This window comes from Hypanus sabinus, chromosome 15 (genome assembly GCF_030144855.1).
Source record: "Hypanus sabinus isolate sHypSab1 chromosome 15, sHypSab1.hap1, whole genome shotgun sequence".
NCBI classification, from domain to species: Eukaryota; Metazoa; Chordata; class Chondrichthyes; order Myliobatiformes; family Dasyatidae; genus Hypanus; species Hypanus sabinus.
Window position 1 is genome coordinate 93463826 of NC_082720.1, and position 72089 is coordinate 93535914.

Consider the following 72089-nt stretch of genomic DNA (forward strand, 5'->3'; position numbering starts at 1 on the left):
TCCCTAATAAGCAGTAGGTCATCAAGCTGCAGCTCCAGATCCCTAACACGGTCTCCGAGGAGCTGCATCTCAGCACAGGGAGGCTGGAGGTCTCCCAGGAGTCCCACACCTGACACCCTGAACAAAGCACTGACCCTGCAGACATGCTACCTAATTCTACAGGAATGAAACAAGGAAAAATAAGTCTACTCACTCACTTACCTTGCCAAACACATGAACTTTTTAAACCGTTAGCTCGTACTGTTAGCTGTGTGAGCCCTGCTGTTCCTCCGTCTGTCCGGGCCGATTTGCCAAGGGGAGAAAAAGAGTCGGTGCCTCGCTCTCACCTCTTCCCGTTACCGCCTAAGCCCATTGAGCCAAAGTCCTACACTCTGCTGCCACCCACTCTGCTGCCCGCTGTATAGGGTGGTCTTCTCTTTAAACTCTCCGCGCTGGCCTGTCTATGTCACCCGCCTGCGTGGTCTCGCCCTTCTTGTACTTGAAGAAGTTTTTAAAAAACTGCCTTCCTTCAGAATTTAGCTCTCATACCGCCCATCTTGTCCCGATAGGGTCTTTTAAGAGACTTTTGGACAGGTAAATGGAGCTTAATAAAATAGAGGGCTATGGGTAAGCCTAGTAATTTCCGAGATTAGGACATGTTCGGCACAACTTCATGGGCCGAAGGGTCTGTACTGTGCTGTACGTTTTCTATGTTTCTATACGTTTCAATGAGTTTCCCGCTCATCCTTCCAAATTCCAATGAGTTCAGACCCAGAGCCATCAAACATTTCTCATTTGATAACCCTTTGATTCCTCGAATCATCCTTGTGAACCTCCTCTGGACCCTCTCCAAAGCCAACACATCGCTTCTGAGATGAGGAGTCCAAATTTGTACACAACACTCCAGGTGAGAATTCACCAGTGAAGCCTCAGCATCACATCCCTGCTCTTGTATTCTAGACCTCCTGAAATAATGTTAACATTACATTTGCCTTCCTCACCACCGACTCAAACACAAGTTAATCTTTAGGGTGTTCTGCCAAGTCTCTTTGCAATCCAGATTTTTGGATTTTAATATTGAAGTAGTAAAATGGATTCAACAGTGGCTGGATGGGAGATGCTAGAGAGTAGTGGTGGATAACTGTTTGTCAGGTTGGAGGCCGGTGACCAGTGGTGTGTCTCAGGGATCTGTACTGGGTCCAATGTTGTTTGTCATATACATTAATGATCTGGATGATGGGGTGGTAAATTGGATTAGTAAGTATGCAGATGATACTAAGATAGGTGGCGTTGTGGATAATGAAGTAGGTTTTCAAAGCTTGCAGAGATTTAGGCCAGTTAGAAGAGTGGGCTGAACGATGGCAGATGGAGTTTAATGCTGATAAGTGTGAGGTGCACATTTTTGTAGAACTAATCAAAATAGGACATACATGGTAAATGGTAGGGCATTGAGGAATACAGTAGAACAGAGTGATCTAGGAATAATGGTGCATAGTTCCCTGAAGATGGAATCTCATGTGGATAGGGTGGTGAAGAAAGCTTTTGGTATGCTAGCCTTTATAAATCAAAGCATTGAGTTTAGGAGTTGGGATGTAATGTTAAAATTGTACAAGGCATTGGTGAGGCCAAATTTGGAGTATTTTGTACCGTTCTGGTCACCGAATTATAAGAAAGATGTCAACAAAATAGAGAGAGTACAGAGGAGATTTATTAGAATGTCACCTGGGTTTCAGCACCTAAGTTACAGAGAAAGGTTGAACAAGTTAGGTCTTTATTCTTTGAGGGGGAACTTCTTTACTCAGATAGTGGTAGCTGTGTGGAATGAGCTTCCAGTAGAAGTGGTAGAGGCAGGTTTCATTTTGTCATTAAAAAAAAAAAATCGGATAGGTATATGGACAGGAAAGGAATGGAGGGTTATGGGCTGAATGCAGGTAGGTGGGACTAGATGAGAGTAAGTGTTTGACACGGACTGGAAGGGCCAAGATGGCCTGTTTCCGTGCTGTAATTGCTAAATGGTTATATGGTTAACAATGGGGTTATGAAGTACTTGGTGACACAGGACAAGATTGGACAAAGTCAGCATGGAGTCCTTAAGGGAAAATCTTGCCTGATATGCCTGTTGAAATTCTTTGAAGAGATTACAAGTAGGATGAATAAAGGGGATGTAGTGGATGTTGTATATCTGGACTTTCCAAAGGCTTTGACAGGGTGCCACACACGAGGCTGCTTACCAAATTAAGAGCCCATGGTATTACAGGAAAGTTACTAACATGGTTAGAGCATTGGCTGATTGGTAGGAGGCGGTGTGTGGGAATAAAAGGATCCTTTTCTAGTTAGTTGCCAGTGACTAGTGGTGTTCCACAATGGTTTGTGTTGGGACCACTTCTTTTAATGCTGTATATCAAAGATTTAGATAATGGAATAGATGGCTTTGTTGCCAAGTTTGCAGATGATACGAAGATTAGTGGAGGGGCAGGTAGTGTTGAGGAAACAGATAGGATGCAGAAGGACTTAGATTAGGAGAATGGGCAAGAAAGTGGCAAATGAAATACAGCATTGGAAGATACATGTCCATGCACTTTGGTAGTAGAAATAAATGTGCAGACTATTTTCTAAAATCCAAAAAAAAATCTGAGATGCAACAGGATTTGGGAGTCCTTGTGCAGAACAACCTAAAGGTTAACTTGGAGGCTGAGTTGGTGGTGAGGAAAGCAAATGCAATGTTAGCATTCATTTCAAAAAGGTCCGGAATACAAGAGCAGGGATGGTTATGCAGAAACTCAATAATAATAATAATAATAAGAAGAAGAATAAGAATTTTATTGATCCCACACACACTCGGCAATAATAATAATAAATAATAAATATAAATATAATAATATTAACTAATATTAAAGTACATAACAATATACACAATAATAATTTACCACTGTGCAATAATAGTGTACAAAATAATAAAACAGAGACTATTGTACTATGATGTGTGCTCTCCTGTCAACAGAGATGAACTGTTGTGTATGCTTATTACATTTGTTAGAAAGGTGTTCCATAATGATCTTTGTGACAGCAGAGTTGAATGAGTCTGTTTGAAGGGGCGCTCCACTGCTTATTCAGTAGGTCATGGAGAGGATATGCCTGATTGTCCATATGGATAACAGTTGTTTAGTGACCTCTCCACCAGAGTCCGAGTTGTAACCAAGGGCGGATCCAGCCTTTTTGATGAGTTTGTTTTCTCTTTTTGCATCACCAGCACCGATGCTGCTCCCCAACATAAAGCTGAGAAGAAGACTGCACTCACTACAACAGACTGGTAAAAGATTTCCAACAACCAGCTGCGCACATTGAAGGATCTTGGCTTCTTTAGGAAAAGAGCCTGCTCATCCCCTTCTTGTAAGTAGCCTTGGTCTTGGTTTTCCTGACAAGTCTGTTGAGTTGAACACCCAAGTATTTGTACTCCTCCACCTCTGCAATCTCTTCACCCAGAATGTATAGAGCACTTGTCACAGTCCTCTTCCTCCTAAAATTGATCACCTCTTCCACGGTTTTGGCAGGAGCAGGAGCAGGTGAACACTCCCTCATTACTCCACAATCCTGTCCACCAGTCCTCTGTGCTCTGATACCTACCCATCTCTGATACACTCAACCACCGCAGAGTCATCAGAGAACTTCTGTAGCTGACAAGACTCAGAGTTGTACTGAAAGTCTGGGTGCACAGAATGAACAGAAACAGAGACAGGACAGTCCCTTGTGGTGCTCTGGTGCCACTCACCACCAACTCAGACAGAGATCTACCCAGCCTTACAAACTGGGGCCTCTCTGTCAGGTAGTCAGTAATCCAGGAGATAGTGGATTTGTCTACGCCCATCCTTTGCAGCTTCTCACTCAGACGAAGTGGCTGGATTGTATTGAAGGCACTAGAGAATCAAAAACTTTGATTCTCAGTATCATCCAGGTGGGAGTGAACTCTCTGCTACAGGTAGATGATGGCATCATCCAGGTGGGAGTGCACTCTCTGCTACAGGTAGATGATGGCATCATCCAGGTGGGAGTGAACTCTCTGCTACAGGTAGATGATGGCATCATCCAGGTGGGAGTGAACTCTCTGCTACAGGTAGATGATGGCATCATCCAGGTGGGAGTGAACTCTCTGCTACAGGTAGATGATGGCATCATCCAGGTGGGAGTGAACTCTCTGCTACAGGTAGATGATGGCATCATCCAGGTGGGAGTGAACTCTCTGCTACAGGTAGATGATGGCATCATCCAGGTGGGAGTGAACTCTCTGCTACAGGTAGATTATAGTAACATCCACTCCCACATGAGGTTGGGAGGCAAACTGTAGAGGGTCCAATGAAAATCTCACCTGCAGTCCAAGGTAAGTCAGGACCTGCTTCTCCAGCATCTTCATCACATGAGATGTGAGGGCAATTGGTCTGTAGTCATTAAGTGCCAAATAAATTGTCTTCTTGGGCGCAGGAACCAAGCAGGAAGTCTTCCACATCAACGGTGTGTTTTCCTCAGACCCAGAATGTAAAGGTGCTGCAAAATACCAGACAGTCCTTCAGTACCCTGGGGCTGATACCATCCCGTCCAGCAGCCCTGCCTTGATGTGGTCTCCCCAGCTGTCTCTTAACCTGACCTGCAGTCAGTCAGGTGGGGCAAGGTGGCCATTCCCATTGTGGGGTTTGGAACACAAGTACTCATCAGAGGGGAGGGAGGGGCAGAGGGAGAAAGCTTTGGGGGCAGGGATGGTGTGTGGTTTGGGCATCTGGGGGAGGGGACAGCAGGAGGTCTCATACTGAACCTGTTGAAAGACAAGTTCAGTTCGTTGGCCCTATCCAGGCAGCCCTTGATCTTCCTTTCCTTTACCTTGAAGCCAGTGATCTGCTTCATGCCCGAACACACGTCCCTTGTGCTCCAGCTTCCTCCTGTAGGATTCTTTGTAATCCCTCAGTTCACTCTGTACTCGCCTCAGTGTTTGTCTACCTCCAGACCTGAAGGCTTTCTTCTTCATATTCAAAAGTTCATTCAGGTCACTGTGATCCAGGGCTAGTTGGGAAAGCATCGTACAGTCCTGGCTGGCAAGATGGTTTTCTCACAGAATTTGATATAGTCTGTGATGCAATCAGTCATTTTGTTAATGTTTTCCCTGGGTGGCAAGCATAACACATCTCAGTCCGTCCTCTCAAAGCCTGCAATGCCTCATTAACACCCTGAGTCCAGCTCCTTATAACCCTTGTTGACACAGGCTGCTACCATATGTGTCCTTTACATTCAAATACAGAAGGTCCAGTGTTCTATAGGCTTGTGAGGGACAACGGCACTGTCTGCGTCCTTTACATTCATATACAGAATGTCCAAAGTTCTGTTGTCTTGTGTAGGGCAGTGGCACTGTATGTGTCCTTTACATTTACATACAGAATGTCCAGTGTTCTATTGCCCTGTGTAGGGCAGGGGCAATGTCTGTGTCCTTCTCATTCGTATACAGAAGATCTAGTGTTCTATTGTCCTGTGTGGGACAGTGACACAGTATGTGTCTTTTACATTTGCATAGAAACATCGAAAACCTACAGCACAATATAGGCCCTTCGGCCCACAAAGTTGTGCTGAACCTGTCCCTACCTTAGAAATTACTAGGCTTACCCATAGCCTTCTACTTTTCTAAGCTCCATGTACCTATCCAAAAATCTCTTAAAAGACCCTATTGTATCCACCTCCACCACCGTTGCCAGTAGCCCATTCCACACACTCACCACTCTCTGAGTAAAAAACTCACCCCTGACATCTCCTCTGTAACTACTCCCCAGCACCTTAAACCTGTGTCCTCTTGTGGTAACCATTCCAGCCCTGGGAAAAAACCTCTGACTATCCACACGATCAAAGCCTCTCACCATCTTATACACCTCTATCAGGTCACCCATCATCCTCCGTCATGCCAAGGAGAAAAGGCCGAGTTCACTCGACCTATTCTCATAAGACATGCTCCCCAATCCAGGCAACATCCTTGTAAATCTCCTCTACACCCTTTCTATGGCTTCCATGTCCTTCCTGTAGTGAGGCAACTAGAACTGAGCACAGTACTCTAAGTGGGGTCTGACCAGGGTCCTATATAGTTGTAACATTACCTCTTAGCTCTTAAAGTCAATTCCATGATTGATGAAGGCCAATAGACCATACGCCTTCTTCACCACAGAGTCAACCTGCGCAGCTGCTTTGAGCATCCTATGGACAGACCCCAAGATCCCTCTGATCCTCCACACTGCCAAGAGTCTTACCATTAATACTATATTCTGCCATCATATTTGACCTACCAAAATGAACCACTTCACACTTATGTGCAGTGTTCTATTGTTTTGTGTAGGGCAGTGGCACTGTATGTGTCCTTTACATTTACATACAGAATGTCCAGTGTTCTATTGCCTTGTGTAGGGCAGGGGCAATGTCTGTGTCCTTCACATTCGTATACAGAATGTCCAGTGTTCTATTGCCCTGTGTAGGGCAGGGGCAATGTCTGTGTCCTTCACATTTGTATACAGAATGTCCAGTGTTCTATTGCCCTGTGTAGGGCAGGGGCAATGTCTGTGTCCTTCACATTCGTATACAGAATGTCCAGTGTTCTATTGCCCTGTGTAGGGCAGGGGCAATGTCTGTGTCCTTCACATTCGTACACAGAATGTCCAGTGTTCTATTGCCCTGTGTAGGGCAGGGGCAATGTCTGTGTCCTTCACATTCGTACACAGAAGGTCCAGTGTTCTATTGTCCTGTGTTGGGCAGCTGACATATTGATAAAAGGTTGGTATTGTTGTCTGGAGAGAAACATGATTAAAATCCCCAGTAACAGCCACAGAAGCATTGGGATACTGAGTCTTTATTCCAGCAACTGTTGAAAGATTAGCATCACATTCTACATTCACGTCAGCCAATTATAACAGTATTTGAGAATTCTTGAGGCAAATAATGTGCTTGCATCCTAATGTCTAAGAACTCACAGTCCGGGCTACGTAAACATTCCTTTACAGTAACATGTCTGGGATTACACCACCTTTCACTCACAAACACTGCAAACCCTCCTCCCTCCTTCCTTGATCTGCTTGGCTGGTCTTGAAGCTGACTATGGTAGCACAATGTTCCAGAAAATGCATGTGTAGCCGGGTCTCAGTTAAGCACAAAACACTGCACTCCCTGTATTCCCTCTGGGCACCAAGCTCATCCATCGTATTTCCCAAGGACCTCATAATGATCATGGGAATAGGAGGTTTCTGTTTCCTCCTCCTAGCAGTAACATTTGCTCTGGCCCTGCAGGGTCGGTGTTGTCTCCCGCGCGATCTCAGGCCACACTCCAGGCATAACTTGATCAGCTGCTCTCTGGCTGAAACACAACCTTTGCTCCAAACACAAGGTAGCCATCACAAGTGTCCAGGCACACAATGACACAGAATGACAAACAAGAAAACATAAAAGTAATATGAAAAATGGTAAAAACAGTAAAAACACAGGAGCTACTGCAACAAGCTACTAATAATATGGCATTATCTTGGATTATAAGGCACTGGTGAGGCCTCACCTTGAGTATTGTGGGCAGTAGTCGGCTCCACTATTCAATCAAGGGCTGATCCAATTCTTCCAGCTGTCCACACTCCCCTGCCTTCTCCCCATACCCTTTGATGCCCTGGCTAATCAACAACCTATCTCTGCCTTAAATGCACCTGTTGACTGGCCTCTACAGCCACTTGTGAGAACAAATTCCACAGATTTACCCTCTGACTAAAGTAATTTCTCTGCATCTCAGTCGTAAGTGGATTTCCTTCAATCCTGAAGTTGTGCCCTATGTCCTAGTCTCCCCTACCATGGGAAATAACTTTGCTATATCTGTCATGATCTGGTCCGTGGACTCCGCATTCCAGTTCACAGTCCGGTCCATGGACTCTGCAATCTGGTTGTTTCTTTTTCCCCGTGTTCCATTGGGTACCTTGATTGAGGCACCTGATTCTCATTTCGAGCTTGCAACATAAATAGCTCTGGGGTCCAGCTATTCCTTCGCAGGACCATCCTGTCAGAAACCCACACCAAGAAGCTCGGCATCCGAAACCAGTTACTAGAAACACGTGATCTCAGCCAGTGCAGGAAGCCTGGACCATTATCAGAGTATCATGGACTCTAGGTTGCTTCTGTGCCTGTGGCTGTTTAGCCAATTTAGTCGTTTTCGTGCCCAGCAGAGTTGCCGGCTGTTTGCCGCTGCTCCGAGTAAGGTACAAATTCTGATGCTTTCGTGGCCAGCTGAGAATCGCTGGCGGTTTGCAGTAAGAAGAGTTCCAGCTCCGTGTCCGAGTCAGGAGTTGCGGCTCCGTGTCTGAGTCAGAGTTTCAAGTCCAGCTAAGTCAAGCCTGAGTCTAAGTCCCAAGTCCTAGTTCAGGTTTTCTGGTTTGTGCTTCTACATTTATGTCCAGATTGACATATTGTCCTCACCTCTTGGCCTCCCTGGTTATTCTCAATAAAGATAGTCCTGTTTATCTTACTTCAGTATCTATGTCCTGCATTTGGGTTCATTCCCCAGCGCCCCCTTGCAACAAAATCTAATCTGTTCAGGCATTTCAATATTTGGAATATTTCTATGAGATCCCCCCCTCATTCTCCTGAACTCCAGGGAATACAGCCCAAAAACTGCCGGACATTCTTCATACGATAACCCTTTTATTCCTAGAATCATCCTTGTGAATCTTCTCTGAACCCTCTGCAATGTCAGTTTATCCTTTCTAAAATAAAGAGCTTAAAACTGCACACAGTACTCCCAGTGTGGTCTCACGAGTGCCTTATAGAGCCTCAACATCACACCCCTGCTCTTATATTCTGTACCTCTAGAAATGAATGACAACATTGCATTCGTCTTCTTCACTACCGACTCAAGCTGGAGGCTAACCTTTAGGTTCAAGAGCAGAGAGGTTATGTTACAGCTCTGGTCAGACTGCACTGTGTACAGTTCTGGTCACCTCACTAGAGGAAGGATGTGGAAACCTTTTGATTCCTAACTTTGTCTGAGGTCTTACGAACATCTGCCTCTACAATCTCTCCACTAAATGTTCTGGCACTCTGGTTCCCACCCCCTGCAACTCTAGTTTAAACCCCACCATGCAGGATTAATAAACCTTCCCCCCAGGATATTAGTCCCCCTCCAGTTCAGGTGCAATGACATAGGGGCAGAATGAGGCCACCTTACCCATCTTGTCTGCTCCGCCATTCAATCATAGCTGATCCTTTCTTCACTTTTCCACCTTCTCCCTGTAACTTTTATGCCATGTCTAATCAAGAACATATCAATCTCTGTGCTGAACATGTCCTTCCCTGAAATATTACCTAGGGTTACCCATAGCCCTCTATTTTTCCAAGCTCCATATACCCATCTATGAGTCTCTTAAAAGACCCTATTGTATCCACCTCCACTATCGTTGGCAGCAGCCATCATTCCACTCTCTGACATCTCCTCTATACCTACTTCCAAGCACCTTAAAACTCTGCCCTCTCGTGTTAGCCATTTCAGCCTCTGACTATCCACATGATCAAGGCCTCTTATCATCTTACACACCTCTATCAGGTCACCTTTCATCCTCCGTTGCTCCAAGGAGAAAAGGCCAAGTTCACTCAACTTGTTCTCATAAGGCATGCTCCCCAATCCAGGCAACATCCTTGTAAATCTCCTCTGCACCCTTTCTATGGCTTCCACATCCTTCCTGTAGTGAGGTGACCAGAACTGAAAGCAATATTCCAAGTGGGGTCTGACCAGGGTCCTATATATTTGTAACATTACCTCTTGGCTCCTTAAGTCAATTCCACAATTGATGGAGGCCAATAGACCGTACTCCTTCTTAACCACAGAGTCAACTTGCGCAGCAGCTTTGAGTGTCCTATGGACTCGGACCCCAAGGTCCCTCTGATCCTCCACACTGCCAAGAGTCTTACCATTAATACTATATTCTGTCATCATATTTGACCTACCAAAATGAGCCACTTCACACTTATCTGGGTTGAACTCCATCTGCCACTTCTCAGCCCATTTCTGCATCCTATCGATGTCTCGCTGTAACCTCTGACAGCCCTCCACACTATTCACAACACCCTCAACTTTTGCGTCATCAGCAAACTTACTAACCCACCGCTCAACTTCCTCACCCAAGTTATTTATAAAAATCACGAAAAGAAGGGGTCCCCGGACAGATCCCTGAGGCACTCCACTGGTTACCGACCTCCACGCAGAAAATGACCCGTCTACAACCACTCTTTGCCTTCTGTGGGCAAGCCAGTTCTGGATCCACAAAGCAATGTCCCCTTGGATCCCATGCCTCCTTACTTTCTCAATAAGACTTGCATGGGGTACTGTATCAAATGCTTTTCTGAAATCCATATACACTACATCTATTGCTCTACCTTCATCAACACATTTAGTCACATCCTCAAAAAATTCAATTAGGCTCGTAAGGCACGACCTGCCTTTGACAAAGCCATGCTGACTATTCCTAATCATATTATGTCCCTCCAAATGTTCATAAATCCTGCCTCTCAGGATCTTCTCCATCAATTTACCAACCACCGAAGAAAGACTCACTGTAAGACTCACTATAATTTCCTGGGCTGTCTCTACTCCCTTTCTTGAATAAGGGAACCGCATCTGCAACTCTCCAGTCCTCCCGAACCTCTCTCATCCCCATTGATGATGCTAAGATCATGGTAACCACTACAACTGCAATCTGGTCATCTCTGAGGCTGAGGTACACAGATGTTTCCAACGAGTGGACAAGGCTGCGTGACCAGGCGGCTTCACAGGGCGGGTACTCAGGATGTGCACGGCACATCTGACAGGTGGGTTTACTGACACTTTTAATCTCTTCCTCTCCTAGTGTAGAGTGCCCTGCTGCTTCAAATTGTCAACCATTGCTCCTATACCAAAAGAGACCAAGGTAACATACCTATCACACTCACCTCAAAAATAAGGAAATGCTTTGACAGACTGGTCAAGGATTACGACTGCAGCTTGCTACCACCCAAACTGGATCTCCTACAATTCACCTACTGACACAACTGATCGACAGATGACACAATAGCCACTGCTCTACGCACCGTCCTTACACTTCTGGAGGAGATGAATGCTTATGTGAGAATGCTGTTTTTGGACGATGGCTTAGTAATCAACACCATAATTCCATCCAGGCTTGACAGGAAGCTCAGAGACCTCGGCCTTCACCCTGCCTTGTGCAGCTGGATCCTGGACTCCTATTAGATCGCCGGCAGGTGGTAAGAGTGGGCTCCTTCACCTCCACCCCTCTGACTCTCAACAGGAGCCCCTCTGAGTCCCCTCCTTTACTCCTTGTATAACCATGACTGTGTCGCCACCCACAACTCCAATCTGCTAATTAAATGTTGCGACAACACTACATTGATTGGCCTAATCTCAAACAATTACAAGGTGGCCTACAGAGAAGAAGTCATCTCTCTGACACAGTGGTTTCAAGAAAACAACCTTGCCCTCAATGTCACAAAAACAAAGGAGCTGGTTGTGGATTACAGGAGGAGTGGAGATGGACTAACCCCTATTGACATCAATGGATCTGGGGTTGAGAGGGTGAACAGCTTTAAGTTCCTCAGCATCCACATCACTGAGGACCTCACGAGATCTGTACACACCAGCTGAGTGGCGAAAACGGCACAATAACACCTCTTTCACCTCAGACAGTTGAGGAAGTTTGGGATGGGACCCCAAATTCTAAGCACTTTCTACAGGGGCACAATTGAGAGCATCCTGACTGGCTGCATCATTGCCTGGTATGGGAACTGTACCTCCCTCAATCGCAGGACTCTGCAAAGAGTGGTACGGACAGCCCAGCACATCTGTAGTTGTGAACTTCCCATGATTCAGGACATTTACAAAGACAGGTGGGTTAAATGCACTTGAAGGATAATTGGGGACCCGAGTCAGCCCAACCACAAACTGTTCTAGCTGCTACCATCTGGGAAACGGTACTGCAGCATAAAAGCCAGCACTAACAGGCTCTGGGACAGCTTCTCCCACCAGGCCATCAGACTGATGAACTCACGCTGATTTGAGTGTATTTCTATTTCACTGTTCTGTTTATCATAAATAACTACACGTTACTATGATTGCACATTGTACATTTAGATGGAGATGTGATGCAAAGATTTTTACTTCTTATTAACCTGAAAGATGAAAGATATAAAGTCAATTCATATTCAAAATCAAATTCAGAAGATTGGCAAATTGCAAATGCCACTCCATTCTTCAAGAAAGGAGAGAGGCAGAAGAAAAGAAACTAAAACCCAGTTAGTCTCACCTTGGTGTTGGGAAAATGCTGGAGTTGATTATTAAAGGATGAGGATTAGGGAACTTGGAGATAATCCCTCTCTTTCTCTGCTACCCTGGCTATCTCTCACTCTGTTAGTAGTCTGGCGAACTCCCTTGTTGTTAGATCTCTCGCTCTATAAGACTGGTATGTGACTCTGTTAGACTGGATACCTCTCTCGACCAGACTAGTGATCTGTGCCTCTGTTAGACTGGTGATTCTCTCTGTGAAGGTGGAGACCACGCTCTCTGATAGACTGGTGATCTCTCTCTCTGTTAGACTGGTGATCCCTCTCTCTCTGTTAGTCTGGTGATCTCTATCTCTCTGTTAGACTGGTGATCTCTCTCTCTCTGTTAGACTGGTGATCTCTCTCTCTCTCCGTTAGTCTGGTGATCTCTCTCTCTCTCTCTGTTAGACTGGGGATCTCTCTCTCTGTTAGACTGGTGATCTCTCTCTCTCTGTTAGACTGGTGATCTCTCTCTCTCTCTGTTAGTCTGGTGATCTCTCTCTCTCTGTTAGACTGGTGATCTCTCTCTCTCTCTGTTAGTCTGGTGATCTCTCTCTGTTAGACTGGTGATCTCTCTCTCTGTTAGACTGGTGATCCCTCTCTCTGTTAGACTGGTGATCTCTCTCTCTGTTAGTCTGGTGATCTCTCTCTCTCTCTGTTAGACTGGTGATCTCTCTCTCTCTCTGTTAGTCTGGTGATCTCTCTCTCTCTGTTAGACTGGTGATCTCTCTCTGTTAGACTGGTGATCTCTCTCTCTCTCTGTTAGTCTGGTGATCTCTCTCTCTCTCTGTTAGACTGGTGATCTCTCTCTCTCTCTGTTAGTCTGGTGATCTCTCTCTCTGTTAGACTGGTGATCTCTCTCTCTCTCTGTTAGACTGGTGATCTCTCTCTCTCTCTGTTAGTCTGGTGATCTCTCTCTCTCTGTTAGACTGGTGATCTCTCTCTCTCTCTGTTAGTCTGGTGATCTCTCTCTCTGTTAGACTGGTGATCTCTCTCTCTCTCTGTTAGTCTGGTGATCTCTCTCTCTCTCTGTTAGACTGGTGATCTCTCTCTCTCTCTCTCTCTCTCTCTGTTAGACTGGTGATCTCTCTCTCTCTCTGTTAGTCTGGTGATCTCTCACTGTTAGACTGGTGATCTCTCTCTCTCTCTGTTAGTCTGGTGATCTCTCTCTCTCTCTGTTAGACTGGTGATCTCTCTCTCTCTCTCTCTCTCTCTGTTAGACTGGTGATCTCTCTCTCTCTCTGTTAGACTGGGGATCCCTCTCTCTCTGTTAGACTGGTGATCTCTCTCTCTGTTTAACTGGTGATCTCCCTCTGTTAGACTGGTGATCTCTCTCTCTGTTAGACTGGTGATCTCTCTCTCTCTGTTAGACTGGGGATCTCTCCCTCTGTTAGACTGGGGATCTCTCTCTCTGTTAGACTGGTGATCTCTCTCCCTCTGTTAGACTGGTGATCCCACTCTCTGTTAGACTGGGGATCCCTCTCTCTCTGTTAGTCTGGTGATCTCGCTCTCTGTTTAACTGGTGATCCCTCTCTCTGTTAGACTGGGGATCCCTCTCTCTGTTAGACTGGTGATCTCTCTCTCTCTCTGTTAGACTGGTGATCTCTCTCTCTCTCTGTTAGTCTGGTGATCCCTCTCTCTGTTAGACTGGGGATCCCTCTCTCTCTGTTAGACTGGTGAACCCTCTGTTAGACTGGTGATCTCTCGCTCCGTTAGTCTGGTGATCTCTCACTCTCTCTGTTAGACTGGTGATCCCTCTCTCTCTCTCTGTTAGACTGGGGATCTCTCTCTCTCTCTCTGTTAGACTGGGGATCTCTCTCTGTTAGACTGGTGATCTCTCTCTCTCTCTCTGTTTAACTGGTGATCTCTCTCTGTTAGACTGGTGATCTCTCTCTCTCTCTCTGTTTAACTGGTGATCTCTCTCTGTTAGTCTGGTGATCTCTCTCTCTCTCTGATAGACTGGTGATCTCTCTCTCTCTTCGTTAGTCTGGTGATCTCTCTCTCTCTCTGTTTGACTGGTGATCTCTCTGTTAGACTGGGGATCTCTCTCTCTGTTAGACTGGGGATCTCTCTCTCTGTTTGACTGGTGATCTCTCTCTCTCCGTTAGACTGGTGATCTCTCTCTCTCTCTCTCTCTCTCTCTCTGTTAGACTGGTGATCTCTCTCTCTGTTAGTCTGGTGATCTCTCTCTCTCTCTCTGTTAGACTGGGGATCTCTCTCTGTTAGACTGGTGATCTCTCTCTCTCTCTCTGTTTAACTGGTGATCTCTCTCTGTTAGACTGGTGATCTCTCTCTCTCTCTCTGTTTAACTGGTGATCTCTCTCTGTTAGTCTGGTGATCTCTCTCTCTCTCTGATAGACTGGTGATCTCTCTCTCTCTTCGTTAGTCTGGTGATCTCTCTCTCTCTCTGTTTGACTGGTGATCTCTCTGTTAGACTGGGGATCTCTCTCTCTGTTAGACTGGGGATCTCTCTCTCTGTTTGACTGGTGATCTCTCTCTCTCCGTTAGACTGGTGATCTCTCTCTCTCTCTCTCTCTCTCTGTTAGACTGGTGATCTCTCTCTCTCTCTGTTTGACTGGTGATCTCTCACTCTGTTAGACTGGTGATCTCTCTCTCTCTGTTAGTCTGGTGATCTCTCTCTCTCTCTGTTAGACTGGAGATTCTCTATCTCTCTGTTTGACTGGTGATCTCTCTCTCTCTGTTAGACTGGTGATCTCTCTCTGTTAGACTGGTGATCTCTCTCTCTCTCCGTTAGACTGGGGATCTCTCTCTCCATTAGTCTGGTGATCTCTCTCTCTCTCTGATAGACTGGTGATCTCTCTCTCTCCGTTAGTCTGGTGATCTCTCTCTCTCTCTCTGTTAGACTGGTGATCTCTCTCTCTGTCTGTTAGACTGGGGATCTCTCTCTCCGTTAGTCTGGTGATCTCTCCCTCTCTCTCTCTGTTAGACTGATGATCTCTCTCTCTCTCTGTTAGACTGGGGATCTCTCTCTCTCTCTGTTAGTCTGGTGATCTCTCTCTCTCTGTTAGACCGGTGATCTCTCTCTCTGTTTGACAGCTGATCTCTCTCTCTCCGTTAGTCTGGTGATCTCTCTCTCTCTCTCTCTCTCTCTGTTAGACTGGTGATCTCTCTCTCTCTCCGTTAGTCTGGTGATCTCTCTCTCTCTCTGTTTGACTGGTGATCTCTCTCTCTGTTTGACAGCTGATCTCTCTCTCTGTTAGACTGGTGATCTCTCTCTGTTAGACTGGTGATCTCTCTCCCTCTCTGTTAGTCTGGTGATCTCTCTCTCTCTCTGTTAGACTGGTGATCTCTCTCTCCGTTAGTCTGGTGATCTCTATCTCTCTCTCTCTGTTAGTCTGGTGATTCTCTCTCTGTTAAACTGGTGATCCCACTCTCTCTGTTAGACTGTTGATCTCTCTCTGTTAGACTGGTGATCTCTCTCTGTTAGACTGGTGATCTCTCTCTGTTTGACTGGTGATCTCTCCCTCTCTGTTTGACTGGTGATCTCTCTCTCTCTGTTAGACTGGTGATCTCTCTCTCTCTGTTAGTCTGGTGATCTCTCTCTCTCTCTGTTAGACTGGTGATCTCTCTCTCCGTTAGTCTGTTGATCTCTCTCTCTCTGTTAGTCTGGTGATCTCTCTCTCTCTCTGTTAGACTGGTGATCTCTCTCTCCGTTAGTCTGTTGATCTCTCTCTCTCTGTTAGACTGGTGATCTCTCTCTCCGTTAGTCTGTTGATCTCTCTCTCTCTGTTAGACTGGTGATCTCTCTCTCTCTCTGTTAGACTGGGGATCTCTCTCTCCATTAGTCTGGTGATCTCTCTCTCTCTCTGTTAGACTGGGGATCTCTCTCTCTGTTAGTCTGGTGATCTCTCTCTCTCTGTTAGACCGGTGATCTCTCTCTCTGTTTGACAGCTGATCTCTCTCTGTTAGTCTGGTGATCTCTCTCCCTGTTAGACCGGTGATCTCTCTCTCTGTTTGACAGCTGATCACTCTCTCTGTTAGACTGGTGATCTCTCTCTGTTAGACTGGTGATCTCTCTCTCTCTCTGTTAGACTGGTGATCTCTCTCTCTCTCTGTTAGACTGGTGATCTCTCTCTCCGTTAGTCTGGTGATCTCTATCTCTCTCTCTCTGTTAGTCTGGTGATTCTCTCTCTGTTAAACTGGTGATCCCACTCTCTCTGTTAGACTGTTGATCTCTCTCTGTTAGACTGGTGATCTCTCTCTGTTAGACTGGTGATCTCTCTCTGTTTGACTGGTGATCTCTCTCTCTCTCTGTTTGACTGGTGATCTCTCCCTCTCTGTTAGACAGGTGATCCCACTATCTCTGTTAGACTGGTGATCTCTCTCTGTTAGTCTGGTGATCTCTCTCTCTCTCTGTTCGTCTGGTGATCTCTCTCTCTCTCTGTTAGACTGGTGATCTCTCTCTCCGTTAGTCTGTTGATCTCTCTCTCTCTGTTAGACTGGTGATCTCTCTCTCTCCCTGTTAGACCGGTGATCTCTCTCTCTGTTTGACAGCTGATCACTCTCTCTGTTAGACTGGTGATCTCTCTCTGTTAGACTGGTGATCTCTCTCCCTCTCTGTTAGTCTGGTGATCTCTCTCTCTCTCTGTTAGACTGGTGATCTCTCTCTCTCTCTGTTAGACTGGTGATCTCTCTCTCTCTCTCTCTCTCTGTTAGACTGGTGATCTCTCTCTCTCTCTGTTAGACTGGGGATCTCTCTCTCTGTTAGTCTGGTGATCTCTCTCTCTCTGTTAGACTGGGGATCTCTCTCTCCATTAGCCTGGTGATCTCTCTCTCTCTCTCTCTCTCTGTTAGACTGGTGATCTCTCTCTCTCTCTGTTAGACTGGGGATCTCTCTCTCTGCTAGTCTGGTGATCTCTCTCTCTCTGTTAGACCGGTGATCTCTCTCTCTCTGTTTGACAGCTGATCTCTCTCTGTTAGTCTGGTGATCTCTCTCCCTGTTAGACCGGTGATCTCTCTCTCTGTTTGACAGCTGATCTCTCTCTCTGTTAGACTGGTGATCTCTCTCTGTTAGACTGGTGATCTCTCTCCCTCTCTGTTAGTCTGGTGATCTCTCTCTCTCTCTGTTAGACTGGTGATCTCTCTCTCTCTCTGTTAGACTGGTGATCTCTCTCTCTGTTAGTCTGGTGATCTCTATCTCTCTCTCTCTGTTAGTCTGGTGATTCTCTCTGTGTTAAACTGGTGATCCCACTCTCTCTGTTAGACTGTTGATCTCTCTCTGTTAGACTGGTGATCTCTCTCTGTTAGACTGGTGATCTCTCTCTCTCTCTGTTTGACTGGTGATCTCTCTCTCTCTCTCTGTTAGACTGGTGATCTCTCTCTCTCTGTTAGACTGGTGATCTCTCTCTCTCTCCGTTAGTCTGGTGATCTCTCTCTCTCTCTCTGTTAGACTGGGGATCTCTCTCTCTGTTAGTCTGGTGATCTCTCTCCCTGTTAGACCGGTGATCTCTCTCTCTGTTTGACAGCTGATCTCTCTCTCTGTTAGACTGGTGATCTCTCTCTGTTAGACTGGTGATCTCTCTCCCTCTCTGTTAGTCTGGTGATCTCTCTCTCTCTCTGTTAGACTGGTGATCTCTCTCTCCGTTAGTCTGGTGATCTCTATCTCTCTCTCTCTATTAGTCTGGTGATTCTCTCTCTGTTAAACTGGTGATCCCACTCTCTCTGTTAGACTGTTGATCTCTCTCTGTTAGACTGGTGATCTCTCTCTGTTAGACTGTTGATCTCTCTCTGTTAGACTGGTGATCTCTCTCTGTTAGACTGGTGATCTCTCTCTGCTTGACTGGTGATCTCTCCCTCTCTGTTAGACTGGTGATCTCTCTCTGTTAGTCTGGTGATCTCTCTCTCTCTCTGTTAGACTGGTGATCTCTCTCTCCGTTAGTCTGTTGATCTCTCTCTCTCTGTTAGTCTGGTGATCTCTCTCTCTCTCTGTTAGACTGGTGATCTCTCTCTCCGTTAGTCTGTTGATCTCTCTCTCTCTGTTAGACTGGTGATCTCTCTCTCCGTTAGTCTGTTGATCTCTCTCTCTCTGTTAGACTGGTGATCTCTCTCTCTCTCTGTTAGACTGGGGATCTCTCTCTCCATTAGTCTGGTGATCTCTCTCTCTCTCTGTTAGACTGGGGATCTCTCTCTCTGTTAGTCTGGTGATCTCTCTCTCTCTGTTAGACCGGTGATCTCTCTCTCTGTTTGACAGCTGATCTCTCTCTGTTAGTCTGGTGATCTCTCTCCCTGTTAGACCGGTGATCTCTCTCTCTGTTAGACTGGTGATCTCTCTCTCTCTGTTAGACTGGTGATCTCTCTCTGTTAGACTGGTGATCTCTCTCCCTCTCTGTTAGTCTGGTGATCTCTCTCTCTCTCTGTTAGACTGGTGATCTCTCTCTCTCTCTGTTAGACTGGTGATCTCTCTCTCCGTTAGTCTGGTGATCTCTATCTCTCTCTCTCTGTTAGTCTGGTGATTCTCTCTCTGTTAAACTGGTGATCCCACTCTCTCTGTTAGACTGTTGATCTCTCTCTGTTAGACTGGTGATCTCTCTCTGTTAGACTGGTGATCTCTCTCTGTTTGACTGGTGATCTCTCTCTCTCTGTTAGACTGGTGATCTCTCTCTCTCTGTTAGTCTGGTGATCTCTCTCTCTCTCTGTTAGACTGGTGATCTCTCTCTCCGTTAGTCTGTTGATCTCTCTCTCTCTGTTAGTCTGGTGATCTCTCTCTCTCTCTGTTAGACTGGTGATCTCTCTCTCCGTTAGTCTGTTGATCTCTCTCTCTCTGTTAGACTGGTGATCTCTCTCTCCGTTAGTCTGTTGATCTCTCCCTCTCTGTTTGACTGGTGATCTCTCTCTCTCTGTTAGACTGGTGATCTCTCTCTCTCTGTTAGTCTGGTGATCTCTCTCTCTCTCTGTTAGACTGGTGATCTCTCTCTCCGTTAGTCTGTTGATCTCTCTCTCTCTGTTAGACTGGTGATCTCTCTCTCCGTTAGTCTGTTGATCTCTCTCTCTCTGTTAGACTGGTGATCTCTCTCTCTCTCTGTTAGACTGGGGATCTCTCTCTCCATTAGTCTGGTGATCTCTCTCTCTCTCTGTTAGACTGGGGATCTCTCTCTCTGTTAGTCTGGTGATCTCTCTCTCTCTGTTAGACCGGTGATCTCTCTCTCTGTTTGACAGCTGATCTCTCTCTGTTAGTCTGGTGATCTCTCTCCCTGTTAGACCGGTGATCTCTCTCTCTGTTTGACAGCTGATCACTCTCTCTGTTAGACTGGTGATCTCTCTCTGTTAGACTGGTGATCTCTCTCTCTCTCTGTTAGACTGGTGATCTCTCTCTCTCTCTGTTAGACTGGTGATCTCTCTCTCTGTTAGTCTGGTGATCTCTATCTCTCTCTCTCTGTTAGTCTGGTGATTCTCTCTCTGTTAAACTGGTGATCCCACTCTCTCTGTTAGACTGTTGATCTCTCTCTGTTAGACTGGTGATCTCTCTCTGTTAGACTGGTGATCTCTCTCTGTTTGACTGGTGATCTCTCTCTCTCTCTGTTTGACTGGTGATCTCTCCCTCTCTGTTCGTCTGGTGATCTCTCTCTCTCTCTGTTAGACTGGTGATCTCTCTCTCCGTTAGTCTGTTGATCTCTCTCTCTCTGTTAGACTGGTGATCTCTCTCTCTCCCTGTTAGACCGGTGATCTCTCTCTCTGTTTGACAGCTGATCACTCTCTCTGTTAGACTGGTGATCTCTCTCTGTTAGACTGGTGATCTCTCTCCCTCTCTGTTAGTCTGGTGATCTCTCTCTCTCTCTGTTAGACTGGTGATCTCTCTCTCTCTCTGTTAGACTGGTGATCTCTCTCTCTCTCTCTCTCTCTGTTAGACTGGTGATCTCTCTCTCTCTCTGTTAGACTGGGGATCTCTCTCTCTGTTAGACTGGGGATCTCTCTCTCCATTAGCCTGGTGATCTCTCTCTCTCTCTCTCTCTCTGTTAGACTGGTGATCTCTCTCTCTCTCTGTTAGACTGGGGATCTCTCTCTCTGTTAGTCTGGTGATCTCTCTCTCTCTGTTAGACCGGTGATCTCTCTCTCTCTGTTTGACAGCTGATCTCTCTCTGTTAGTCTGGTGATCTCTCTCCCTGTTAGACCGGTGATCTCTCTCTCTGTTTGACAGCTGATCTCTCTCTCTGTTAGACTGGTGATCTCTCTCTGTTAGACTGGTGATCTCTCTCCCTCTCTGTTAGTCTGGTGATCTCTCTCTCTCTCTGTTAGACTGGTGATCTCTCTCTCTCTCTGTTAGACTGGTGATCTCTCTCTCTGTTAGTCTGGTGATCTCTATCTCTCTCTCTCTGTTAGTCTGGTGATTCTCTCTGTGTTAAACTGGTGATCCCACTCTCTCTGTTAGACTGTTGATCTCTCTCTGTTAGACTGGTGATCTCTCTCTGTTAGACTGGTGATCTCTCTCTCTCTCTGTTTGACTGGTGATCTCTCTCTCTCTCTCTGTTAGACTGGTGATCTCTCTCTCTCTGTTAGACTGGTGATCTCTCTCTCTCTCCGTTAGTCTGGTGATCTCTCTCTCTCTCTCTGTTAGACTGGGGATCTCTCTCTCTGTTAGTCTGGTGATCTCTCTCCCTGTTAGACCGGTGATCTCTCTCTCTGTTTGACAGCTGATCTCTCTCTCTGTTAGACTGGTGATCTCTCTCTGTTAGACTGGTGATCTCTCTCCCTCTCTGTTAGTCTGGTGATCTCTCTCTCTCTGTTAGACCGGTGATCTCTCTCTCTGTTTGACAGCTGATCTCTCTCTGTTAGTCTGGTGATCTCTCTCCCTGTTAGACCGGTGATCTCTCTCTCTGTTAGACTGGTGATCTCTCTCTCTCTGTTAGACTGGTGATCTCTCTCTGTTAGACTGGTGATCTCTCTCCCTCTCTGTTAGTCTGGTGATCTCTCTCTCTCTCTGTTAGACTGGTGATCTCTCTCTCTCTCTGTTAGACTGGTGATCTCTCTCTCCGTTAGTCTGGTGATCTCTATCTCTCTCTCTCTGTTAGTCTGGTGATTCTCTCTCTGTTAAACTGGTGATCCCACTCTCTCTGTTAGACTGTTGATCTCTCTCTGTTAGACTGGTGATCTCTCTCTGTTAGACTGGTGATCTCTCTCTGTTTGACTGGTGATCTCTCTCTCTCTCTGTTTGACTGGTGATCTCTCCCTCTCTGTTAGACTGGTGATCCCACTATCTCTGTTAGACTGGTGATCTCTCTCTGTTAGTCTGGTGATCTCTCTCTCTCTCTGTTCGTCTGGTGATCTCTCTCTCTCTCTGTTAGACTGGTGATCTCTCTCTCCGTTAGTCTGTTGATCTCTCTCTCTCTGTTAGACTGGTGATCTCTCTCTCTCCCTGTTAGACCGGTGATCTCTCTCTCTGTTTGACAGCTGATCACTCTCTCTGTTAGACTGGTGATCTCTCTCTGTTAGACTGGTGATCTCTCTCCCTCTCTGTTAGTCTGGTGATCTCTCTCTCTCTCTGTTAGACTGGTGATCTCTCTCTCTCTCTCTCTCTCTGTTAGACTGGTGATCTCTCTCTCTCTCTGTTAGACTGGGGATCTCTCTCTCTGTTAGACTGGGGATCTCTCTCTCCATTAGTCTGGTGATCTCTCTCTCTCTCTCTCTCTCTCTGTTAGACTGGTGATCTCTCTCTCTCTCTGTTAGACTGGGGATCTCTCTCTCTGTTAGTCTGGTGATCTCTCTCTCTCTGTTAGACCGGTGATCTCTCTCTCTCTGTTTGACAGCTGATCTCTCTCTGTTAGTCTGGTGATCTCTCTCCCTGTTAGACCGGTGATCTCTCTCTCTGTTTGACAGCTGATCTCTCTCTCTGTTAGACTGGTGATCTCTCTCTGTTAGACTGGTGATCTCTCTCCCTCTCTGTTAGTCTGGTGATCTCTCTCTCTCTCTGTTAGACTGGTGATCTCTCTCTCTCTCTGTTAGACTGGTGATCTCTCTCTCTGTTAGTCTGGTGATCTCTATCTCTCTCTCTCTGTTAGTCTGGTGATTCTCTCTGTGTTAAACTGGTGATCCCACTCTCTCTGTTAGACTGTTGATCTCTCTCTGTTAGACTGGTGATCTCTCTCTGTTAGACTGGTGATCTCTCTCTCTCTGTTAGACTGGGGATCTCTCTCTCTCTGTTAGACTGGGGATCTCTCTCTGTTAGACCGGTGATCTCTCTCTCTCTGTTAGTCTGGTGATCTCTCCCTCTCTGTTAGACTGGTGATCTCTCTCTCTCTGTTAGACTGGGGATCTCTCTCTCTCTGTTAGACTGGGGATCTCTCTCTGTTAGACCGGTGATCTCTCTCTCTCTGTTAGTCTGGTGATCTCTCCCTCTCTGTTAGACTGGGGATCTCTCTCTCTCTGTTAGACCGGTGATCTCTCTCTCTCTGTTAGTCTGGTGATCTCTCCCTCTCTGTTAGACTGGTGATCCCACTATCTCTGTTAGACTGGTGATCTCTCTCCGTTAGTATGGTGATCTCTCTCTCTCTCTGTTAGACTGGGGATCTCTCTCTCTCTCTGTTAGTCTGGTGATCTCTCTCTCTCTGTTAGACTGGTGATCTCTCTCTCTCTCTGTTAGACTGGTGATTTCTCTCTCTCTCTGTTAGTCTGGTGATCTCTCTCTCTCTCTCTCTCTCTCTGTTAGACTGGGGATCTGTCTCTCTCTCCATTAGTCTGGTGATCTCTCTCTCTCTCTCTCTCTCTGTTAGACGTGATCTCTCTCTCTCTCTGTTAGACTGGGGATCTCTCTCTCTGTTAGACTGGTGATCTCTCTCTCTGTTAGACTGGTGATCTCTCTCTCCGTTAGTCTGGTGATTCTCTCTCTGTTAAACTGGTGATCCCACTCTCTCTGTTAGACTGTTGATCTCTCTCTCTCTCTGTTAGTCTGGTGATCTCTCTCTGTTTGACTGGTGATCTCTCTCTCTCTCTGTTAGACTGGGGATCTCTCTCTCTGTTAGACTGGTGATCTCTCTCTCTCTGTTAGTCAGGTGATCTCTCTCTCTCCGTTAGTCTGGTGATTCTCTCTCTGTTAAACTGGTGATCCCACTCTCTCTGTTAGACTGTTGATCTCTCTCTCTCTCTGTTAGTCTGGTGATCTCTCTCTGTTTGACTGGTGATCTCTCTCTCTCTCTGTTAGACTGGGGATCTCTCTCTCTGTTAGACTGGTGATCTCTCTCTCTCTGTTAGTCAGGTGATCTCTCTCTCTCCGTTAGTCTGGTGATTCTCTCTCTGTTAAACTGGTGATCCCACTCTCTCTGTTAGACTGTTGATCTCTCTCTCTCTCTGTTAGACTGGTGATTTCTCTCTCTCTCTGTTAGACTGGTGATCTCTCTCTCCGTTAGTCTGGTGATCTCTCTCTCTCTCTCTCTCTCTCTGTTAGACTGGGGATCTGTCTCTCTCTCCATTAGTCTGGTGATCTCTCTCTCTCTCTCTCTCTCTCTGTTAGACTGGTGATCTCTCTCCCTCTCTGTTAGTCTGGTGATCTCTCTCTCTCTCTGTTAGACTGGTGATCTCTCTCTCTCTCTGTTAGACTGGGATTCTCTCTCTCTGTTAGACCGGTGATCTCTCTCTCTCTCTCTCTCTCTGTTTGACTGGTGATCTCTATCTCTCTCTCTCCGTTAGTCTGGTGATTCTCTCTCTGTTAAACTGGTGATCCCACTCTCTCTGTTAGACTGTTGATCTCTCTCTCTCTCTGTTAGTCTGGTGATCTCTCTCTGTTTGACTGGTGATCTCTCTCTCTCTCTGTTAGACTGGGGATCTCTCTCTCTGTTAGACTGGTGATCTCTCTCTCTCTCTGTTAGACTGGTGATCTCTCTCTCTCTGTTAGTCAGGTGATCTCTCTCTCTCCGTTAGTCTGGTGATTCTCTCTCTGTTAAACTGGTGATCCCACTCTCTCTGTTAGACTGTTGATCTCTCTCTCTCTCTGTTAGTCTGGTGATCTCTCTCTGTTTGACTGGTGATCTCTCTCTCTCTCTCTGTTAGACTGGGGATCTCTCTCTCTGTTAGACTGGTGATCTCTCTCTCTCTCTGTTAGACTGGTGATCTCTCTCTCTCTGTTAGTCAGGTGATCTCTCTCTCTCCGTTAGTCTGGTGATTCTCTCTCTGTTAAACTGGTGATCCCACTCTCTCTGTTAGACTGTTGATCTCTCTCTCTCTCTGTTAGTCTGGTGATCTCTCTCTGTTTGACTGGTGATCTCTCCCTCTCTGTTAGACTGGTGATCTCTCTCTGTTAGTCTGATGATCTCTCTCTCTCTCTGTTTGACTGGTGATCTCTCTCTCTCTCTCTGTTAGACTGGTGATCTCTCTCTCTCTCTGTTAGACTGGTGATCTCTCTCTCTCTCTGTTTGACTGGTGATCTCTCTCTCTCTCTCTGTTAGACTGGTGATCTCTCTCTCTCTGTTAGACTGGTGATCTCTCTCTCTCTCCGTTAGTCTGGTGATCTCTCTCTCTCTCTCTGTTAGACTGGGGATCTCTCTCTCTGTTAGTCTGGTGATCTCTCTCCCTGTTAGACCGGTGATCTCTCTCTCTGTTTGACAGCTGATCTCTCTCTCTGTTAGACTGGTGATCTCTCTCTGTTAGACTGGTGATCTCTCTCTCTCTCTGTTAGTCTGGTGATCGCTCTCTCTCTGTTAGACTGGTGATCCCTCTGTTAGACTGGTGATCTCTCTCTGTTAGTCTGGTGATCTCTCTCTCTCTGTTAGACTGGTGATCTCTCTGTTAGACTGGTGATCTCTCTCTGTTAGTCTGGTGAATTCTCTCTTTTAGATTGGTGTACCTGATATTTTCAACCTCTCATGCTACGGGTGGTTGTTCCCACTTGTTTCAAAAAAGTAATAATCATTGCAGTTATTGCAGTTAAGGACTAACACTGAGTGATAGTAACACTCACGTTGACAGTGATGAAATGCTTTGAGAGTTTGGTCATGACAAGACTGAACTCCTGCCTCAGCAAGGACCTGGACCCATTGCAATGTGCCTATAGGTCAATGGCAGACCCAAGCTCAATGTCTGTCCACAAGGCTTTAGATCACGTGGACAACACAAACACCTATGTCAGGATGCTGTTCATTGACTGTGCCTGAGTATTTAACACCATCATTCCCACAATACTGATTGAGAAGTTACACAACCTGGGCCTCTGTACCTTCCTCTGTAATTGGATCTTCGACTTCCGAACTGGAAAACTACAATCTGTGTGGATTGGTGATATCTCCTGCTTGTTGATGATCAACACTGGTGCAGCTGAGTGGGGTATGTGCTTAGCTCACTGCTCTACTCTGTGTGACTAGGCACAGCTCAGATAATATAAATTTGATGATGGTACAACCATTGCTCGTAGAATCTCAGGTGGTGATGAGAGGGTGTACAGGAGTGAGATAGGCCAACTAGTGGAATGGTGCCACAGCAACAATCTGACGCTCAACATCAGTAAGACGAAAGAGATGATTGTGGATTTCAGGAAGGGTAAGATGAAGGAACACATACCAATCCTCATAGATGGATCAGAAATGGAGAGAGTGAGCAGCTTCAAGTTTCTGGGTGTCAAGATCTCTGAGGATCTAACCTGGTCCCAACATATCGATACAGTCATAAAGAAGGCAAGTCAGCAACTATACTTCAGTAGGAGTTTGAAGAGATTCAGTGTGTCAACAAAAATTCCCTCTCTTCTCTGTACACTGGATATCTCCCCCTTTCCTCTCTGTACACTGGGCATCTCCCCTCTTCTCTCTGTACACTGGACATCTCCCCTCTCATCTCTGTGCACTGGACATCTCCGCCTCTACTCTCTGAACACTGGACATCTACCCTCTCCTCTCTGTACACTGGGTATCTACCCCTCTCCTCTCTGTACACTGGACATCTGCCCCTCCTCTCTGTACACTGGACATCTACCCTCTCCTCTCTGTACACTGGGTATCTACCCTCTCCTCTCTGTACACTGGGTATCTACCCCTCTCCTCTCTGCACACTGGACATCTGCCCCTCCTCTCTGTACACTGGACATCTACCCTCTCCTCTCTGTACACTGGGTATCTACCCCTGTACACTGGACATCTCCCCTCTCCTCTCTGTACACTGGACATCTGCCCCTCCTCTCTGTACACTGGACATCTACCCTCTCCTCTCTGTACACTGGGTATCTACCCTCTCCTCTCTGTACACTGGGTATCTACCCCTCTCCTCTCTGCACACTGGACATCTGCCCCTCCTCTCTGTACACTGGACATCTACCCTCTCCTCTCTGTACACTGGGTATCTACCCCTCCTCTCTGTACACTGGACATCTCCCCTCTCCTCTCTGTACACTGGACATCTACCCCTCCTCTCTGTACGACAGACATCTGCCTCCTCTGTGATCTGGGGATCTCCGCCTCTTCTGTCTGTGATCTGGGCATCTCCCCTCTCTGCTCTGTACACTGGATCTCTCTCACTCTCTGCTCTGTTCCCATTATACATTTCACCTTTCATCCTTAACCCACAACCTCTAGTTCTTGTCCCTGTTCCCCCTCCCCCCAGTTGAGTGGAAAAAGCCTGCTTGCATCTGCCCAGATAATTAATTTACTTTAAACTTTGATTCCTGCCTTGCTATCTTGTCACAGAGATGTTCCTGGTGACCCTGTCACCAATTGTGACATTGTGCCAGGAGGGTAACGTGTCACAGACATGGGGTCTATTTGAACCTGGTATCTTGTTTAGTCTCTCTGTGTGTACACCGAACGCGGGCACAGCTGTGTGCACTGCCTGGTCTGAAGCAGATTATTTAATGAAGGATTAACTGGATCCTGAATCGTTGATGGGTTAAGTGTTTTGCTGAAGGGAAGGGGTTGCTCCCCAGGGCAGTGAGTTTACTTTTCACTTGGGTGGAGATCCATTCACTTGTTAAATGTAATGTGAGTCTCTGCCCTCTTCCTGACTCTAATGCTGGCTGTCATTCCAAGTGTCCCCCAGAATTTAAAAACGCAAACACGAGAAAATCTGCAGATGCTGGAAATTCAAGCAACATGCACAAAATGCTGGTGGAACGCAGCAGACCAGGCAGCATCAATAGGGAGAAGCGCTGTTGACGTTTTGGGCCGAGACAACTCTCAGAATATTTTCCAGTAATTTCCTCTCTGAATCCTGGAATTCTCTGCCTTATTCTTGCTATCCTTTATCAGCAGAGGATTCACAGTTGTTCTCCAATCTCCTAGCCACCCCTGTGGCTGGTGACTGACTGGGCACAGCCTCAGTAACCTCCTCCTTGACACCCTCACCAGACCCCGGGAACATATCCCTCCATCAACCCACTATGACACCTTGTTTGAGAATTTCACCCTAATCTCTGAATTCTTCATCTGAGCTTTCTCATGGCAAATGCTCCAACTGTCTCAAAAACTCACAGCTGAGAGACTGAAGCAGGTGGGTGGTGTTACTAGCTAGAGAAATTGTTACAGCAGTGCTTTGTCAGAACAGACTAGAGAACTTGTCTAGTGAGGCTTATGGGTGGAACTGAGGAATGAGGAAGGTATGAGCACTTTACTGAGGCATATTACAGACCACCAGCAGTCCAAGGAATTTAGAGGAACAACTTTGTGAAGAGCTCCCAGACTAGTGCAAGAAACACAAGGCTGTTGTAGTAGATAACTTCGACTTTCCACATGGGACTCCCATACTGCAATAGAACTAGATGGGGTTGAGTTTGTCAGACGTGTTCAGTAGAGTTTCATTAATCAGTGCGTAAATGTGATGAGAGTCCTTTTTATGAGGATGGTTTGCCCCCAAATGCTGGAGGTTCTGAAGCTAGGATCAAGACTCGGTATCACACTGGATCAAGGACTGACAATGCTGGCCAACATCATTAGAAGGGCTTATAACTGAGCACCAGACCTCAGTTCAGTTGCTCTTTAAATATTTAATTCTTGACACTCAAGACATGATTGCCAATTATTGGGACGGTCCTGAATCTTTAAAGGGGCTGAGCCAGTTATCCATATTCTGGAAAGTTAGAGCATCTCAACCCTGGAAGCTGGCATGGTTGTGTATGTGTTCTAACAGGACCCCTTCCTTCCTGATGGCCGTGGCTGTTCAGAGAGATGGTGATGGTAGTCATGGAAGAGAGCCTGATCTAAGATGTCCCTTTCAGAAACCCAGCACCATTCCCCTGATCTGAATCCTTCCCAGGTGATGAGGAACTGCCGACACCATAAACAAATCTAAAATTCTTCTCACAGTAAAGACCTGCTCCCCATCGACAGCCTGGGTGGCAGTGGGGCTGATGGTGTTGGAGCCAAAAGGCTGGTGTTCACAGGGCTTAAATTGAAAATGTGGAATATGGCATTGATCTTAAGGGTCTTGGGGAGCTGCAAGTTGTAAGCATCCGGGTTTGCATTCCTGAGAATCTTGAAGGGTCCAATGAATTTAGGTGCTAATTTCCTAGATTCCACTTGGAGAGGCAAATCCTGAGTCAACAGCCAGACCTGTTGCCTAGGCTGCAAAACTGGTCCCTGTCTTCTGGGAGGGTTAGCCTCTACTTCAGCTTTCTGAAGAAGTTAATAAAAGTTCCCTTGCCATATTCCATTTCTCCTTTCTCTCTAGCATCAAATGAGATCTTCAGCTGCAGGAACCCCAACCTTGGCCTCTTGCTCAGGGAAGAGGGGTGTAGAATATCCAAACTGGCATTCGAAAGGGAACATCCCATGTGCTAAATGTTGTAAAGTGCTGTGGGTGACCTCTGCCCACATCAAATGATCGAACTACTGGTCCAATCTTTCAGAGGCCAGGCACCTTATGGCACCTTCCATATCTTGGTTCACTCACTCCACCTGGCCATTCAGCTGCGGGTAAAACCCAGAGGAAAGGCTTGCTGTTGCCCCATTCAGCTTGCAAAACACCCTCCAAAATTGTGACACGAATGTCCATCAGAAAACCATGGATCCTAAAGACTTGGTGCAGGACAATTTCGGCCATTTCCGCCGCAGGTAGTATTTTGTTCAAAGCAATGAATTTGCAGGCCTTTTGAAAAACGATTTACAATTACCATGATAATGATCTTCCTCCTGGAAGGAAGGGGGCCAGTGGAATGCCTCAGGGATCTGTTCTGGGACCCTTACTCTGCGTGATTTTTATAAATGACCTGGATGAGGAAGTGAAGGGATGGGTTAGTAAATTTTCTGATGACACAAAAGTTGGGGGTGTTGTGGATAGTGTAGAGGGCTGTCAGAGGTTACAGTGGGACATTGATAGGATGCAAAAATGGGCTGAGAAGTGGCAGATGGAGTTCAACCCAGATAAGTGTGAGGTGGTTCATTTTGGTAGGTCAAATATGATGGCAGAATATGGTATTAATGTTAAGACTCTTGGCAGTGTGGAGGATCAGAGGGATCTTGGGGTCTGAGTCCATAGGTCACTTAAAGCTGTTGCGCAGGTTGACTCTGTGGTTAAGAAGGAATATGCGTTGTCCTTCCTCAACTGTGGGTTTGAGGTTAAGAGCTGAGAGATAACGTTACAGCTATATAGGACTCTGGTCAGACCCCATTTGGCGTACTGTGCTCAGTTCTGGTCAACACTACAGGAAGGATGTGGAAAGTATAGAAAGAATGCAGAGGAGATTTACAAGGATGTTGCCTGGATTGGGGAGTGTGACTTATGAGAATAGGTTGAGTGTACTTGGCCTTTCCTTCTTGGAGTGAAGGAGGATGAGAGATGACCTGATAGAGGTGTATAAAATGATGAGAGGCATTGATCGTGTGGATAGTCAGAAGCTTTCTCCCAGGGCTGAAATGGCTAACACAAGAGAGGACAATTTTAAGCTGTTTGGAAGTAGGTACAGAGGAGATGTCAGCGGTATGTTTTTTATGCAGAGTGGCGAGTGTACGGAATGGACTGCCTGCGACAAACCTGGAAGCAGATATGATAGGGTCTTTTAAGAGACTCTTGGATAGGTACATGGAGCTTAGAAAAATAAAGGGCTATGGGTAACCCTAGGTAATTACTAAAGTAAATACATGTTCAGCACAGCATTGAGGGCCAAAAGGCCTGTATTGTGTTGTAGGTTTTCTATGTTTCTATGTTTTTAAAGTTCATGGACTTGTGCACCCATAGTCTTTTGAAAACAGGCAGAGTGTGAAGGAGCCCTTGATGCTGGGTACACACCTCGCATGCCTGCACGAATTGACAAACCTCCCTCACCATTCCAATTCACCAATATCTTCTTTTAATGACCTCAAGGATGCTGGCAATCCCTGGGCGAGCGAACATTCTCGATGCATTCTCGACGAGTCCAGGAATGAACAGCAAACCCAGAGGACCATTCTGCGAAATAAAACCTTTAGATCATAAGATATAGGAGGACGACGAGGCCATTCAGCCCATCGAGTCTGCTCTACCATTCCATCATTGTTGATCCCAAATCCTACTTAACCCCAAACACCTGCCTTCTCACCATATCCTTTGATGTTCTGACTGATCAGGAAATGATCAACTTCCACTTTAAATATTTGATATGCTATATTTGATACATTTGATAGGTTTCAATGAGATCCTCCTGCATTCTTCTAAATTCCGGTGAGTACAGGTACAAACCTGCCAAATGTTCCACATACCTGTATGTTAATCCTGTCATTCCTGGAATCAACCTTGTGAACCTCCTCTGGACTATCTCCTTTCTGAGATATGGGGCCAAAAACTGTTGACAAAACTCTAAGTGTTGCCTGACTATTGTCTATTAAAGGGAGACTGCCTTCTTTACCATGGATTCAACCTGTAAGTTAACCTTCTGGGATTCTTGCACAAAGACTCTTAAGTCCCTCTGCACCTCTGATGCTTGAACCTTCTCCCCATTTAGATAGTAGTCTGTACTATTTTTCCTTTTGATCAAAAAACATTTCATACATTTCCCAACACTGTATACCATCTGCCACTTTTTTGCCCATTCTTCCGATTTGTCTAAGTCCTGCTGTAATCACATTGCTTTCTCAGCACTACCTACCCCTCCACCTATCTTCACATCATCCACAAACGTTGCCACAAAGCCATCAATTCCATTATCCAAATAATTGATAAACAATGTGACTTTGAATTATTTTATCATTTGTCTCCGTCTCCAAGTACTCTGAAACCTCATCCTTAATAATCGACTCCACCACTTTCCCACCCACAGAGGTGAGGCAAACTGGCCTATAATGTCCTTTCTTTTGTTTCCTCCCTTCTTAAAGAGTGGAGTGATATTTGCAAATGAGTAATGATTTGCAAATGATTTCAAATGATTCTTGAAAGATCATAACCAATGGATCTACTATCTCTTCAGCAACCTCTCTCAGGACTCTGGGATGTAGTCCATCTGGTCTTGGTGACTCATCCACTTTAAGACCTTTGAGTTTGCCTCAGCTTTTTCCTTTGTCATAGCAACGGCACTCACTCCTGCTCCCTGACAGTCACAGACCTCTGGCACACTGCTAGTGTCTTCCACAGTGAAAACTGATACAAAATACCCATTAAGTTCATCTGCCATTTCTTTGTCCCCATGACTACCTCACTAGCATCATTTTCCAGTGGTCCAATATAACCATATATAACCGTATAACAATCACAGCACAGAAACAGGCCATCTCGGCCCTCCTAGTCCGTGCCGAACTCTTAATCTCACCTAGTCCCACCTACCCACACTCAGCCCATAACCCTCCACTCCTTTCCTGTCCATATACCTATCCAATTTTACCTTAAATGACACAACTGAAATGGCCTCTACGACTTCTAAAGGAAGCTCATTCCACACAGCTATCACTCTCTGAGTAAAGAAATACCCCCTCGTGTTTCCCTTAAACTTCTGCCCCCTAACTCTCAAATCATGCCCTCGCGTTTGAATCTCCCCTACACTCAATGGAAACAGCCTATTCACGTCAACTCTATCTATCCCTCTCAAAATTTTAAATACCTCGATCAAATCCCCCCTCAACCTTCTACGCTCCAATGAATAGAGACCTAACTTGTTCAACCTTTCTCTGTAACTTAAGTGCTGAAACCCAGGTAACATCCTAGTAAATCATCTCTGCACTCTCTCTAATTTATTGATATCTTTCCTATAATTTGGTGACCAGAACTGCACACAATATTCTAAATTTGGCCTTACCAATGCCTTGTACAATTTTAACATTACATTCAAACTTCTGTACTCTATGCTTTGATTTATAAAGGCCAGCATTCCAAAAGCCTTCTTCACCACCCTATCTACATGAGACTCCACCTTCAGGGAACTATGCACTGTTATTCCTAGATCTCTCTGTTCCTCTGCATTCCTCAATGCCCTACCATTTACCCTGTATGTTCTATTTGGATTATTCCTGCCAAAATGTACAACCTCACACTTCTCAGCATTAAACTCCATCTGCCAATGTTCAGCCCACTCTTCTAACCAGCATAAATCTCCCTGCAAGCTTTGAAAATCCACCTCATTATCCACAACACCTCCTACCTTAGTATCATCGGCATACTTACTAATCCAATTTACCACCCCATCATCCAGATCATTTATGTATATTACAAACAACATTGGGCCCAAAACAGATCCCTGAGGCACCCCGCTAGTCATCGGCCTCCATCCCGATAAACAATTATCCACCACTACTCTCTGGCATCTCCCATCGAGCCACTGTTGAATCCATTTTATTACTCCAGCATTAATACCTAACGACTGAACCTTCTTAACTAACCTTCCATGTGGAACTTTGTCAAAGGCTTTGCTGAAGTCCATATAGACTACATCCACTGCCTTACCCTCGTCAACATTCCTCGTAACTTCTTCAAAAAATTCAATAAGGTTTGTCAAACATGACCTTCCACGCACACATCCATGCTGCCTACTCCAAATCAGATCCCATCTATCCAGATAATTATTAATACTATCTCTAAGAATACTTTCCATTAATTTGCCCACCACTGATGTCAAACTGACAGGTCTATAATTGCTAGGCTTACTTCTAGAACCCTTTTTAAGCAATGGAACCACATGAGCAATACGCCAATCCTCCGGCACAATCCCCGTTTCTAATGACATCTTAAAGATCTCGTCAGAGCTCCTGCTATCTCTACACAAACTTCCCTCAAGGTCCTGGGGAATATCCTGTCAGGATCCAGAGATTTATCCACTTTTAAATTTCTTTAAAGCGCCAGTACTTCCACCTCTTTAATTGCCATAGGTTCCATAACTTCCTTACTTGTTTCCCACACCTTACACAATTCAATATCCTTCTCCTTAGTGAATACCGAAGAGAAGAAATTGTTCAAAATCTCTCCCATCTCCCTCGGCTCCACACATAGCTGACCACTCTGATTCTCTAAGGGGCCAATTTTATCCCTCACTATCATCTTGCTTTTAATATAACTGTAGAAACCTTTCGGATTTACTTTCACCTTATTTGCCAAACCAACCTCGTATCTTCTTTTAGCTTTTCTAATTTCTTTCTTAAAACTCCTTTTACATTCTTTATATTCCTCAAGCAATTCCTTTACTCCATGCTGCCTGTATCTATTGTAGACATCCCTCTTTTTCCGAACCAAATTTCTAATATCCCTTGAAAACCATGGTGCTTTCAAACCTTTAACCTTTCCTTTCAACCTAACAGAAACATAAAGATTCTGTACCCTCATAATTTCACCCTTAAATGACCTCCATTTCTCTATTACATCCTTCCCATAAAACAACTTGACCCAATCCACTCTCTCTAAATCCCTTCGCATCTCCTCAAAGTTGGCTTTTCTCCAATCAAAAATCTCAACTCTAGGTCCTGTCCTGTCCTTCTCCATAATTATATTGAAGCTAATGCTATTGTGATCACTGGACCCGAAGTGCTCCCCAACACATACATCTGTCAGCTGACCTATCGCATTCCCTAACAGGAGATCCAACACTGCCCCATCTCTAGTTGGTACTTCTATGTATTGTTGCAAAAAACTATCCTGCACACATTTCACAAACTCTAAACCATCCAGTCCTTTTACAGAATGAGCTTCCCAGTCTAAGTGTGGAAAATTAAAATCTCCCACAATCACCACCTTGTGTTTACTACAAATATCTGCTATCTCCTTACACATTTGCTCTTCCAACTCATGATCCCCATTAGGTGGCCTATAATACACTCCTATTAGTGTTACTACACCCTTCCCATTCCTCAATTCCACCCAAATAGTCTCCCTAGAGGAGCTCTCTAATCTATCCTTCCAAAGCACCGCCATAAGATTTTCTCGGACAAGCAATGCAACACCTCCTCCTCTGGCCCCTCCTACTCTATCACACCTGAAGCAACTAAATCCAGGAATATTTAGTTGCCAATCACACCCTTCCTCCAACCATGTTTCACTAATAGCTACAACATCATAATTCCAGGTATCAATCCACACTTTAAGCTCATCCACCTTTCTTACAATGCTCCTAGCATTAAAATAGATACATTTAAGATACTCTCCACCCCCTCCTCTCTTTTCATCCCTAAAAATGTATTCAAATTTATTATCCTTTTCTTTCTTCTCCCCTACATCTTCGGGCTGAGCGCATCCCTTCTCCATCACCTGCCTTTCCTCCCTCACACACTGTCTATTTACTTGCTCTACTGGTGAACTAACCTCCTCTCCCTTAGTTTCCTCAAATTGATTCCCACCCACCCCCATCTTACTAGTTTAAAGTCTGCCTTGTAGCCCTAGCAAACCTCCCCGCTAGGATATTGGTCCCCCCAGGATTCAAGTGTAACCCGTCCTTCTTGAACAGGTCACGCCTGCCCCAGAAGAGGTCCCAATGATCCAGAAACTTGAATCCCTGCCCCCTGCTCCATTCCCACAGCCACGCATTCATCCTCCACCTAATTCTATTCCTACTCTCACTGTCGCGTGGCACATGCAGTAATCCCGAGATTACTACCTTTGCGGTCCTTCTTCTTAACTGCCTTCCTAACTCCCTATACTCTCATTTCAGGACCTCTTCCCCTTTCCTACCTATGTCATTGGTACCTACATGTACCACGACCTCTGGCTCCTCACCCTCCCACTTCAGGATATCTTGGACACGATCAGAAACGTCCCGAACCCTGGCACCAGGGAGGCAAATTACCATCCGGGACTCCCGATCACCTCCACAGAACCGCCTGTCTGAACCCCTGACTATCGAGTCCCCTATTACTATGGTCCTCTTTCTTCTATCCCTACCCTTCTGAGCTGCAGGGCCGTCCTCTGTGCCGGAGGCTCGGCCACTGTCACTTCCACCAGGTAGGCTGTCCCCCCCAACAGTACTCAAACATGAGTACTTATTGTCAAGGGGTACAGCCACCGGGGTACTCTCTAGTACCTGCCTCTTCCCCTTCCTAACCGTGACCCACCTATCTGCCTCCCGTGGCCCCAGAGTGACCACCTGCCTGTAACTCCTCTCTATCACCTCCTCACTCTCCCTGACTAGGCGAAGGTCATTGAGCTGCAGCTCCAGTTCCCTAACTCGGTCCCTCAGGAGCTGCAGTTCGGCGCACCTGGCGCAGATGTGGACGTCTGGGAGGCTCGGAGACTCCAGGACCTCCCACATCCGACACCGAGAACAACAAGCTGCCCACACACTCATACTTCCCAAAAAACTGACAATAACAAGAACTAAAAGATAAGCCTACTGTGCCCTCTTCCACCTAAGCCCCCTGAGCCCAAGCCCTACACTCTGCTCCCGGCGCACTCCGCTGCCCGCTTCTTAAGGCTGCCTTCTTTTTATATCTTCCCTCCTTCCCAGGCCTCCTCACGCGCCTGCGCAGTCCCGCCTCTCAGAACTCCGATCTGAGACGCAATTCGACAATTTGAAAATGGCCGCCGCCGCACTTCCTCTCAAAGCCTCGCTGTCCTCTTCCAAAAGAATATCACCTCCCCTCCCCTTTACTCTTCATATAACTGAAAAAAAATTGGTACACTGCTTTATTTTATTGCCTAGTTTGCTCTCCTATTTAATCTTTTCCCTTATAGCTTTTTTTAGTTGCCTTTTGTTGGATTTTAAAAATTTCCCAATCATCCAGCTTCCCACTCACTTTTGCTACCTTTTCTGCCCTTTACTTGGCTTTTGTGTAGTCCTTTACTTTCCTTGCCAGCCATAGTTGCCTCACCCTGCCATTTGAGAACAACTTCTGTGGGACATATCTATCCTGTGCCTTGTGAACTATTCCCAGAAACTTCAGCCATCTCTGCTCTGCCGTCATCCCCACCAGTGTTCTCCTCCATTCCACCTGGGCAATCTCCTCTCTCAGGCCTCTGTAATTCCCTTTATTCCATTGTGATACTGATACATGTGGCCTATGCTTCTCCCTCTCAAAGTGCAGTATGAATTCAATGACATTATTATCACTGCCTCCTAAGGGTTCCTTTACATTAAGCTCCTTAATAAAATCTGGGTTATTACACCACACCCGATCTACGATGGCCTTTCCCTGCGTAGGCTCAAGCACAAGCTGTTCTAAAAAGCCATCTTGTAGCCATTCAATAAATTCCTTCTCTTGTGATCTAACACCAACCTGATTTTCCCAATCCTCTTGTATATTGAAATCCCCCATTACAATTGTGTCCTTGCCCTTATTACATGCCTTTTCCAGCTCCCTTTGCAAACTCAACCCTTGTTTGTTTACCCTTGCAGTTTCTTCACTCCACCCACAAAGATTCCACATTCTCTGACCCTGTCACCTCTTTCTAAAGATGTAATTCCATCTCTTACCAACAGAGCCACACCACCACCTATGCCTTCCTGTCTGTCCTTTCAATACAAGGTATATCCTTCGATGTTAAGCTCCCAACCATGGCCGACATTCAGCCATGCCTCAGTGATGCCCGCAATGTCATAACGACCTGTCTCTAATTGCACCACATATTCACCCACCTCGTTCTGAACGCTGTGTGCATTTAAATACAGCGCTTTCAGTCCTGCATTCTTTGCCTTTGAATTTTGCCTCCGTGGTACAATTTAACTCCTTGCTCTGTCGCAGTTGTACCCAATCATTGGCTTGTTCTTTCTTACATTCATATTACACCCATCATCTACTTGTAAACCTACTGGCTCATCATCAGCTCTATTATACTGGCTCCCATTCCCCTGCCATATTACTTTAAACCACTCCCAACAGCTCTCGTAAATTCACCCGGAAGAACATTGCCCCCCCGATTTAAGTGCAACCCGTCCCTTTGGTACAGGTCACAACTGCTCCAGGAGAGGTCCCAATGATCCAGAAATCTGAATCCCTGCCCTCTGCTCCAACTCTTCAGCCACACATTTATCTGCCACCTCATCCTATTCCAATCTTCACTGTCACGTGGCACAGGCAGTAATCCTGAGACTACTACCCTTGAGGTCCTACTCCTCAGCTTCCTTCCTAATCTGTAATCTTTTTTTCAGGGACTCCTTCCTTTTTCTACCTATGCCATTGGTATCAATATGTACCACAACTTCTGGATGCTCACCTTCCTTTCCAGGATATCGTGGACGTGTCCAGAAAAATCACAGGCCCTGCCACCTGGGAGGCAAACTACCATCCGTGTTTCCTTTTTGCCTCCACAGAATTACTTATCTATCCTCCTGAGTATAGAGTTCCCTGTCACGGTTGCCATCCTTTTCTTTTCTCTACCCTTCTGAGCTACAGGGCCAAACTCAGTGCCAGAGGCACAGCTTCCTCCGGATAGGTTGTTCCCCCCCCCCCACACACTTACAGTACTCAAAATGGAGTACCTATTGTTGAGAGGGACGGCCACAGGGGTGCCCTCCACTATCTGACATTCTTCCTTCCCTCTCTTGACACCAGAATTAGGTTTATTATCACTGGCATGTGACGAGAAATTTGTTAACTGAGCAGCAGCAGTTCAATGCAATACATAATCCAGCAGAGAGAGAAAATAATAATAAATAAAATAAAACATAATAAACAAGTAAATCAATTATGTATAATGAATTGATTTTTTAAAAGTGTGCAAAATCAGAAATACTGTATATTAAAAAAAAGTGAGGTAGTGTCCAAGGGTTTAATGTCCATTTAGGAATCGGATGGCAGAGGGGAAGAAGCTGTTCCTGAATCGCTGAGTGTGTGCCTTCAGGCTTCTGTACCTCCTACCTGATGGTAACAGAGAGAAAAAGGCATGCCTTGGGTGCTGGGGGTCCTTAATAATGGACACTGCCTTTCTGAGACACCGCTCCCTGAAGATGTCCTGGGCACTTTGTAGGCTAGTGCCCAAGATGGAGCTGACTAGATTTACTACCTTCTGCAGCTTCTTTCAGTCCTGTGCAGTAACCCCTCTATACCAGACAGTGATGCAATCTGTCAGAATGCTCCCCACATTAAAACTACAGAAGTTTTTGAGAGTATTTGTTGACATGCCAAATCTCTTCAAACTCCTAATAAAGTATAGCTGCTGTCTTGCCTCCCTTATGACTAGATCGATATATTGGGACCAGGTTAGATCCTCAGAGTTCTTGACACCCAGGATCTTGAAGCTGCTCACTCTCTCCACTTCTGATCCCTCTATGAGGATTGGTATGTGTTCCTTCATCTTACCCTTCCTGAAGTCCATAATCAGCTCTTTCGTCTTATTGACATTGTGTGCCAGGTTGTTGCTGCGGCACCATTCCTCTAGTTGGCATATCTCACTCCTGTATGCCCTCTTCTCACCAGCTGAGATTCTACCAACAATGGTTGTATCATCAGCAAATTTATAGATGGTGTTTGAGCTATGCCTAGCCACACAGTCATGGATATATAGAGAGTAGAGCAGTGGGATAAGCACACACCCCTGAGGTGCACCAGTGTTGATCGTCAGCGAGGAGGATATGTTAACAGCAATCAGCACAGATTGTGGTCTTCCGGTTACGAAGTTGAGGATCCAATTACAGAGGAAGGTACAGAGGCCCAGGTTCTACAACTTCTCAATCAGGATTGTGGGAATGATGGTATTAAATGCTGAGCTATAGTTGATGAACAGTATCCTGATGTACAACACCGATTTATCTGTCTCCTGTAGCCTTGGGTGACTACCTCCCGGTAGCTCCTGTCTGTCACTGCTTCACTTTCCCTATCAGGCCGGAGGTCATCGAGCTGCAGCTCCAGTTCCCGAACACGGTCTCTAAGGAGCTGCATCTCGATGCACCTGGTGCTGATGTGGCCATTGGGGAGGCTGGAAGTCTGCTGGAAATCCCACATCTGACACACCCAGAACAGAACACTGGCTCTGTAGACATGCCCCCTATTCTCTCAAGATTTAAACAAGAAGGAATGAACTCACCTACTTACCTTCTCATTTAAGCCTTGTTAAGCCAAAGCCATACTACTCTCAGACTACTCTGACAATGACTGCTGCGTTAGGCCGAACTCCTCTTTTACAGAGACTGGGTTTTTAAAATCTTCACCAGACCTGTGTGGAAATGCTTCTGTTGCATCTGCGCAGTACTCCAATGTCCCCTCATGCCTGGGCCTTGCGAACAAGTGTGCCGATTCCCCAACAAATTATGGTGGGCTGCTCTTCTCGTTTGGGTTCGTCGAACTGATGGGACAAGACTTCTGGCTTCTTGTTCTTTGACCCTGATCAGTAGGTCAGAACAAAATTAAAATGGTTAAAGAAAAGAGTCTTTTGGCCTCCTGAATATGTCAGGTTCTTGTGGTCTGTCCATAGCATAAAAGGTTTCTTGGCCCCCTCAATCTAGTGACACCATTCCTCCAGTGCCAATTTGACCACCAGCAGCTTTCTATTTTCAATGTCATAGTTCATTGCTGCAGAAGAAAGAATGCACATGAGTGCAGTTTATTGTCTGAAGATGTCAGTTGAGAGAACACTGCACTCACTCTGATGGCTGAGGTGTCCACCTCCATGATAAATGGAAGATCTGGGTTAGGTGCAACCAAAACGGGAGCTGTCATGAACTGCTGTTTGAGCCCTGCAAAGGCAGCTTCCACTTTGGTAGTCCAAACAAAAAGGTCAATGGATCTCTTGGTTAGGATCTTCAGCAGAGCTGCCACTCAACTGAAGTTTAGAACCATAGAACCATAGAACACTATGGCACAGTACAGGCCCTTCAGCCCTCCATGTTGTGCCGAGCCATATATTCCTTAAAAAAAGTACTAAACCCACACTACCCCATAACCCTCCATTTTTCTTTCATCCATGTGCTTGTCCAAGAGGCTCTTAAATACCCCTAATGTTTTAGCCTCCACCACCATCCCTGGCAAATCATTCCAGGCACTCACAACCCTCTGTGTAAAAAACTTACCCCTGATGTCTCCCCTAAACTTCCCTCCCTTAATTTTGTACATATGCCCTGATGAACTTTCAGTAAAAATATTATTGTGTACAGTTCTAGTCACCAAATTATAGGAAAGATGTCAACAAAATAGAGAGTACAGAGGAGATTTACTAGAATGTTACCTGGGTTTCAGCACCTAAGTTACAGAGAAAGGTTGAACAAGTTAGGTCTTTATTCTTTGGAGCATAGAAGGTTGAAGGGAGACTTGATAGAGAAATTTAAAATTATGAGGGGAATAGATAGAGTTGACATGGATAGGCTGTTTCCATTGAGAGTAGGGGAGATTCAAACAAGAGGACATGAGTTGAGAGTTAGGGGGCAAAGATTTAAGGGGAATTTCTTTACTCAGAGAGTGGTAGCTATGTGGAACGAGCTTCCAGTAGAAGTGGTAGAGGCAGGTTTGATATTGTCATTTAAAGTAAATTTGGATAGGTATATGGACAGGAAAGGAATGGAGGGTTATGGGCTGATTGTGGGTCAGTGGGACTAGGTGAGAGTAAGCATTCGGCACGGACTAGAAGGGCCGAGATGGTCTGTTTCCGTGCTGTAATTGTTATATGGTTATATATGGTTATAAAAGTTGGCAAATTCCAGGCATCATTGGACTTGTTTCACACTGGATGGTTGTGGCCAATCTCCCATTGCCTGTGTCTTACTCGGGTCCATCTTGTGATTGCCATTAGAGATGGCGGTTACATGAAATCAGACCTCCAGCTTGATGAAAAGTCCATGATGTCTCCGGCATGAGCAATGTGCTCCTCCCTGGACTTTGAGAAAATTAGGTTGTTGTCCAAGTAAACAAAGGCATACTTATGGAGAGCGCCCTGGAGCATGTCATTTATACAGGCCTGGAAAATTGCTGGTGCATTCACAAGGCTGAAGAGCATGACCAGATACTCACAGTGCCCGGTTGGTGTGTTGAATGCCGCTTTCCACTCACCACTCTTCTGTATGAGAGACAGATTTTATGCATTCCACAAGTCTAGCTTCAGGAATACTCTTGGAGAATCTCAAAAGCATTGTTCATGAGTGGAAGAAGGTAACGATTCTTGACCATTATGCGACTCAGTCATCAGTAATCAATACATGGCTGCATGCTCCCGGCCTTTTTTGTATGAAAAAGAATCCAGCACTGGAAGGCCAAATGGAATCCCAGGGAAAGAGCCTCCTTTATATCCTCTTCCACAGCACTTCTCTCCGAGCCTGAGAGTGCGTATAATCGACCCCGTGGAGGACAAGTAGCAGGCAGTAGATCTATACTACGGTCGTAGGGTCGTGCGGTGGAAGATTCAAGGCCTTTCCCTTGCTGAAGACCTCTTCCAAATCCTTGTAGGTGGAAGAGATTTCTACTGGCTCGGATGCTGCAATTACCTCAGAACCTTCCTCCAAGGATTACTCCTGAACCTTCTCAGGCAGTGGTGTGATTAATGCAATTACCTCCAAACTTCCATCTGAGGATGACTCCTCCATAGATCCACAAGAGTCTTTAGTGAGAAAAGAGGCTAAATCACAGTCCGTCCTCATCAGTCTCCTCAGATATTGGCAGTGAGGCACGTCCAATGGTCCCTGTGCTCCCTGGACTAGGCTCCAAGGGTGTCTGTATTGAAGGCCTCCCCTTAGACAGGATCTGGCAACTGGAGCCCTTCCAGACTGCATGGGCACCTCCCTAGCTTTCTCCTGAACTAGAGATTTAGTTCCAGCACACCCCTGACTGGACAGGGTCAGGACTCACATGAGCCTGTTGAATGGAGCAGATTGTCTGCCCAGGAGACAGGGCTGGGTTTCCTGAAGCCTCCAGGAACACCGAACAGAAGTCTGCCCCTCGTCAGCTGCTGGTCTCGGTTGATTCTGGGGGCTGGGACACCAAACCAAAAATATATCTTCTTGCAGCGACTGGACCATACAATGATCCTCCCCTCCTGCCAGTTCATGGAAAGGTTTTTCTGGGACTGGGTATGTGAGGAGACTCAATGATAGGGAAACTAATGTCTCCACATGATCCTCTATCCTCATCTGCAAAACCGGTGTCTGCTCCAGATCTGCCCAGAACCAAGCAGACAACCGTCCAAAACATTGCCAGTGTGGGCTGGATCAACACCTGCAGCGGAGTGTTGGGTCACTGGGAATTTTCCAAGTCTATGAAATTTCCTACTGCTCCAGAGTCCAAAAGCCATTCACTTCTTGGTTTGTATCCCAGGAGATCTCCACCTTCAGCATGACACCAAAATCTGAGGCTGGGGGTAGTGGCTGAACTCTCACAGTCCTCCTGACACCGGACGGTCCAAACAGTTCGCCTGACAGCTGCAGCTTCAGGCATTCAGCCGGCATGAGACCTGCTTCCCCGCATTAATAACAGCAACCTCGACTCCAACGACAGAACCTCTCATGGGCGGAGATTCTTATACGGCCGATTTGCATGGGCTCAGTGGGATCCTGAGCAGGAAACAGGCTGGTCATGGTCTGAGAGTGGGGCTTGGAACTAAAATGCATTGAAACATAGGAAACATAGAAAACATACAGCACAATTCAGGCCCTTCGACCCACAAAGCTGTGCCAAAAATGTCCTTACCTTAGAACTACATAGGCTTTACCCCTGGCCCTCTATTTTTCTAAGCTCCATGTAGCCATCCAGGGATCTCATAAAAAATCCTATTGGTTCCGCCTCCAACACTGTGCTGGCAGCCCATTCCACTCATCCACCAGTCTCTGCATAAAAAACTTACCCCTGATATCTCCTCTGTACCTACTTCCAAGCACCTTAAAACTCTGCTCTCTTGTGCTAACCTCTTCAGCCCTGGGGAAAAAGCATCTGTGATGCACCATCAATAACTCTGAGACATGAGTTAAGGTAGGCTTTTATTGGCTGGAAGAAAGCACAAGCAGCAAGTGACTATCACATGACATCCTGGAGACTGAGGAAGGGGCTGTGCCTCCAATCGCCTTTATACCAGGGTCTGTGGGAGCAGCCACAGGAGCAGTTGGGGTGGGGGGGCGTGTCCAGACAGGTATATGTAGTTCACCACACTCTGACTATCCACACAATCAATGCCTCTCATCATCTGATACACCTCTATCACATCACCTCTCATCTTCCATCGCTCCAAGGAGAAAAGGCCGAGTTCACTCAACCTATTCTCATAAGGCATGCTCCCCAATCCAGGCAACATCCTTGTTAATCTCTGCTAAACCCTTTCTATGGTTTCCACATCCTTCCTATAGTGAGGCGACCAGAACTGAGCACAGTACTCCAAGTGTGGTTTGACCAGGGTCCTATATAGCTGCAACATTACTCTCAGCTCTTAAACTCAATCTCATGATTGATGAAGGCCAATGCACCATATGCCTTCTTAACCACAGAGTCAACCTGCGTAGCCTCTTTGAGCGTCCTATGGATGCGGACCCCAAGATCCCTCTGATCCTCCACACTGCCAAGAGTCTTACCATAAATACTATATTCTGCCATCATATTTGACCTACCAAAATGAGCCACTTCACACTTATCTGGGTTGAAGTCCATCTACCACATCTCAGCCCAGTTTTGCATCCTATCAATGTTCCGTTGTAACCTCTGACAGCCCTCCACACTATCCACAATACCCCCAACCTTTGTGTCATCAGCAAATTTACTAACCCATCCTTCCACTTCCTCATCCTGGTCATTTATAAAGATCACCAAGAGTTGGGGTCCCAGAACAGATCCCTGAGGCACACCACTGGTCACCGACCTCCATGCAGAATATGACCTGTCTACAACCACTCTTTGCCTTCTGTGGGTAAGCCAGTTCTGGATCCACAAAGCAATGTCCCTTTGGATCCCATGCCTCCTTACATTCTCAATAAGACTTCCATGGGGTACCTTATTGAATGCCTTGCTAAAATCCATATACACTACATCAATGTGTTTAGTCACATCCACAAAAAATTAAATTAGGCTCGTAAGGCATGACCTGCCTTTGACAAAGCCATGCTGACTATTCTCGGTCATATTATGCCTCTCCAAATGTTCATAAACTCTGCCTCTCAGGATCTTGTCCATCAACTTACCAACCACTGAAGTAAGACTCACTGCCTATAATTTCCTGGGCTATCTCTACTCCCTTTCTTGAATAAGGGAACAACATCTACAATCCTCCAATCCTCAGGAACCTCTCCCGTCCTCATTGATGATGCAAAGATCATTGCCAGAGGCTCAGCAATTTCCTCCCTCACCTCCCACAGTAGCCTGGGGTACATTCCATCTGGTTCCGGTGAGTTATCCAACTTGATGCTTTCCAAAAGCTCCAGCACATCCTCTTTCTTAATATCTACATGCTCAAGCTTTTCATTCCACTCCATCATCCCTACAATTGCCAAGATCCTTTTCTGTAGTGAATACTGAAGCAAAGTATTCATTAAGTACTTCCGCTATTTCCTCCGGTTCCATACACACTTTCGCACTGTCACTCTTGATTGGTCCTGTTCTCTCATGTCTTATCCTCTTGCTCTTCACATACATGTAGAATGCCTTAGGGTTTTCCTTAATCCTGTCTGCCAAGGCCTTCTCATGGCCCCTTCTAGCTCTCCTAATTTCATTCTTAAGTTCCTTCCTTTTAGCCTTATAATCTTGAGGCAGGGCTCAAACTAGCTCTCTTTGACCTCTTGATGTAGCCCCATTTACACTCTGCCAGACGATTATTGAGATGAATGGATGGATCGATCAGAATCTCTAAGTCCTCAGCTGGCTCTTCCAAGGCAAGGGCATTCTTCAGTTCATCTGAGTCTGTGGCAGTACTGAGTGGCCAAGGCCTCCCTGTTCCCGCCACTCTCTTGTGCCAAGGTCCGAAACTCAAGAGATCAGTTGGCCGCTGACCATCTGCCTTGTTGAATCTTCATCAGATGGTCCAAGTCTTGGCTGGCTCCAGCAGGGTGATGGAACACCTTTCTCATGGCAACCATGAATTCATCCAAATCCGAGAGAACCTCCAACATTTGTTCCCAATGTACAGTGGCCCAGGCCAGCGCTCTTCCAGTCAGAAGAGAGATAATGAAGGCCACCTTTCCGCTTTCTGAAGGGAACCAGGACAGCTGGAGTTTGAACACTAGCGAGCATTGAACGAGAAAGTCTTGGCCAGAGCTTGGGTCACCATCAAATCTCTCCAGGGCTGGAAGATGTATTGGCTCTGTAATGGGATTGACATGCTCTCCTGAATGATTCTGCCTTCCTCCTTGCAAAAGTTGACCAACAGTTATTTGGAGGTTATGCATCTCCAGGCACTGTCTGGAAATATTTTTGCTGTGGCTGATCACAGCTGCCAAAAGACTCTGATACCCCGCTGGGCCCATACTGGCTCAGTCGCATTGTGTATAGAGTCCTTGTCAAAGGCAGTTTGGACCCAAATGCTGGAGTCTCTGAGACTAGGATCAAGACTCAGTATCAGACTGGGTCAAGAACTGAGCATTAAACAAATGCTAGAGAATATCACCAGCAAGGCTTACTACCAAGTACCAAAACACAGTTCAGGTGCTCTTTAAATACTCAGTCTTCGGTGCCCAAAACAAAATTGTCAATTAGCGGGACTATCCTGAATCTTTAAAGGGGCTGTGCCAGCTATCCATACTCCAGAGATTTAGAACATCTAAACTCCAGAAGCTGGTGCAGTTGGGTGTGTGTCATAACAATAAATATCCCAACAAAAGAGTGTGTAATTCTTGATCTGTTATGAGGGGATGAGATAGAGCAGGTAACAGAGTTTGTGTAGGGGAACACTTTGCAACTAGTGTCACAATGCCATTAGTTTCAAATTAAATATGCAGAAAGATAGGTCTGCTCCTTGTGTTGAGATTCCAAATTGCCGAAAGGCTAGTTTTGATGGTATCAGAAAGGATCTGGCAAGTGTGGATTGGGGCAGGCTGTTTTCAGTCCTTCAAAAGTGAAATTTTGAGAGTACAATGGTTGTATGTGTCATTTGGAATAAAAGGTAAAGATAACAGATTTAGAGAATGTGGGTTTTCAATAGATATTGAAGCCCTGGTTAAGAGAAAAAGGAGGTGTGTTGCAATTATAGACAGGTAGGAACAGTTACGGTGCTTAAGGACAATGTTCCTCTAAGGAGTACGCGTGTGCATGCACTCTTCTTTTGCTGTTAGTGCACAAAGGAATTTAAACTGCACACAAAAGGTCATCACCCTCTAACTTATTGAACATTAAGTATATTTCACGATCGTACATAATCACATTTCCTTTTCCATTTTCTGATGCAGAAGGTGTTGACAATGTAAAGTTTGTGATGAATAGAATTGGCTTATTTATACTGGTTTTAATGAAGAAATTATTGATCAATGATGTCAAATTCCAAAGAAGCAAAAGGTGTGAAGAACAAAAGAACTGCTAGTCCATTTAAAGCAGAATGACTTAATGAAACAGTAGAAACTGCTCTACTGAAAGCTCATGAGGTCAGGAACATGCAGCTATGAGAAATATTAATGTGTAATACAGAAAATGGTGTTACCTGCATGTATTCTTATGATGCAAATGATGCTGGAGAATTTGCAAGTGAGAAGTGGAGTGATATTTAGGATCTTGCTTTATTAAAGGGTCATTTAGCAATCAAATCACATAAGGACTGTATGCAAAAGCTCTGGCAAGAAAATCCTTCATTACCTGCTATAGGCCTGCTATGTATGTTTTGTGAAAGTGCAGATGATTAAGAGCAAAAGCTATCAAATTTAGAGGAGATTAAAGTTCTCATTGACAGTATTTTGCTAGCTGTTGAAATGAATACCTCTACATATAAAATTCAGTGTGCATGTGTTGTTATCACTAGGCAAAAAATTGCTTAGCACAACATCTTTGTACACACTGGTCATTACAATTTAAAGGGAATGTTGCTTACGGAGTACAAGAAATACAAGAGAACATTTTAGAAAGAAATCAGGATGGTTAAAAGAAGGCATGAGTTTTCCCTAGCAGACAAGAAGAAAGAGAATCCTAAGGGATTTTAAAGATTTGTTAAGAGCAAAAGGATTGCAAGGGACAAAGTTGGTCCTCTGGAAGATCAAGACTGATCAGAATGGTAATCCATGTGTGGAGCCGAAGAGATGAGGAAGATCTTAAATGGAATATTTTACATCCGCATTTAGTTACGAGAGCGACACAGTCTATAGAAGTGAGGTAGAGCAGCATCAACTATGGATCCTATACAGTTTATAGAGGGTAAGGTGTTTGCTGCCCAGAGGCAATTCAGGTTGTATAAATCCCCAGGAACTGACAAGATGTTCTCTTGGACTCTGTGGGAGACAAGGTCAGAAATTGCAGGGGCCCTGACAGATATTTAAATCATTCTTAGCGACACGTGAGGCACTGGAGGATTGGAGGGTAGCTAATGTTGTCCCACTGCTTAAGAAATGCTTTAAAAATAAACCAGGAAATTATTGGCCAATGAGCCTGACATCAGTAGTGGGAAAATTATTATAAGACATTCTAAGGGACCTGATATATGAGTCTTTGGATAGTCAGAGACTGAATAGGTATAGTCAGTGTGGCTTTGTGCATGCTAGATTATGTCTACTCAATCTTTTAGAATTTTTTAAGGAAGTTACCAGGAAAGTTTATGGAGGCAAGGCAGTGAATGTTGTCAACATGGACTTTAGCAAGGCACTTGACAAGTTCCCACATGGGAGGTTGATCAAGAAGGTTCAGTCACTTGGCATTCAAGATGAGGAAGTAAATCAGATTAGATATTGGTTTTGTGGGAGAAGCCAGAGAGTGGTCATAGATGGTTGCCTTTCTGACTGGAGGTCTGCAACTAGTGGAGTGCCACAGGGATTGTTGCTGGGTTTGTTGTTGCTTGTCATCTAGAGCAATTATCTGGCTGATAATGTGATTAATTGGATTAGCAAATGTGTGGATGACATGAAGATTAGGGGCGTAAAGGACAACGAGGGAGACTATCAGAGATTGCAGTGGGATCTGGACCAGATGGAAAAATGGTCTAAAACATCAGAGGGAATTTAATGTAGACAAGTGTGAGGTGTTACACTTTGGGAGGACCCACCAGGTGAGTGTCAGGGCATTAAGGAGAGTTGCAGAATACGAGCAGGGAATACAAGTCCATAATTCATTGAAAGCGGCATCACAGGTAGTTGGGGCCATAAAGAAAACTGAGGGCACATTGGCCTTTTAAAGTATTGAGTACAGGAGATGGGATTATATGTTGAACTTGTATAAGACGTTGGTGAGGCCTAATTTGGGGTATTGTGTGCAGTTTTGGTCATCTACCTACAGGAAAGATGTAAATAATGTTAAAAGAGTACAGAGAAAATTTACAAGGATGCTGCTGGGTCTGGTGGATGTGAGTTATGAAGAAAGATTGAATAGCTTAGCACTATTATGAGGGGTACAGATAGGATAAATGCTGCAGGTTTTTTCCACTGAGGTTGGGTGGGACTACAACTAGAAGTCATGAGTTAAGGGTGAAAGGTGAAAAGTTTAAGGGGAACATGAAGGTAAACTTCTTCACTCAGGGGGTTGTGAGAATGTGGAATGAGCTGACAACATGTGATGCATGCAAATTTGAGTCAATGTTTAAGTGAAGTTTGGACAGGTACATTGCATGGGAGGGGTATGGAAGACTACGGTCCCGGTGCAGGTTGATGGGAGTAGGCAGGTTAAATGTTTTGCGTGATCTATGTGGGCCAAAGGGCCTTTTACTGTGCGGTACATTTCTATAGAATCATAGTAAACTGGTTTCTTATTGTCATGTGATCTGAGAAAGACTTGTCTGGCATACTGTTTATAAACATAAGAACATTGCCATATGACGATCAGACATGTGAGCAGAATTAGGCCATTCAGCCCATTGGGCCTGCTCTCCCATTCCTTCGTGCTTGACTTATTATCCCTCTCAACTTCTCCCCATAACCTTCATCACCCTTACTAATCAAGAACCTATCAACCACCGCTTTAAATATACCCAATGACTTGGCCTGCACAGCTGTCTGAGGCAATGAATTCCACTGATTCAATAGCTCAGGCTAAACAAATTCCTGATCTCCATTCTAAGAGGACTTCTCTCATTGCACAGTGCATTGAGATAGTTAAGGTGCAACAATACCAATTCAGAATGAAGTGCAAAGTTACAGAGAAAGTGCACTGCAGGTGAACAGTATAGTGCAAGGTCATAACGAGGTAGATTATGAGGGTCCATCTTATTGTACTAAGGATCTGTTCAGTAGTCTGGTAACAGCAGGGTAGAAGCTGTCCTCAAGCCTGGTGGGATTTCTTTTCAGGTTATTATATTCTCTGGCTGATGGGAGAGGGGAGAGGAGAGAATGTCTGGGGTGGGTGGGGTCTTTGATTCTGCTGGCTGCTTTACTGAGACAGTGGGAAGTGTGGACAGAGTCCAGGGAGGGGAGACTGGTTTCTGTGACGCGCTGTGCTTGTGTTCACAACTCTTTGCAGTTTCCTGTGGTCACATACAGAGCAGTTGCCATACCAAACTGTGATGTATTTGGACAGGATGCTTTCTGATAAAATGGGGCCATGCCTCCTGAAGTAGTAGGTATGTTGGTGAGATATTTTTGACCTGTTAGTGCCAGTAAAGGGCACCATGGTTTCTGAGCTGACATTTTGTGCCAGTCTCCAATTACCATCTCTCTCCTACATTATACCTCCCCCCCACTGCTCTTTCCCTCAACACAAGCACATTCCTGCTCTCAAACATCTCTCCATCCTCCCCAGATATCTTGTGAAACTGGTCCCACCACCTGCTGGTCGAACCTTAGTGGTTGGGAAGATGTTGGAGTCAATTATTAAGGATGAGGTCTCAGGCTACTTGGAGGCACAAGGTAAAATAGGCCGTAGTCGGCATGGTTTCCTCAAGGGAAAATCTTGCCTGACAGATTTATTGGAATTCTTTGAAGAAATAACAAGCAAAATAGACAGTGGAGAATCATGTGGATGTTGTGTACTTGGATTTTCAGCTGACATTTGACAAGGTGCCACACATGAGGCTGCTCAACAAGTTAAGAGCCCATGGGATTACAGCAACGATACTAGCATGGATAAAGCAGTGGCTGATTGGCAGCAGGCAAAGAGTGGGAAGAAAGGGAGCCTTTTCTGGTTGGTTGCCGATGACTCGTAATGTTCCAGGGGTTTGGTGTTGGGAACTGCTTCTTTTTACGTTATATGTCAATGATTTGGATGATGAAACTGATGGCTTTGTGACCAAGTTTGCAGATCATATTAAGGTAGGTGGAGGGGCAGGTAGTTTTAAGGAAGTATAGAGGCTACAGAAGGACTTCGACAAATGAATGAGCAAAGAAGTGGCAGAAGGAATACAGTTGGGAAGTGTTTGGTCACATACTTTGGTAGAAGGAATAAAAGCATAGACTATTTTGTAAATGGAGAGAAAAGTCAAAAACCTGAGGTGCAAAGGGACTTGGGAGTCCTCATGTAGATTCCCTGAAGGTTAATTTGCAGCTTGAGTCAGTCCAATACACTGCTCAGTACAAGAGGACATGGCTTTAAGGTAAGGGGTGGGAAGTTCAAGGGGGATATTAGAGGAAGGTTTTTTACTCAGAGAGTGGTTGGTGCGTGGAATGCACTGCCTGAGTCAGTGGTGGAGGCAGATACACTAGTGAAATTTAAGAGACTACTGGCAGGTACATGGAGGAATTTAAGGTGGGAGGTTATATGGGAAGCAGGGTTTAAGGGTCGGCACAACATTGTGGGCCAAAGGGCCTGTACTGTGCTGTACTATTCTATGTTCTATGTTCATCCTCTTTGAACTTCCCTCCCCTTACCTTAAAGTCACGTCCTCTTGTACTGAGCAGTGGTGCCCTGGGGAAGAGGCGCTGGCTGTGCACTCTGTCTATTCCTCTTAATATCTTGTAGACCTCTATCATGTCTCCTCTCATCCTCCTTCTCTCCAAAGAGTAAAGCCCTAGCTCCCTTAATCTCAGATCATAATGCATACTCTCCAAACCAGGCAGCATCCTGGTAAATCTCTTCTGTACCCTTTCCAATGCTTCCACATCCTTCCTATAGTGAGGTGACCAGAATTGGACACAGTACTCCAAGTGTGGCCTAACCAGAGATTTATAGAGCTGCATCATTACCTCTTAAACTCTATCCCTCGACTTATGAAAGCTAACACCCCATAAGCTTTCTTAACTGCCCTATCTACCTGTGAGGCAACTTTCAGGGATCTGTGGGCATGTACCCCCAGATCCCTCTGCTCCTCCACACTACCAAGTATCCTACCATTTACTTTGTACTCTGCCTTGGAGTTTGTCCTTCCAAAGTGTACCACCTCACACTTCTCCGGGTTGAACTCCATCTGCCACTTCTCAGCCCACTTCTGCATCCTATCAATGTCTCTCTGCAATCTTCAACAATCCTCCACACTATCTACAACACCACCAACCTTTGTGTCATCTGCAAACTTGCCAACCCACCCTTCTACCCCCACATCCAGGTCGTTAACAAAAATCATGAAAAGTAGAGGTCCCAGAACCGATCCTTATGGGACACCACTAGTCACAACCCTCCAATCTGAATGTACACCCTCTTTCAGTGAATTATGGACCTGTATTCTTAGATCCCTTTGTTCTACCACACTCCTCAGTGTCCTATCATTGACTGTGTAAGAACTACATGCCTTGTACAAGGCATGTACAACTACATTGTACAAGGCATTGGTAAGGCCGAATTTGGAGTACTGTGTACAGTTCTGGTCACCGAATTATAGGAAAGATATCAATAAATTAGAGAGAGTACAGAGGAGATTTACTAGAATGTTAGCTGGGTTTCAGCACCTAAGTTACAGAGAAAGGTTGAACAAGTTAGGTGTAGGTTTTCTGTGTTTCTATGTTTATGTTTCATCTCTCTGACACAGCGGTGTCAAGAAAACAACCTCTTGCTCAGTCGCAAAAACAAAGGAGCTGGTTGTGGTCTACAGGAGGTATGGAGACAGGCTAACCCCTATTGACATCAATGGATATGAAGTTGAGAGGATGAACAGCTTTAAGTTCCTTGGCATAAACATCACCGAGGATCTCATGTAGTCTGTATATACTGGCTGTGTGGTGAAAAAGACACAACAGTGTCTCTTTCACCTCAGATCACAAAATCACAAGACAAAGAAGCAGAAGTAGACCATTCGGCCCATCGAGTCCGCTCTGCCACTCCACCATGAGCTAAACTATTCTCTCGTTAGTTCCAATTTCCGGCTTTTTCCCCATATCCTTTGATACCCTGACTAATCAGATACCTGTCAATCTCCTCCTTAAAAACCCTCAATGATTGGGCCTCCACTGCTGTATGTGGCAACGAATTCCATAAATCCACAACCCTCTGGCTAAAAAAAATTCTCCTCATCTCTGTTTTAAATGGGTACCCTCTAATTCTAAGACTGTGACCCCTTGTCCTGGACTCACCCACCGAGGGAAACAGACTTTCCTTATCTACTCTGTCCAACCCTTTCAACATTCGAAATATTTCTATGAGATCCCCTCTTATTCTTCTATACTCTAATGAATACAATCCAAGAGCCGATAAACGTTCCTCATCTGTTAGTCCCTCTCATTCCAGGAATCATCCTAGTGAATCTTCTCTGAACTCTCTCCAGCATCAGCACATCCTTTCTAAGATAGGGGGCCCAAAAATGCACACAGTTTGATGGTTGAGGAAGTTTGGTATGGGCTCCCAAATCCTAAGAATTTTCTACAGGTGCACAATTGACAGCATCCTGGCTGGCTGTATCAGTGCCTCGTATGTGAATTGTACTTCCCTCGATGGCAGGACTCTTCAGAGAGTGCTGCGTACAGCCCAGTCCATTCGCAGATGTGAACTTCCCATGATTCAGGACATTTACAAAGAAAAGGGCCCGAAGGATCATTGGAGACCTGAATCACCCCAACCACAAACTGTTCCAGCTGCTACCATCCCAGAAAAGGTACCGCAGCATAAAAGCCGGCACTAACAGTCTGTCTCCGGGACAGCTTCTTCCACCAGGCTGTCAGACTGCTTGATTCATACTTATACAATTGTATTTCTACATCATATTGCTTATCCTGTGTACATACTATTTACTATTAGTTACTATAAATTGCATATTGCACATTCAGATGGAGACATAACGTAAAGATTTTTGCTCCTCATGTACTCATAGAGTACAGAGGAGATTTACTAGAATGTTACCTGGGTTTCAGCACCTAAGTATGCCCTCCACCATGACCCTCTGCTTTCTGCAGGCAAGCCAATTCTGAATCCACCTGGCCAAACTTCCCTGGATCCCATGCCTTCTGACTTTATAAGCCTACCTTGCGGAACCTTGTCAAATGCCTTACTAAAATCCGTGTGGATCACATCCACCGCATTATCACAGGAAACAGTTGAGGCCAGTTCATTGGCTATATTTAACAGGGAGTTAGATATGGCCCTTGTGGCTAAAGGGATCAGGGGGTATGGAGAGAAAGCAGGTACAGGGTTCTGAGTTGGATGATCAGCCATGATCATACTGAATGGCGGTGCAGGCTCGAAGGGCCAAATGGCCTACTCCTGCACCTATTTTCTATGTTTTCTATGAAGGGGATAGATAGAGTTGACATGGATAGGCTTTCTCCATTGAGAGTAGGGGAGATTCAAACAAGAGGACATGAGTTGAGAGTTAGGGGGCAGAAGTTTAGGGGTAACACAAGGGGGAACTTCTTTACTGAGAGAGTGGTAGCTGTGTGGAACGAGCTTCCAGTAGAAGTGGTAGAGGCAGGTTCGGTATTGTCATTTAAAGTAAAATTAGATGGATATATGGACAGGAAAGGATTGGAGGGTTATGGGCTGAGTGCAGGTCGGTGGGATTAGGTGAGAGTAAGTGTTCAGCACGGACTAGAAGGGCCGAGATGGCCTGTTTCCGTGCTGTGATTGTTATGTGGTTATATGAAGGATGTAAGTAATAAAGTCAGTTCAGTTCCTGGAGAGCTACTGTTAGAGGCCTATGTCCCATTGGAGGTGATGGGTTTAAGAAGTATATGGTTCCTGAATGGGACATACCTCAGGGGAGTTCCCCTCTCGTGCCCTTCATCACACTGTTGGTGTTAATGGTATGGGAATATATTTAGAGAATGTCAAGGCTCTGAGAGTCTTTATTGGTTTTTGAAGGGGATGTACCCCCATAGGAGGTGACCGAGGTCCTTGTGTTGCATCACTTCTGTTCTGGGATCTTGCTGAACTGCAGTGTTGAAAGGCTGAAGAAGCAGAGCTCTGTTAACATGACAAAAACTCGGAGAGTTCGACATCAGCCAGAGCTTCAGAACAAGAACAAACACATTTCTCCATTGTGGATTTGCTTGTATTAGGTAGTGCTCGCAGTAATTGTGGTTAGGAGCAATAGCTCTGATTTAATCGGAACTTGAGGATAATTACTGAGCTCCTGAGAGGCGCATTGATGTAGGTATTTGCCTTGGGTAGCTGATTTGTTTCTTAAGTGCTTGTTTAATCTGTAAAACATGAATATTTGCTCAGGATTTCACTGAGGCTCCCTAGGTACTGTTAACAGCATGGAATCAACCACAAAGAACAAGACTTTCAGCCCTTCTCTGCCCTTCCTTTAATGGGTGACAATACTCCCAGTGCAGCCTAACTGAAGTTTTATGCAGTTGCAACATGACTTTATACTCAATGCCCAACCGATGAAGGGAAGCATGCTGTGCCTAGCTACTTGTGTGGCTCGGACAGGGAGCTAGGGACTTGGATGCATAGATCCCTCTGTAATCAGTGCATTTAAAATGTAGCAGTTAGTATAACGCTCCATGGCACCAGCGATCTTGATCAGAGTTCAATTCCGTGCAGTCGCTAAGGAGTTTGCATGTTCTCCCCTTGACCGCATGGCTTTCCTCCAGGAGCTCGAGTTTCCTCACATATCCTAAAGATGTACATGTTATGTTTAGTAAGGTGAGTGTATGCTATAACGGTGCTGGAAGCATGGTGACATGCAGGCTGGCCCCAGCTCATCCAGCTCAGCAGAAATGATGTATTTCACTGTCTATTCCATTTTCCCAATGTACATATGACAAATAAAGCTCATCTTATTGTTATGTTATTGTTATATGTTATCTTTATCTTTTCCAGGTAACTAGCTTTGATTTAACTCCCCAGAGACATTGCCAAGTATTCAATTTTGATTTGTTCTGCTTTTTCTCATCTCTCTCTGGCTGCCCGCATTGTTCTCTGACCTGTGTCCTATCACAGGTATTTCCCATTCTCTACACCCTGCCCCCCTCTGCCATTGAACACTCACCCCCAAATGGTCCCAAATCCTGAATTACCTCTGCTTCTTTATCTCATCAGACGCTTGTCTCTCTGACAACACACACAAAATGCTGGAGGAACTCAGCAGTTCAGGCAGCATCTATGGAGAGGAATAATCAATCGCTGTTTTGAGTTGAGTTCAGGAAGGGAAAGGAAGATGGAGGAAGCTAGAATAAGAAGGTGGGAGTGGAAGGAATACAAACTGGCGGATGATAGGTGAGATGGAAAGTGGTGGGTGGGGAGGGGGAGTAAAGTTAGAAGCAGGGAGGGGATGGGTGGAAAAGGTCAAGGGTGGAGTAAGAAGGAACTTAACAGGAGAGAAGAGTGGATAATGGGAGAAAGGGAAGGAGAAGAGACATCAGAAGGAGGTGATGGGCAGGTGAGGATAAGAGAGGAACCAGAAGGAGGAATGGAAAAAGAAAGAAGATGGAGAGGGATGGAAATTACTTAACATCAATGTCATCAAGTTTGCTTGATCATTTTCAATCGAAAGAGACACAAAATATTTCTTTAATTTCCTTCATACTTCCTTGTATCTTCGCAGGTCTGTACTTACACTCAATAGTCCTGACCTTGTTATATACCTGTTGAAGCTCTCACACCACACTCCTGTGATCAACAATACTTATTGTTGTCTGCGAGGCCAGTTTTCTGTGCTCAATGTCAGATGTAGGAGTTTCTGGAGTCTCCCAGCCTCCTGGATGGCCAATTCAGCACCAGGTGTGTTGAGCTACAGCTCCTGAGGGACCGAGTTAGGGAACTGGAGATGCAGCTCGATGACCTTCGCCTAGTCAGGGAGAGCAAGGAGGTGGTAGAAAGGAGTTACAGGCAAGTAGTCACACTGGGGCCACGGGAGACAGACAAGTGGGTCACAGTCAGGAGGGGGAAGGGGAAGAGTCAGGTACTAGAGAGTATCCCTGTGGCTGTACCCCTTAACAATAAGTACTCCTGTTTGAGTACTGTTGGGGAGGACAGCCTACCTGGGAGAAGAAACAGTGGCCATGTCTCTGGCACAGAGTCTGGCCCTGTGGCTCAGAAGGGTAGGGAAGGGAAGAGGAAGGCAGTAATGATAGGGGACTCTATAGTTAGGGGGTCAGACAGGTGATTCTGTGGATGCAGGAAAGATCCACAGATCCACAGATCTTCCATCGGATGGTAGTTTGCCTCCCAGGTGCCGGGGTCCGGGATGTTTCAGATCACATCCAAGATATCCTGCAGTGGGAGGAAGAACAGCCAGAGGTCATGGTAAATATTGGTACCAATGACATAAGTAGAAAAAGGGAAGAGGTCCTGAAAAAAGACTACAGGAAGTTAGGAAGGAAGTTGAGAAGCAGGACCGCAAAGCTAGTAATCTCAGGATTACTGCCTGTGCCACGCAACAGTGAGAGTAGGAATAGAATGAGGTGGAGGATAAATGCGAGGCTGGGGGATTGGAGCAGTGGGCAGGGATTCAGATTTCTGGATCAATGGGACCTCTTTTGGAGCAGGTGTGACCTGTACAAAAAGGATGGGTTGCACCTGAATCCCAGGGGGACCAATATCCTGGTGGGGAGGTTTGCTCCCCTACTGGAGAGAGTTTAAACTAGAATTGTTGGGGGGTGGGAACCGAACTGAAGAGACTGGGGAAGAGGAGGTTGACTCACAAACAGAGAAAGCTTGTAGACAGTGCGAGAGGGAGGATAGGCAGGTGATAGGGAAGGGATGTGCTCAGACCAAAGGTTTGAGATGTGCCTATTTTAACAAAAGGAGTGTTGTGAACAAAGCGGATGAGCTTAGAGCATGGATCAGTATGATGTGGTGGCCATTACAGAGACTTGGATGTCTCAGGGACAGGAATGGTTACTTCAAGTGCCAGGTTTTAGATGCTTCAGAAAGGACAGGGAGAGTGGCAAAAGAGTTGTGATGGGAGATTTTAATTTCCCAAATATCGATTGGCATCTCCATAGAGCAAGGGGTTTAGATGGGGTGGAGTTTGTTAGGTGTGTTCAGGAAGGTTTCTTGACACAATATGCAAATAAGGCAACAAAAGAAAAGGCTGTACTTGATGTGGTATTGGGAAATGAACTTGGTCAGGTGTCAGATCTCTGAGTGGGAGAGCATTTTGGAGATCTACAATTTACAATAGCATTGGAGAGAGATAGGGACAGACAAGTTAGAAAAGTGTTTAATTGAAGTAATGGAAATTATGAGGCTATCAGGCAGGAAATTGGATGCTTAATTGGAGTCCTTGGAGTGTAGAAGGTTGAGGAGGGACTTGATAGAGGTATTTAAAATTCTGAGGGGGTTAGATAGAGTTGACGTGGATAGGCCTTTTTCCATTGAGAGTAGGGGAGATTCAAACAAGAGGACATGAGTTCAGAGTTAAGGGGCAAAAGTTTAGGGGTAACATGAGAGGGAACTTCTTTACTCAGAGAGTGGTAGCTGTGTGGAACAAGCTTCCTGTAGAAGTGGTAGAGGCAGGTTCAGTATTGTCATTTAAAAAAAAAATTGGATAGGTATATGGACAGGAAAGGAATGGAGGGTTATGGGCTGAGTGTAGGTAGGTAGGAATAGGTGAGATTAAGCATTCGGCACGGACTAGAAGGGCCGAGATGGCCTGTTTCCGTGCCAAAATTGTTATATGGTTATATGGTTAAATTGGAAACAGATGTTTTCAGGGAAAAGTATGGAGAAAATGTGACAAATATTCAGGGATATTTGTGTGGAATTCTGTATAGGTACATTCCAATGAGACAGGGAAGTTAAGGTATGGTATAGGAACTATGTTGTACAAAGGCTGTAATAAATCTGGTCAAGAAGAAAAGAAAAGCTTACAAAAGGTTCTGAGAGCTAGGTAATGATAGAGATCTAGAAGTTATAAGGTTAACAGGAAGGAGCTTAAGAAGGAAATTAGGAGAGCCAGAAGGGGCCACGAGAAGGCCTTGGAGGGCAGGATTAAGGAAAACCCCAAAGTATTCTACAAGTATGTGAAGAGCAAGAGGATAAGACGTGAAAGAATAGGACCTATCAAGTGTGACAGTGGGAAAGTGTGTATGGAACCGGAGAAAATAGCAGAGATACTTAATGAATACTTCAGCATTCACTATGGAAAAGGATCTTGGTGATTGTAGTGATGACTTGCAGCAGACTGAAAAGCTTGAGCATGTGGATATTAAGAAAGAGGATGTGCTGGAGCTTTTGGAAAGCATCAATAGACAATATACAATAGGTGCAGAAGTAGACCATTCGGCCCTTCAAGCCTGCACTACCATTTTGAGATCATGGCTGATCAACTACTATCAATATCCGGTTCCTGCCTTGTCCCCATATCCCTTGAATCCCCTCTCCATAAGATACCTATCTAGCTCCTTCTTGAAAGCATCCAGAGAATTGGCCTCCACTGCCTTCTGAGGCAGTGCATTCCAGACCCCCACAACTCTCTGGGAGAAGAAGTTTTTCCTTAACTCTGTCCTAAATGACCTACCCCTTATTCTCAAGCCATGCCCTCTGGTACTGGACTCTCCCAGCATCTGGAACACATTTCCTGCCTCTATCTTGTCCAATGCCTTAATAATCTTATATGTTGCAATCAGATCCCCTCTCAATCTCCTTAATTCCAGCATGTACAAGCCCAGTCTCTCTAACCTCTCTGCGTAAGACAGTCCAGACATCCCAGGAATTAACCTCGTGAATCTACGCTGCACTTCCTCTACAGCCAGGATGTCCTTCCTTAACCCTGGAGACCAAAACTGTACACAATACTCCAGGTGTGGTCTCACTGGGGCTCTGTACAAATGCAAGAGGATTTCCTTCAAATGCAAGAGGATTTCCTTGCTCTTGTACTCAATTCCCTTTGTAATACAGGCCAACATTCCGTTAGCCTTCTTCACTGCCTGCTGCACTTGCTCATTCACCTTCAGTGACTGATGAACAAGGACTCCTAGATCTCTGTATTTCTCCCTTACCTAACTCTACACCATTCAGATAATAATCTGCCTTCCTGTTCTTACTCCCAAAGCGGATAACCTCACACTTATTCACATTAAACGTCATCTGCCAACTATCTGCCCATTCACCCAGCCTATCCAAGTCATCCTGAATTCTCCTAACATTCTCCTAACGTCAGACCATCCGTCTGTACATGTGTCCTCCTTATCACTTGTTCCACCTCACCTTTGTCTACTACACACTTAATATTCTGGAACCATGTAGTCCTTTATTCTTCCTCTCGCTACCCTCTCTCACATTCTGGATCCCTGCCCCCTGCAAATTTAGTTTAAACCCTCCCAAGAAGCATTAGCAAACTTCCCTGCAAGAATGTTAGTACCGCTCCAGTTCAGGTGTAAACCATCCCTTCAGAACAGATCCCACCTTCCCTGGAACAAAGCTCAATTATCTACAAACCTGAAGCCCTCCCCCCTGCACCATCCTCTCAGCCACGTATTAATCTTTATAATCTTTCTGTTCCTTGCCTCACTCACACATAGCACAGGTAGCAATCCAGAGATTGTTACCCTGGGGGTCCTGCTCTTCAGCTTTGCACCTAACTCCCTGAACTCCCTACGCAGGAGCCCCTCACTCATCCTACCCACGTCATTGGTCCCTACATGGACCACAAAATCTGGATTCTTGTCCTCCCTCTCGAGAATAACCTGCACCTGATCTGAGATGTCCCGGACCCCGGCACCAGGGAAACAACTTACTATCCGAGACTCCCGATCTTCCCCACAAAATCTACTATCCGCCCCCTGACTATAGAATCCCCTATCAATACCGCTCTCTTCTCTTCCCTCCTCTCCTTCCTAGTCAAGGGTCCAACCTCAGTGCCAGAGACAGGACCACTGCAGCTTGTTATCAGGTTGGATAAGTCTCCGGGACAGGATGTGATGTACCCCAGACTACTGTGGGAGGCGAGGGAGGAGATTGCTGAGCCTCTGGCAATGATCTTTACATTATTGATGGGGACGGGAGAGGTTCTGGAGGATTGGAGGGTTGCGAATGTTGTTCCTTTATTCAAGAAAGGGAGTAGAGATAGCCCAGGTAATTATAGACCAGTGAGTCTTACCTCAGTGGTTGGTAAGTTGATGGAGACGATCCTGAGAGACAGGATTTATGAACATTTGGAGAGGTATAATGATTAGGAATAGTCAGCATGGCTTTGTAAAAGGCAGGTCGTGCCTTACGAGCCTGATTGAATTGTTTGAGGATGTGACTAAACACATTGATTAAGGAAGAGTAGTAGATGTAGTGTATATGGATTTCAGCAAGGCATTTGATAAAGTACCCCCATCGAAGGCTTATTGAGAAAGTAAGGAGGCATGGGATCCAAGGGGACATTGCTTTGTGGATCCAGAACTGGCTTGCCCACAGAAGGCAAAGAGTGGTTGTAGATGGGTCATATTCTGCATGGAGGTCGGTCACCAGTGGAATGCCTCAGGGATCTGTTCTGGGACCCTTACTCTTTGTGATTTTTATAAATGACCTGGATCAGGAAGTGGAGGGATGGGTTAGAAAGTTTGCTGATGACACAAAGGTTAGAGGTGTTGTGGATAGTCAGAGGTTACAGTGGGACATTGATAGGATGCAAAAATGGGCTGAGAAGTGGCAGATGGAGTTGAACCCAGATAAGTGTGAAGTGGTTCATTTTGGTAGGTCAACTATGATTTGAGTATATAGTATTAATGGTAAGACTCTTGGCAGTGTGGAGGATCAGAGGGATCTTGGGGTTTGGATCCATAGGCCACTCAAAGCAGCTGCGCAGGTTGACTCTGTTTAAGAAGTGATATGGTCAGACCCCACTTGGAGTACTGTGCTCAGTTCTGGTCGCCTCACTACAGAAAGGACGTGGAAGCCATAGAAAGGGTGCAGAGGAGATTTACAAGGATGTTGCCTGGATTGGGGAGCATGCCTTGTGAGAATAGGTTGAGTGAACTCAGCCTTTTCTCCTTGGAGCAACGGAGGATGAGAGGAGACCTGATAGAGGTGGAGAAGATGATGAGAGGCATTGATCGTGTGGATAGTCAGAGCGTTTTTTTTCCCAGGGCTGAAATGGTTGCCACTGGAGGACACAGGTTTAAGGTGCTGGGAAGTAGGTACAGAGGAGTTGTCAAAGGTAAGTTTTTTACTCAGAGAGTGGTGAGTGCGTGGAATGGGCTGCCAGCGAAGGTGGTGGAGACGGAATCGATAGGGTCTTTTAAGAGACTTTTGGATAGGTACATGCAGCTTAGAAAAATAGAGGGCAATAGGTAAGCCTAGTAATTTCTAAGGCAGTGTCATGTTCGGTACAACTTTGTGGGCCGAAGGGCCTGTATTGTGCAGTAGGTTTTCTGTGTTTCTCTGTACTGAAGCTCTCCTAACCCACTCCTGTGATAAGAGCATAAGCTATTGGAGCAGAATTAGCTATTAGGCCCATCGAGTCTGCTCCCCCATTTAATAACCACATAACAATTACAGCACAGAAACAGGCCATCTCGGCCCTTCTGGTCCGTGCTGAACGCTTACTCTCACCTAGTCACACTGACCTGCACTCAGCCCATAACTCTCCATTCCTTTCCTGTCCATATACCTATCCAATTTTTAAAAAAAATGACAATACCGAACTTGCCTCTACTGCATCTACTGGAAGCTCGTTCCACACAGCTACCACTCTCTGAGTAAAGAAGTTCCCCCTCGTGTTACCCCTAAACTTTTGCCCCTTAACTTTCAACTCATGTACTCTTGTTTGAATCTGCCCTACTCTCAATGGAAAAAGCCTATCTTCGTCAACTCTATCTATCCCCCTCATAATTTTAAATACCTCTAACAAGTTCCCCTTCAATCTTTTACGCTCCAAAGAATAAAGACCTAACTTGTTCAACCTTTCTCTGTAACTTAGGAGCTAAAACCCAGGTAACATTCTAGTAAATCTCCACTGTACTCTCTATCTTGTTGACATCTTTCCTATAATTTGGTAACCAGAACTGTACACAATACTCCAAATTTGGCCTCACCAATGCCTTGTACAATTACCTCCTAACTCCTATACTCAATGCTCTGATTTATAAAGGCCAGCATACCAAAAGCTTTCTTCACCACCCTATCCACATGAGATTCCACCTTCAGGGAACTATGCACCATTATTCCGAGATCACTCTGTTCTACTGCATTCCTCAATGCCCTACCATTTACCATGTATGTCCTATTTTGATTATTCCTACCAAAATGTAGCAGCTCACACTTATCAGCATTAAATTCCATCTGCCATCTTTCAGCCCACTCTTCTAACTGGCCTAAATCTCTCTGCAAGCTTTGAAAACCTACTTCATTATCCACAACACCACCTACCTTAGTATCATCTGCATACTTACTAATCCAATTTACCACCCCATCATCCAGATCATTAATGTATATGACAAACCACATTGGACCCAGTACAGATCCCTGAGTTACACCACTAGTCACCTGCCTCCAACCTGACAAACAATTATCCACCACTACTCTCTGGCGTCTCCCATCCAGCCACTGTTGAATCCATTTTACCACTTCAATATTAATACCTAACGATTGAACCTTCTTAACTAACCTTCTGTGTGGAACTTAGTCAAAGGCCTTACTGAAGTTCATATAGACAACATCCACTGCTTTACCCTCGTCTACTTTCCTCGTAACCTCTTCAAAAAATTCAATAAGATTTGTCAAACATGACCTTCCACGCACAAATCCATGTTGACTGTACCTAATCAGACCCTGTCTATCTAGATGATTATGCTTACCATCTCTAAGAATACATTCCATTAATTTACCCACCACCGACTTCAAACTTACAGGCCAATGATTGCTAGGTTTAATCTTAGAACCTTTTTTAAACAATGGAACCATATGAGCAATACACCAATTCTCTGGCACCATCCCCATTTCTAATGGCATTTGAAATATTTCTGTCAGAGCCTCTGCTATTTCTACACTAACTTCCCTCAAGGTCCTAGGGAATATCTTGTCAGGATCTGGAGACTTATCCACTTTTATATTCTTTAAAAGTGCCAGTACTTCCTCTTCTTTAATCATCACAGTTTCCATAACTACCCTACTCGTTTCTGTTACCTTACACAATTCAATATCCTTCTCCTTAGTGAATACCGAAGAAAAGAAATTGTTCAAAATCTCCCCCATCTCTTTTGGCTCCATGCATAGCTGTCCACTCTGATTCTCTAAGGGCCCAATTTTATCCCTCACTATCCATTTGCTATTAATATAACTGTAGGAACCCTTTGGATTTATTTTCACCTTACTTGCCAAAGCAACCTCGTATCTTCTTTTAGCTTTTCTAATTTCTTTCTTAAGATTCGTTTTACATTCTTTATATTCTTCAAGCACCTCATTTATTCCATGCTGTCTATATTTATTGTAGATCTCTCTCTTTTTTCGAACAACATTTCCAATATCCCTTGAAAACCATGGCTCCCTCATTTCTCTATTACATCCTTCCCATAAAACAAATTGTCCCAATCCACCCCTTCTAAATCCTTTTGCATCTCCTCAAATTTAGCCTTTCTCCAATCAAAAACCTCAACCCTGGGTCCAGACCTATCCTTCTCCGTAATTATATTGAAACTAATGGCATTGTGATCACTGGACCCAAAGAACTCCCCAACACATACCTCCATTACCTGATCTATTTCATTCCCTAACAGGAGATCCAACACTGCCCCTTCTCTAGTTGGTACCTTTATGGATTGCTGCAAAAAACTATCCTGCACACATTTTACAAACTCTAAACCATCCAGCCCCTTTACAGAATGGGCTTCCCAGTCTATGTGTGGAAAATTAAAATCTCCCACAAACACAACCTTGTGCTTTCTACAAATATCTGCTATCTTCTTGCAAATATGGTCCTCCTCGCTCCCCATTAGGTAGTCTATAATACACCCCTATAAGTGTTATTACACCATTCCCATTCCTCAATTCCCCACAAGTAGTCTCCCTAGTCGCCCTCTAATCTATCCTGCCAAAGCACTGCTGTAATATTTTCTCCGACAAGCAATGCAACACCTCCCCCTCTTGTCCCTCCAATTCTATCATACCTGAAGCAATGAAATCCAGGAATACTTAGTTGCCAATCACACCCCTCCTGCAGCCATGTTTCACTAATAGCCACAACATCATATTTCCAGGTATCAATCCACGCTCTAAGCTCATCCACCTTTCTTACAATGCTCCTAGCATTAAAATAGATGCATTTAAGAAATTCCACACCTCTTACTCTCTGTTTATCCCTAACGGTGCAAACAATTTTACGATCTTCTTTTTCCTCCTTCTCCCCTTCTCTATCACCTGCCTATCCTCCCTCACACACTGTCTACAAGCTTTTTTAATTGTGAACTAACCTCCTCTCTCCTAGTCTCTTCAAGTTGATTCCCACCCCCCAACCATTCTAGTTGAAAGTCTCCCCAGTAGCCTTAGCAAATCTCCCCGCCAGGATATTGGTCCTCCTAGGATTCAAGTGCAACCCATCCTTTTTTGAACAGGTCACACCTGCTCCAAAAGATGTCCCAATGATCCAGAAACTTGAATCCCTGCTCCTTGCTCCAATCCCTCAGCCACGCATTTATCCTCCACCTCATTTTATTCCTACTCTCACTGTCATGTGGCACAGGCAGTAATCCTGAGATTACTACCTTTGTGGTCCTTCTTCTCAACTCCCTTTCTAACTCCCTATATTCTCCTTTCAGGACCTCTTCCCTTTTCCTACCTATGTCATTGGTACCTACATGTACCACGACCTCTGGCTCCTCACCCTCCCACTTCATGATATCTTGGACACAATCAGAAACATCCTGGACCCTGGCACCAGGGAGGCAAATTACCATCCGGGTCTCCCGACTGCATCCACAGAATTGCCTATCTGACCCCCTAACTATCGAGTCCCCTATTACTACTGCCTTCCTCTTCCCTTCTGAGCCACAGGGCCGGACTCTGTGCCAAAGGCACGGCCACTGTTGCTTCCCCCAGGTAGGCTGTCCCCTCAACAGTACTCAAACAGGAGTACTTATTGTCAAGGGATACAACCACTGTGGTACTCTCTAGTACCTGACTCTTCCCCTTCCCCCTCCTGACTTGTCTGTCTCTGTGACCACCTGCCTGTAACTCCTCTCTATCACCTCCTCAGTCTCCCTGACCAGGCGAAGGTCATCGAGCTGCAGCTCCAGTTCCCTAACACGGTCCCTCAGGAGCTGCAGTTCAGCGCACCTGGCGCAGATGTGGACGTCCGGGAGGCTCGGAGACTCCAGGACCTCCCACATCCAACACCAAGAACAACAAGCTGCCCTCAGACTCATAATGCCCCCTTTCCTCAAATAACAGGAAAAATTGAAAATTAAACCTACCTTGCCTTGCCGTTGAGCCAAAGCTCTTAACCCTTCACTCTACTCCCGGCTCACTCCACTGCCCACAAACGATGCTGCCCGCTGTATAAGGCTGTGTTCCTTTTAAATCTTCTGCGCTTCACTGCCCGATGTCACATGCCTGTGCAGTCCCACCTCTCTTAACCCCGATGTGAAGAAAAAATCAAAATGGCTCCCGCAGCACTCCCGTTCTGATTCTCAGACTTCCTTCTCCAAATTAAACCTGAATCAGGATTTCTGTCCTTTTAAATCTTGCATGCTTCACTGCCTGACGTCACACGCCTGCACAGACCCACCTCTCTTAACCCTGATGAGAAGAAAAAATCATGGCTGATCCTTTTTTTCTCCTCCTCAACCCCAATTCCCAGCCTTCTCCCCATGACCTTTGATGCCATGTTCAATCAAGAATCTATCAATCTCTGCCTTAAATATACTCAATGACCTGGCTTCCACAGCTGCAAGTGGCAACAAATTCCACAAATTCACCACCCTCTGGCTAAAGAAATTTCTCCGCATCTCTGTTTTAACTGGACGTCCCTCTATCCTGAGCCTGTGCCCTCTTGTCCTAGACACCCCACTATGTGAAACATCCTTTCCACATCTACTCTGTCTTGTCCTTTCAAAATTCAAAAGGTTTCAATGAGATCTCCCCTCATCCTTCTAAATTCCATTGAGGACAGACCCAGAGCCATCAAACGTTCCTCATACAATAACTCTTTCATTCCTGGAATCATCCTTATGAACCTCCTTTGGACCCTCTCCAATGCCAGCATAAAGCTTCTGAGATGAGGAGCCCAAAAGTGTTCACAATACTCATGGTGAGGCCTCACCAGTGCCTTTATAAAGCCTCAGCATCACATCCTTGCTCTTGTATTCTAGACCTCTTGAACTAAATGCTAACATGGCATTTGCCTTCCTCACCACCAACTCTACCTGCAAGTTGACCTTCAGTTTGTTCTGCAAAAGGACTCCCTTTGCATCTCAGATTCCTGGATTTTCTCCCCATTTAGAAAACAGTCTGCACATTTATTTCTACTACCAAAGTGCATGACCATGTATATTCCAACATTGTATTTCATTTGCCACCTTCTTGCCCATTCTCCTAATCTGTCTAAGTCCTTCTGCATCCTACCTATTTCCACAACACTACCAGCCCCTCCACCAATCTTTGTATCATCTGCAAACTTGGCAACAAAGCAACCTATTCCATTATCAAAATCATTGATATACAGCATAAAAAGAAGCGGTCCCAACACTGACCCTTGCAGAAACCCACGAGCCACTGGCAGCCAACTGGACGAGGATCTTTTATTCCCACTCATTGCCTCCTTCCAATCAGCCAATGCTCTAACCATCTGAGTAACTTTCCTGCAATACCACAGGCTCTTCACTTGGCTCTTAACGCTCTTAAGCCTGGACTGACTCCTTGCCCTATTGTTCTGTTTATTATTTATTGTAATGCCTGCACTGTTTTGTGCACTTTACACAGTCCGGTGTTGGCCTGTAGTCTAGTGTAGCTTTCTCTGTGTTGTTTTTTTTTATGTAGTTCAGTCTAGTTTTTGCACTGTGTCATGTAACACCATGGTCCTGAAAAACATTGTCTCATTTTTATTATGTACTGTTATGATCAAAATGACAATGGTCATTTCGAAAGTTATGGTCGAAATGACAATAAAAGTGACTTGACTTGGTAAGCAGCCTCATGTATTGCAGTTTGTCAAAGGCCTTCTAAAATTCCAAATATAAAACATTCACTGCATCCCCTTTATCTATCCTACTTGTAATCCACGTGATCACCAATACCATTGAAGATCTCACACACTTGCTAACAACAATATATTTTCAAGTTCCACACTACAATTCTGTTATCAACAATATTTGTTAAAGGACCTGTCAAGAAGAATACCTGCTAAAGCACTTGTACCACACTCCTCTTATAAACAATACCTGTTGAAGATCTCACGCCACTGAGATCAATAATACCTGTAGAAACACTCACTCCATGCTATTACTGAAAAGAATATCTAGCGAGACTCTCATACACAAGTTATCAACAATACCTGTTGAAACCCCACACACCTGTTATCAACAATACCTGTTGAAACTCTCACACACCTGTTATAAACAATATCTGTGGAAACTCTCACACTCCTATTATCAACAATAACTGTTGAAGCTCTTACAGTCCTGTTATCAACAATACCCGTTGAAACTCTCACAGTCCTTTTATCAACAATACCTGTAGAAACTCCCACACACCTGTTATCAACAATACATGTTGAAACTCGCACACTCATGTTATAAACAATACCTGTTGAAACTCGCACACTCCTGTTATCCACAATACCTGTTGAAACTCTCACACACCTGTTATAAACAATACCTGTTGAAACTCTCACACACCTGTTATCAACAATACCTGTTGAAACTTTCACCAACCTGATATACACAATACCTGTTGGAACTCTCACACTCCTGTTAGAAACAATACCTGTTGAAACTCTAACACTCATGTTATACACAATACCTGTTGGAACTCTCACACTCCTGTTAGAAACAATACCTGTTGAAACTCTAACACTCATGTTATACACAATACCTGTTGAAACTCTCACACTCATTTTATAAACAATACCTGTGGAAACTATCACACTCCTGTTATAAACAATACCTAAGGAAACTCTCACACTCCTGTTATAAACAATACCTGTGGAAACTCTCACACTCCTGTTATAAACAATAACTGTTGAAACTCTCACACACCTGTTATCCACAATACCTGTTGAAACTCTCACACACCTGTTATCCACAATACCTGTTGAAACTCTCACACACCTGTTATAAACAATACCTGTTGAAACTCTTACGCACCTGTTATAAACAATACCTGTTGAAACTCTCACACACCTGTTACAAACAATACCTGTTGAAACACTCACACACCTGTTACAAACAATACCTGTTGAAACTTTCACCAACCTGTTATACACAATACCAGTTGGAACTCTCACACTCCTGTTAGAAACAATACCTGTTGAAACTCTCACACACCTGTTATAAACAATACCTGCTGAAACTCTCACACTCATGTTATAAACAATACCTGTGGAAACTCTCACACTCCTATTATAAATAATACCTGTGGATACACACATGCTCCTGTTATTAACAATACCTGTGGAAACTCTCACACTCCTATTATAAATAATACCTGTGGATACACTCACGCTCCTTTTATCAACAATACCTGTTGGAACTCTAACACTCCTTTTATCAACAATATCTGTTGAAGCTCGCACACTCGTGTAATCCACAATACCTGTTGAAACTCTCACACTCCAGTTAGAAACAATACATGTTGAAACTCTCACACTCATGTTATAAACAATACCTGTGGAAACTCTCACACTCCTGCTATAAACAATACCTGTTGAAACTCTCACACTCATGTTATAAACAATACGTGTGGAAACACTCACACTCCTGTTATCCACAATACCTGTTGAAACTCTCACACTCATGTTAAAAACAATACCTGTGGAAACTCTCACACTCCGGTTATAAACAACACCTGTTGAAACTCTAACACTCATGTTATAAACAATACCTGTGGAAACTCTCAAACACCTATTATAAATAATACATGTGGAAACTCGCACACTCCTGTTATCAACAATAACTGTTGAAGCTCTTACACTCCTTTTATCAACAATACCTGTTGAAACTCGCACACACCTGTTATAAACAATACCTGTTGAAACTCTCACACTCCTGTTGTAAACAATACCTGTTGAAGCTCGAACACCCATGTTATCAACAATACCTGTTGAAACTCTCACACTCCTGTTATAAACAATACCTGTGGATACACTCACACTCCTGTTATTAACAATACCTTTTGAAACTCTCACACTCCTGTTATAAACAATACCTGTTGAAACTCTAACACACCTGTTATCAACAATACCTGTTGAAACTTTCACCAACCTGTTATCCACAATACCTGTTGGAACTCTCACACTCCTGTTAGAAACAATACATGATGAAACTCTCACACTCATGTTATAAACAATACCTGTGGAAACTCTCACACTCCTATTATAAACAATACCTGTTGAAACTCTCACACTCCTATTATAAACAATACCTGTTGAAACTCGCACACACCTGTTATAAACAATATCTGTTGAAGCTCGCACACTCGTGTAATCCACAATACCTGTTGAAACTCTCACACTCCAGTTAGAAACAATACCTGTGGAAACTCTCACACTCCTATTATAAACAATACCTGTTGAAACTCTCACACTCCTGTTATAAACAATACCTGTTGAAACTCGCACACTCATGTTATCAACAATACCTATTGAAACTCTCACACTCCTGTTATAAACAATACCTGTGGAAACTCTCACACTCCTGTTATAAACAATACCTGTTGAAACTCGCACACTCATGTTATCAACAATACCTAATGAAACTCTCACACTCCTGCTATAAACAATACCTGTTGAAACTCTCACACTCATGTTATAAACAATACGTGTGGAAACGCTCACACTCCTGTTATCCACAATACCTGTTGAAGCTCTCACACTCATGTTAAAAACAATACCTGTGGAAACTCTCACACTCCGGTTATAAACAACACCTGTTGAAACTCTAACACTCATGTTATAAACAATACCTGTGGAAACACTCAAACACCTATTATAAATAATACATGTGGAAACTCGCACACTCCTGTTATCAACAATAACTGTTGAAGCTCTTACACTCCTTTTATCAACAATACCTGTTGAAACTCGCACACACCTGTTATCAACAATACCTGTTGAAACGTTCACCAACCTGTTATCCACAATACCTGTTGGAACTCTCACACTCCTGTTAGAAACAATACATGATGAAACTCTCACACTCATGTTATAAACAATACCTGTTGAAACTCTCACACTCCTGTTATAAACAATACCTGCGGAAACTCTCACACTCCTGTTATTAACAATACCTTTTGAAACTCTCACACTCCTGTTATAAACAATACCTGTTGAAACTCTCACACACCTGTTATCAACAATACCTGTTGAAACTTTCACCAACCTGTTATCCACAATACCTGTTGGAACTCTCACACTCCTGTTAGAAACAATACATGATGAAACTCTCACACTCATGTTATCAACAATACCTGTTGAAACTCTCACACTCATGTTATAAACAATACATGTTGAAGCTCTCACACTAATGTTATCAACAATACCTGTTGAAGCTCTCACACACCTGTTATCAACACTACCTGTTGAAACTCTCACACACTTGTTATAAACAATACATGTTGAAGCTCTCACACTCATGTTATCAACAATACATGTTGAAACTCTCACACTCGTGTAATCCACAATACCTGTTGAAACTCTCACACTCCTATTATAAACAATACCTGTGGAAACTCTCACACACCTATTATAAATAATACATGTGGAAACTCTCACACTCCTGTTATAAACAATACCTGTTGAAACTCTCACACACCTGTTATCAACAATACCTGTTGGAACTCTAACACTCCTTTTATCAACAATACCTGTTGAAACTCGCACACACCTGTTATAAACAATACCTGTTGAAGCTCTCACACTCATGATATCAACAATACCTATTGAAACTCTCACACTCCTGTTATAAACAATACCTGTGGAAACTCTCACACTCCTATTATAAACAATACCTGTTGAAACTCTCACACTCCTGTTATAAACAATACCTGTTGAAACTCGCACACTCATGATATCAACAATACCTATTGAAACTCTCACACTCCTGTTATAAA